This window comes from Symphalangus syndactylus, chromosome 4, assembly GCF_028878055.3.
Source record: "Symphalangus syndactylus isolate Jambi chromosome 4, NHGRI_mSymSyn1-v2.1_pri, whole genome shotgun sequence".
Lineage (NCBI taxonomy): Eukaryota > Metazoa > Chordata > Mammalia > Primates > Hylobatidae > Symphalangus > Symphalangus syndactylus.
Window position 1 is genome coordinate 98261006 of NC_072426.2, and position 71495 is coordinate 98332500.

The window sequence follows — 71495 nt, forward strand, 5'->3', positions numbered from 1 at the left end:
ATTCTACCACATCTTAGCTGTGTGCTCTTGGGCAACTTACTTAACGTCTCCGGGCCTTAGAGAAATTACTTTCCTCATCTGTGCCATTTAATCTGCTAACAATGCTGTCAGAAAGGTACTAATATCGTTTTCACAATGCTGTATAAAATGCTCGGAGCCCAGAATATGATATATATTGGTTATTATTGTGATTAGTCATTTTCTTTCTTTCTTTTTGAGACAGAGTCTCACTCTGTTGCCCAGGCTGGAATGCAGTGATACCATCGTGGCTCACTGTAGCCCCAGCCTCCTGGGCTCAAGCAATCCTTCCATCTCAACCTCCTGAGTAGCTGGGACGACAGGCGTGCACCACCATGGCCCAGCTAATTTTTTTTTTTTTTTTTTTGTAAAGATGGAGCCTCACTATGTTTCCTAAACTAATCTTGAACTCCTGGGCTCAAGCAATCCTCGAAGCTCTGCCTCCCAAAGTGTGAGCTACTGTGCCCGGCCCTATTGTGATCATTATGCTAGCTATACCTCTACTTGTCTTGACCCACTCATTATGCTTTCCAGTATAGTAGCCAGTGAACCAGCTATACAAGCCATGCTCCTGTGCTAAAAAAAAAAAAAGGGTTAGAGGAGTTCTTCCAACTTCTTTCTTTATACCACAGTGACCTAATTCACACACGGATTCTCCCATTTCTAAGTCTTACGGAAGGGCAGGAACCTCTTTCCAATTGAGGAACCCTGTTTTTTCTTGTGGGATAAACAAAAACAAGAGCTATATAAAATAAAAAAACAGGCCGGGCGCGGTGGCTCACGCTTGTAATCCCAGCACTTTGGGAGGCCGAGGCGGGCGGATCACAAGGTCAGGAGATCGAGACCACGGTGAAACCCCGTCTCTACTAAAAAATACAAAAAATTAGCCCGGCGTGGTGGCGGGCGCCTGTAGTCCCAGCTACTCGGAGAGGCTGAGGCAGGAGAATGGCGTGAACCCGGGACGCGGAGCTTGCAGTGAGCCGAGATTGCGCCACTGCACTCCAGCCTGGGCGAAAGAGCAAGACTCCGTCTCAAAAAAAAAAAAATAAATAAAATAAAATAAAATAAAATAAAAAAACAACTTGTTTTCTTCTTCACTAAATAGAAACTGTTCGACATGCCTACACCTTGAGAAATAGGAGTAAAAACCTTCCATTCAACAGCAGCCCCCAGGGGGAGGAGTTATTCTCTGGGCTATAGCCACAGTGACCCAGAGCAATGTTTCCCAAGAGGCTGGAGAGAATTAAGCCCAAACTTCTCTCATCTTGATCAAATCTGTCAGGGCCTCAACGGGAGAACCTGGGTGGGGCTGGGGCTGAAAGGCAATGCAGCTATGGACCACCAGGGTCGTGAGGGGATAGCAGCTGGCACATGGTAGACTCTGATCACTTGTGCTGACTGAATGAATGACGTTCCAACACCCTGAGCACCTCCCAGACCCTCCCACGTGGAGAGCTTCCTCTGAGCTAGGCAGATGAGCTACGTGATGTTTTCTTAAAATATTCACTGTAGGCTGGACGCGGTGGCTCAAGCCTGTAATCCCAGCACTTTGGGAGGCTGAGGCAGGTGGATCACGAGGTCAGGAGATCGAGACCATCCTGGCTAACATGGTGAAACCCTGTCTCTACTAAAAATACAAAAAATTAGCCAGGCGTGGTGGCAGGTGCCTGTAGTCCCAGCTACTTGGGAGGCTGAGGCAGGAGAATGGCGTGAACCCGGGAGGCAGAGCTTGCAGTAAGCCGAGATTGCGCCACTGCACTCCAGCCTGGGCAACAGAGCGAGACTCCATCTCAAAATAAATAAATAAATAAAATTTTAAAAAAGGTTCACTGTAGTATCTCCAGTGCCACCCCCTTTTCTAGAATCTTGACATCCCCACTGCTTGAAATTGGGCAGAACTTGCAAATGAAACGTAGCAGATGTCATGCTGCACAACTGGCAAAGCTAAATCCTAAGAGGTAATGTGGCTTTCACTTGTCACTCTCTCCTGGGAACCTGGCTGCCATACTGTGAGGAAGCTCAAGCTATCTGGAGAGGCCACATACAAGATATTTTAGCCCAGAGTCCCAGCTAAGGTCCCAGCTGACAGCCAGCCCCACCCACCAGACACATGAGTGAACAAGCCTTCTGATGATGCCAGCCCACAAAAGTTGAGTCACCTTCAACCTTCGAATCTTCCAGCTGAGGCCCATATGCTGTGGAGCAGAGACAAAGCTTCCCTGCTGTGCCCTATCTGAATTCCAGACCCATAGAACCTATAAACATAATAAATGGTTGTTTTACACCACTAAATTTGGGGTAATTTCTAACCCAGCAATACATAACCAGGATAGCCAAATGTACCTTTCAATGCCAGGTTCAGTTCTGGGGACAGCTATGTAAGAAGGTCATTGACCAACTGAAGAAATTCCCAAGCACTGTCATCAGGGGAGAGGGGCCTGAAACTCTGACCTAGATGTTGATGGCTAGATGGGAGTGGAGGGTGGGGAGGACTCAGTCATGACCCTCCTATTCCTGAGAGAGGAGTAGGCTTCTTCTGGGGCAGCAGGGAGGTATCGTGGGAAGAGAACAGGCTTCAGACAGGGATCCTAGTATCTCTCTTGCAGGACACTTATGCAGATTAAATAAGTGGCAAGCTTGATGCAAGGACTCTGAATAAATAATATCATGAAAGGTCTTTTGATTACCCATTCCAATCTGCAAATAAATAGGAGGTTTTTATTTTAAAAAAAGGTGCTGTAGGATGTCTCCTCTGATTTAAGGAGGGGAAGGAAGATTAAAACCTAACTCCGCTTGTCTCAAGGTTTTAACATGTAGAAAATAGGCATAAGGAGGAGGATGTGGATTGAAGCTTTGGCTTTACAAATAGCAGCAGATGGCTGGGCACTGTGGCTCACGCCTGTAATCCCAGCACTTTGGGGGGCCAAGGCGGGCAAATCATTTGAGGTCAGGAGTTTGAGACCAACCTGACCAACATGGTGGAACCCTGTCTCTACTAAAAATACAAAAAAAAATTAGCTGGGCGTGGTGACACATGCTTGTAGTCACAGCTGCTTGGGAGGCTGAGGCAGGCTTGAACCTGGGAGGCAGAGGTTGCAGTGAGTCGAGATCGTGCCCCTGCACTCCAGCCTGGGCAACAGAGTGAGACTCCATCTCAAAAAAAAAAAAAAAAGAAAAAAAAAAGGAAAAGAAAAGAAAAGAAAATGAATAGCAGCAGATGCCCAATAACAACAAAGGAAGGGCAGCCATTGGAGCCTGGCATTCTCTGTGTGGCGATCTTTCATTCAAGATGCAAGTTATTTTCTTTATTTTTTTTTTTAAGAGACAGGGTCTTGCTCTGTCTCCCAGATTGGAGTACAGTGGCATAATCATAGCTTACTGCTGCCTCAACCTCCTAGGCTCAAGTGATCCACCTCAGCCTGGGACTGGGACTACAGGCACGTGCCACCATGCACAGCCAAATTTTTTTTTTAATTTTGTAGAGATAGGGTCCTACTATACTGCGTGGGTTGGTCTTGAACTCCTGGCCTCAAGCAATCCTCCTGCCTCAGCCTCCCAAAGTGCTAGGATTATAGGCATGACCTACCAAGCCCAGCAGGATTCAAGTTCTTTCATTGTTACAGGATTATTCAGGCTTTCTATTCTTTTGTCAGTTTTGGTAATCTGTATTTTTCTACGACTTTGTCCATTTTGTCTAAATTTTCACGTTTATTGGCATAAGGTTGCCCAATTGCCTTTTTAATCAATCAGGAAGTTCCCTCTTTGATCAAACCTCCAAAATTGTGTTGTGGGGTAACCCCGTGTTCTCTTGTCTAGTGGCCATGGAGGTAGTGGTTTTGCCACCACCACTTGCAACCACCCACTGCATTTTCCTGGGCTTCCCAAGGCAGAGTAGAGAATGCATTCTGAGCATCAGCAAGTTAGAACTGCTGTTCACCCAGAAAGTTCAAGGAAAAGCCAAATCCCTTCTCAGCATAGACTCCTGAAGACAGCTCAAATGTGCCACTGGATGATTAGGGTTTGGGGCTGACCAAGCAATCTTCCCTACCCCACTTTCAGCAAGTAGCTCCTTTCCTCCTTGCTGATTTCCCAAGCTGAGCCAACGCTGAGCTCACTTTGGCAGGAGTGGTCATGCATGTTCCACTCTCGCATCTATTGCTTATTTATTCTCCACTGAGGACAAGCAGCATCTAGCAGGCTGGGATCTTGGGGTGAGAGGAGAGCTTATGGGGTAGCAAGGGGTTATCTGTTTATCCCAGAGTGATCTCCCATTTGCTCATGCTGAAGTGAGGATGGACAGGTGTCACCTTAGCAATGGTTCAGTGAGCTGCCTGTTTGGGAGGTACCCTGCTGTTTGCCTTTTCCAGGGGAGCCCCCCTCCCTTCTTGACAGTTTCAGAAAAACTGCAAAGGATGGGACTGGTGGGTGGTTCTACCGAGCCCTGGCTTTTTGGGGAGTCCCTGGCTTGCAGTCTTCAGACTCCACCTGCCTCCTCAGTTGGGTTTTCCCTGGCACCCCCCTGAGCTCTGCCTCCTTCCGAGGGTGGCTGCCCTGAGGGTCCTGGCCGCACTGCCCTCCATCTGGCTGCTCAGCTGAGGAGAGCACAGGACACAAGCAGCCGCTGTGCTGTCTGCCAGGGTCAAAGGTCTCCACAGGGTCGGCCAGGAATTGGCCGCTCAGCCAGCACTGGAAACTGATGCTCTGGGAGATAGGTGAGAGCCTGGGTGGGCACTGAAGGGGTTAAAAGAACGTGGTGGAAAATGGGAGAATGGAGGCACGCGGCACTGCTGGAATAAAGCTAGCCCTGTGCATGGATAATTAGAACTGAACATCAGTAAACAATGCCTTTTCCCCTCATTAAGGACAAATCTGTATGTATAATGTGCCTATTTTCTCTTTCATTAACTTATAAATGGCCACTACTTTAAAGCCATTTAACCAGCAGTTTTGACTTGCCCGTCAACTCAGGGTCTGACGTGTTTTCTCCCCTCCTACGAGGACAGAGGTGCCCCCCCTCGGCACACAGCTCCCATGGGGAGAGGTTGTGTGGGTGCTCCTCTAAAACACCACCTACAGACCTGCAGCAGTTTCCAGAAGGCAGTGCAGATAGGTACGGTTGGGGGAGGCGGAGGCCTGGCTCCCATGTGGTCCTTCTGCCCTAGGCCCAGGCAGCCCCTCCTGGTCCATCCCGTACTCTCAGCTGTCCTTGATGACTCACTCACTCTCACGCTCTGAATTGCTTTGTCTGTGCCCTTGAGTTATTTAAGGACCCTGGCTCTTCTTTAAATAGGGAGCCCATGAGAATGTGCCCAATCTGCAAGCATTCTTCAAGATGGCCAGCAACAAGCTGGGACCAGAGATCCCAAAAGTAAGATAATATGCCTGCATTCAGGCAGCTCAGTCCAGTGGAGACCAGCATGCATTCATACGTAGGGAAGTGGTGCCTGAATAGAGGTTCACGTCAAGTGGAAGTCTTCACCGAACCTTGGGAAGGCTTTCCAGATGACAGTGTGTTTCCTCCATCAGCCTGGAAACTTTCTGAGAATTGATATCAAATCAAGTCTCCCTCATCAGGCAAGGTGCTTCAGAGGATATTGACTAGGCCCTTCCCAACAGGCTAGGAGATCTGGGGAAGAAGACCAGGTCTCTAGACCCCAGGGTTAGGAACTATTGCTCCTATCAGATTGAAAATCCCATAAGGCAGAGATCTATCCGAGGGCAGGGCCTTGCCTCTCTGTCCTTTGCTGGGTAGCCTTCCCAGCACCCTGCATAAAGACAAAGCCTGACCCCTACAGCAGCCCCTTTGCATCTCTACCTCCTTTTGGGGGCTCCAAATGTGCCCCAAACTTGTGCCAGGGCTTGGGAAGATGAGAGTTAGTGGCAAATGGGAAGAAGGACAATCCCTGGTCTCTGGAGCACCCATAGGTATTTCAAGATTGGAGTGGCACTAATCCACACAGAGCAATGGCGAGAGAGGGAAGGGGACTAGAGTGATGAACACTTAGGGAGCGCTCACCTTGTGGCAACAAGGGGCATATACATGACCTGTTCTGTTATCCAACATATAAACTCATAATCCTGGGAGGTGGATAATATTTCCCTATTTGTAAAATGGGGAAGAACTGGAGGCCCAGAGAGGTAAAGCAATTCACTCAAAGTCACATAGCTGGTTGGTGGTGGAACTGGGAATCAAACAGTCTATCCCGTTCTAAAGTCCAGGCTCTTTCCACCATATCCAAATGCCACCTTGGATAAGTAAAAGAGGCTCATGAATAGTAGAGGAAAGGGAAGATGAGGAATAAAGAGTAAGAATGGAGGAGTCGACTCTCCTGGGAACCTCTGCTAAACCTCAACTGCAGGAAAGATTTGGAGAGGCCAAAGACCTTCTGAGGATCTTCTGATGGTGAAGCTGGGGAGATCCCCACTTCTGAACTCCATCTGTATCTTCCCTGGATATGAGAAGTGGAGAGTCCTCAGGCCTAGTGAGGGACCATGTGCATAAATTCAGTTGTGCCTCAAAACTGCCAACTCCTGGCTGGGCATGGTGACTCACACCAGTAATCCCAGCACTTTGGGAGGCCGAGATGGGCAGATCACTGAAGGTCAGGAGTTTGAGACCAGCCTGGCCAACATGGTGAAACCCCGTCTCTACTAAAAATACAAAAATTAGCCAGGTGTGGTGGTGCATGCCTGTAATCCCAGCTACTCAGGAGGCTGAGGCAAAAGAATCACTTGAACCTGGGAGGCAGAGGTTGCAGAAGCTAAGATCACGCCATTGCACTCCACCCTTGATGACAGGGTGAGACTCCATCTCAAAAAAGAAAAAAAAAAATGCCACCTCCTGATAATATTTTAACATTAGGCTGACTTCTGATGGATACTAGGTTGTTCCACTGTTGAGACAAGATCCCCATCATCATGATCATTAGCACTATTAATCATTCCAAAGAATTGGAAACAACCTGAATACCCATCCACAAGAGGATGTAGATGATTCATCTGTGGAATATGTAGAATGCTATACAGCATGCATTGCTCAAAGAAATGAAGTAGCTCCATGTGGCTGAGTGAAAAAAGACAACTTGCGTGTGATATTATTTATGTAAAAAGAAAAAGTGCCAGGCTGGACGTGGTGGCTCATGCCTGTAATCCTAGCACTTTGGGTAGCTGAGGTGGCACTCCTGGATCATTTGAGGCCAGGAGTTCAAGGCTAGCCTGGGCAACATAGTGAAACCCTGTCTCTAGGAAAAAAAAAAAAAAAAAAACATCCAGTCCTGGTGGTGTGTGCTTATAGTCCCAGCTACTTAGGAGGCTGAGGCAGGAGGATCACTTGAGCCCAGGAGCTCCAGATTACAGTGAGCTATGACCATACCACCACACTCCAGCCTGCAACAGAGTACCTGTCTCAAAAAAAAAACAAGGAAAACAGAAATGGCCAAAGCACTTTCAATGGCTACATATTGTACTTAAAGGGTCTGCAAAATACACATCAAGCTGATAACAGTGGTTACCTCTGATTGGGGGTGGTTGTAACCAGATGGGAGGATCGAAGGGTCCTTCAGGTTTCGCAGGGTGACCACCTGTCCAGGTTTGCCCAGGATGGCTTCTGTTTTCTCTGTTGCTGGTGAAACTAACAACAGCACTGCCTTTCACTCCCCAAAGCGTTCAGTTTCAGTGATAAATTATATAGACCCTACTTATCTGCAATGTTTAATTTTTTACACTAAGAATGTATTAATTTATCACTTATGTCATGTCTAATAATGCATAAGGTAGAAGGTAAAGTCCTCCTTCAGCCCCCCAGGCTCCCAGCCCCATTCCTCAGAGGTGAATATTGGTAACAGTTTTCTAGTGTCCTTCCTGAAACTGTAAATCCATATATAACCACATAAGCTTCAAACGGAGAAAGAGACATATGTGATTACGCAGTATGCACTGTTCTAAAACTTGCTCTTTTCACTTAATGTTGTCTGTATGAGGATCATCAGGCAAACCTAATTCACTAGATCCTCAGGGTCCACCAACTGAGGTGCAGATTCAGTGGGTTGGCAGCAGGGCCCACAGATGTATATTTCTGACAGGCTTTCTGGGTGACTCTGGTGACACTGGTCCATGGACTCCATGTTAACTTCTGTCCACAGAACAAACATTCATTTTTTTTGTTCAATAAACAATTTGGACCCTGGTTCTGGGTTTGGCCCTGGCTAAGCTTGGCACTCTGCAGAGAACAGAGTGGAGGCCCTGCCTCCAGGCACAGCCTCAGGTCTTCTTCCAGTGGGACCAGCCGTCACTGGCAGTAGTGATTGCCACTACAGTAGTCGGCTGCAATGGTTATGGGCATGGGCACTGGAGTCAGACAGACCTAATCCCGGCCTGTCCTCTTTCTATGTGACTTTGGGAAAAGTACTTAGCCACTCTCTGCCTCAGTTACCTCATCTGCACAATGGACACAATAATCCCCACATCACATGATGGACACTCAATAAGTTGCAGCTACTATTATAAATAATAAATTAATTATAAGTAATAAATAAGGTTAACATTAAAACTCATGTGGCATTCTTGCCGAAAATGTTTAAATTGAGTTCAATCATGAAGAAACAGACAAATCCAAACTCAAAGACATTCCCCAAAACTGGCCTATATGCTTCAAAAATGTCAATGTCATAAAAGATTTTTTGTAAATGTAGAACTGTTCTACATTAAAAAACACTGAAGAGACATCCGACTAAATGCAAAGTGTGTCCCAAGATTGGATTATTGATTTTAAAAATATATATATCCGTAAAGAACATTATTGGGATAACTGGGGAGATGTGTATAAACTTACGTTACATTGTAGCAAGGTTAAATTTCTTGAGTGTGGTAATTGCACTCTGCAAATGCCCTTGTTCTTAGGAGATGTGTGCTGAAATATTTAGAAATAAGGTGTCATAATGTCTACAAGTAACTCACAAATGATTCAAAAAATGTGTAGTGGTGGGAGAGAGAAAAGAGAAACAGGAAGGGAGAGAGAGTATACAGCAAAATGTTAACAACTGGTATATTAGGTGAATATATAGGTGTTCCTAGTCTAGACTTACAATTTAGTTTATAGATTTGAAATTTTAAAAATTAAAAAATTGGGAAAAGTGAAATCTAATGGTTTTAAAAAGTAATAGGGGAGGCCGGGCGCGGTGGCTGACGCCTGTAATCCCAGCACTTTGGGAGGCTGAGGCGGGCGGATCACGAGGTCAGGAGATCGAGACCATCCTGGCTAACACAGTGAAACCCTGTCTCTACTAAAAATACAAAAAAATTAGCCGGGCTTGGTGGCATGCGCCTGTAGTCCCAGCTGCTGGGGAGGCTGAGGCAGGAGAACGGTGTGAACTTGGGAGGCAGAGCTTGCAGTGAGCCAAGATTGTGCCACTGCACTCCAGCCTGGGCAACAGAGCAAGACTCTGTCTCAAAAAAAAAAAAAAAGTAATAGGGGCCAGCCGTGGTGGCTCACGCCTGTAATCCTAACACTTTGGGAGACCGAGGTGGGCAGATCACTTGAGGTGAGGAGTTCAAGACCAGCCTGGCCAACATGGTGAAAACTTGTCTCTCCAAAAATTTCAAAAATTAGGCCAGGCACGGTGGCCCATGTCTGTAATCCCAGCACTTTGGGAGGCCGAGGCAGGCGGATCACTTGAGGTCAGGCGTTCAAGACCAGCCTGGCCAATATGGTGAAACCCCATCTCTACTAAAATATAAAAATTAGCCAGGTGTGGTGGCACATGACTGTAATCCCAGCTACTGGGGAGGCTGAAGCAGGAGAATCGCTTGAACCTGGGAGGTAGAGGTTGCAGTGAGCCGAAATCGTGCCACCGCACTCCAGCCTGGACGACAGAGCAAGACTTTCTCAAAAAAAAAAAAAAAAAAAAAAAACAAACGAAGGGAAACAAAAATTAGCCAGGTGTGGTGGCGGGTGCCTGTAATCCCAGCTATTCAGAGGCTAAGAGGCTAAGGCAAGAGAATCACTTGAACCCAGGAGGTGGAGGTTGCAGTGAGCCGAGATCGTGCCACAGCACTCCACTGCACTCAAGATGGGACAGAGGAAGACTCCATCTCAAAAATAATAATAATAACAGGCAAGGTAGTGGTGAATTTGGGAAGAAGGGAGTAACTGGGCGGAGAGCTCGCTGGGGACTTCCAGGATGTCCTATTTCTTGACCTCATTATTTGGGAAGGTTTTTGAGGTGGCAACCTATTATTTCTCCTCTTTTATGTGTGTATGTTAGGTGTCAACAAAAAGCTTTTTTGGAATAATCATCATAATAAACCATCCTTCACAATATCCTATCCTCTGATCTCTGTCTGGAAATGTGAGACAGGCTCAGAGGGAGAGAAGGCTGGGGCTGGGCCCCCCATTTTGACTGCAGTGCCATCTCAGGGAAGGGCAATGAGGCCCGAGTTAAGGACAGCCTGCCCCCTAGGCTGGCCCCTTGGGGACGATGCAGGCTGCTTCCAGGAGGTGCCCTATCCCACCCCTCAGAGCCATGCCTGACTTCTGCTGCCAGCCCCTCCGGCAGGAGGTTGGCCTTGACTCCACACTTCTCGGGCTTCCACATTCTCCTCTCTTGTCAGCCCTGCGGGCCCAGATGGATGTGGGATTAATGAGGCATGTCTTCTTGTGTGAGAAATAAGTCGAGGGGTCACATTTTCCTCTCCTTCATTGTTTCCCTATGTACTTGATCTGATATGCTTCACCAGCTGGAGACATGAACGTAGTCACATCCCTGTATTTTGCAAATTAATTGCCGGAGTCCTCACTTGCCTCAGTTAACAGGCATGATAGCAATTGCTAACACTTACATGGAGCTTACTACATGCCATACCCTACTCTAAGTATTTTGTGTGTATGTAACTCACTTAATATTCACAACAACTCTCTGAGGCAGATAATATTTTAAAAATCCGTTTTAGAAATAGGAAAACAGAGGCATAAGAGAATAGTTTGCCCAGACATGACTGGCTATGTAATTTGCAGGGCTCAATGCAAAATGAAAATGGGGGGCCTGGCCAGGTGCGGCAGCTAATGCCTGTAATCCCAATCCCAACACTTTGGGAGGCTGAGGCAGGAGGATTGCTTGAGTCCAGGAGTTTGAGACCAGCCTGGGCAATATAGGGAGACCCTGTCTCTACAAAAAAAAAAAAAAAAATTCTTTTTAATTAGCCGAGTGTGGTGGTGCATGCCTGTAGGCTCAATTACTCAAAGCGGCTGAGGTTGCTGGGTGTGGTGGCTCACATCTGTAATCCCAGCACTTTGGGAGGCCGAGCCAGGCAGATCACTTGAGCTCAGGAGTTTGAGACCAGCCTGGGCAAAAGGTCAAAACCCCATTTCTACAAAAAAATACAAAAAATTAGCTGGGCCTGATGGCGCGTGCCTATAGTCTCAGCTACTTTGGAGGGGGCTGAGGCAGGAGGATTGCCTGAACGCAGGAAGTTGAGGCTGCAGTGAGCCAAGATTGCAGCACTGCACTCTGGCCTGGGTAACAGAGCAAAACCCTGAAAAAAAGAAAAGAAAAAAGATAGAGAAAGAGAGAAAGGAAAGAAAGAAAAGGAAAAGAAGAGAAAAGAAAGGAAAAAAAGAAAAGAAGAAAAAAAGAAAAGAAAAGAAAAGAGAAAATAGGGAGCCCTTGTTCAAAAATTACTAAGATTTCTGAGACACCAAACTTCAAGCCAAGCATAGGGATCTATTTAAGGACAGAGCCCTGTGAGACTGCACAGGTCTGCACATCTGTGAAGCCAGACCTGTACACAAGGTAAACCAGTAAGTAGCAGAGCAGGAACACAAACCGAAGCCATCTGGCTCCAGAGCCCATTCTCCTAACCACTGGGCTATATTACCTCTACCTCTCAGGATCTCCCTCCCCTCACCTCACTTCCTCCAAACTGTCCAAGAACAAGAGACGCTTACTCTTTTCATCAGGATCTGCCGTTTCTAAAAGCCAGATGCAGACAGAACTGAACAGTCTTATCAGTCGGCTGCCACAAGAGGTTACTGTTGAACACTGATCGCGCACAGTTTGACCCCCCTCCATATCCACCAGCAAGTGACGCTTTTGTGCTCCAGATGGCTGGATGCACACAGCATAGTGGAGCCCTACCGTGCGCTCCAGTCTACAATTCCTTTATTTCACACTCCTATGTGCAGCCATTGTTCCCACAGCACAGAACGCTTGGGTCCAGGATCATCTCTACCCTGCCACATGCTGGGCTGGCACCAGCCCCCATAACAAGCATCTAAGCCTGATATCAACTTGACTCACCTATTCCCACTCCCCATTTCCTGATGGTGAGCTCCCCTCTGGGGTCTTTTTTTTTTTTTTTTTTTTTTTTGAGACAGAGTCTCTCTCTGTCGCCCAGGCTGGAGTTCAGTGGCACAATCTTGGTTCACTGCAACCTTCGCCTCCCCGGTTCAAGCGATTCTCCTGCCTCAGCCTCCTGAGTAGCTGGGATTACAGGCACCCACCACCATGCCTGACTAATTTTTGTATTTTTAGTAGAGACGGGGTTTCACCATGTTGGCCAGTCTGGTCTTGAACTCCTGACCTCATGATCCACCTGCCTCGGCCTCCCAAAGTGCTGGGATTACAGATGTGAGCCACCGCAGGGTCCTTTCTACCCTTTCATGCCAAAGGGTCTTAGAGAGACTGACTCAGTTCATCAGAAAGGCTCTAGTAACCTTATACCCCAACAGGGAAGGATCAGCCAGGGTCTTGTTCTCAGTCCTGCCAGGAGACTGCCTGGCCCCTATGAAATATCCCAACCTCTGTGACCAGCTCTGCACACCCAAACCCGCTCAGCATCACAGCATTCCTTGTCACACCCCTTTCCCAGAGCAGTGCATTTCCTACTTACCTCAAAGTCACACAACTAAGAGAGGAAACATTGTTTATCTGCCAGAAAATCTAGTTTTGCCTTACCAGGAACTCCATTGCATAGAGTTTAACACCACTGATATATCAATGTCACACCAGATACTTTCTGAAACTTTCTTCATGACATGGGTAGCTTAAAGGGGTTGGATAATGAGACTTTAAAGGACAAAGAAGTGCAGAGGCTGCATGATTGGAGGCGCAGAGCTGGTGACACTGGGTTACTGTTACCACTATAGCCTCTCTCATGCCCCATGGACTGGCGAAGCTTGGGGATGTCTGAAGTACTCTATGGACCTTGGGCATCTCTGCAATGAGGCTGGCACCAACCAGAATTCCCTCTATATTAGAAATGTCTTTGGCTACAGGTAACAGAATACCCAGCCAACAGTGGCCTAAACAAATAGAGATGTATTCTTTTCATATAACGAAATCTAGAGGTAGAATGGTTACTGGCATTGGTTTATCAGCAACAATGTCAGGGCTGGTGTCACTACAGTTCTCTTGGTCTTTCCTTCATAGAGGCTGATGGCTGCAGGAACTCCAGCCTTCAAGTCTTCATTCAAGGCAGCAAGGAGAAAGGGCAAGAAGGGGTAGGACCAGCGGCATCCAATGTCTTCTGTGAGGAAAGGAAAAGACTTCCTAGAGCCAGGCTGAAGGTTTCAGCTTATGCCTTATTGGTCCGAGTTGTGCCATCTGGTCTTCCTTAGCTGCAAGGGAGTCTGGAATTTCTTGTCTGGGGCTAGGCACATTTTCACCATGAACGTAAGTAGAATGTTGAAGCAAGGAGGAAGAGGAGATGCCATACCTTTCCTCTGACATCTCAACTGCCACAGGGCCCCAGAGCCCCTTCCCAGCCACCCGAGGGACCCTCATAGAGGAGCCCCTGTGGCCTTCTCAGTGCTACAGACAAGAAGGGCCCACCCAAGGAGGCTGATTTCCCCTGAGCCCCAAGGCACTGCTGCTGGCTTTCTCCTTTGGTGATTAATGGTGCTCTGCCAAGCTGAGGAGGCAGCTAATTAGCTACAGACTGATTAAGGACAAGGCAGGCAAAGTCCCAGACATGATAAATGTGAACTTTCCATCTTCCTTTCCCTTCCACACCCAGTCCTGCCACCACCAGCTGAAGCCAAGCCTGTGGCCCCCTGCATGGGAGGCCCAGCAGATGTCACCCCCGGCACAATTCACAAGGCCTGGCACCCACAGGGGCATCATGTAACAGGGGTGGGCATGCTGGGTTTTCTTTCAGGGCTCAACTTCTCCTGCAGCCTTTTCCCAACCTCTGTGCTCTGGAGCAGGCCTGGGACCAAGCACGGGATTTCTCAAACAAACCAAGTCTCTGCCCTAAAGAATCTGCAGCTAGGGCCACAGAAATCCAGGGAGGGCTGAGCATAGCAGGACCTAGAGTCACTGGGCAGGGCTCCATGGAGGGGATTTGGGTGGATTTTGTGCATCAAGAGGGGCACTGCAGAAAGGGGAGGCCCCCTGAACAGGTGTGGAGGAGAAATGAAATGTACAGGCCACAGTCCTCGGGCAGTGGGGAGTAGAGACAGGCCCAGAGGGGGTAAGGGTGGCGCAGAGTAGATAAGAACAGATGAGAAACACGGGCTTAGGTGTGGGGTGGCCCAGCTGTTTCCACCCTCAGTTCCTCCACAACATGCCACAGCCATGTGCAAACCCCTCCCTGGGCAATCCCGGGTTAGGCACCCCCCCACCTCCAGCCGTGATGCCTTGCCTGTATGTACCAGCCCAGAAAGCACATCCAGGTGCGGGTGATTCCATCCCACAGCAGCCTGGGCTGAGTTCTGGTGGAAATGAGCTCACGGACACATGAATCTTGTACAAGATAAGGCTGTGATACAGACAAAGGATACATTTCAGCAACAGATAACAGGATACATTCAGTGAGCATGCCTTCTCATTTCTGTTTCCTCCCAGGAGACACACACAGGAGGTGGCAAAGCTGAACGCCTGTCCAGGGGAGGCTTGGGAAGCACCCCCTTCCCCCCATTTTGCCTGGTTCACTCTTAACCAGTCCTTGGGTCTCAGCTCAAGCGTCACTTCTTTGGAGAAGCCTCCTCGATCCCTCAGATTAGATCAGATTCTCTATTTCCCTTTGTCAAGTGTATCAAGTTCACATTAATGCATTTAAGTAACAGTTTGTCTTTAGTCTTATATATTCAATCAGCAAATATTAATGGAGCTGTGAACTGGGCTAAGGTCTGGGGATACCATGAGACATGAGCCTGCCCTTCTGGAGCTTATGGTCTAGGCAGAAGTCTCAGCAAGGGTTCACTCTAACACCAAAAGCAACACTTCCCCCGGTGCCAGCAGAACATTGGGACAACTCGTGTATCAAAGCTATCAAAGCCAGGAGCAAACCACACCCACAAGCCCCCTCCCCACCGCCCCCCCCGCCGCCCCACCACCCGGGAAGCACTGCTTTGAGAACTATCCCCAGTGTCAGCTTTACTTGTTACTAGTAATGAAATCCCCTATTAAATCCTCCTTGGCTGTGGTCACTGGGCTGTCACCTGCCAAGCCATGGAACCCATCGCTGTGTGGTTAACAATTTGAATAACAATCCCCACCCTTTGTCTCAATCCAAGACATTCTGGAAGGATGATCCCAGCTTCAGAGCTTTCCATGGAGTTGTTCAACTTCTCCTTCTGCATAGTCCTGCTTCTCTCGCTCCTATACAGGGTGGTAGTTCTGAAAGCGTTCCCCAATAAGACTCCTGCATGCAAATCTGTTTCCTGGGGAACCTGACCAAAAAAAAAATGGGAGCTGAAATCCACCCTGGTGTGTGACTGCATCTGTCTGGAGGAAGGGACTCCTTTTTCTAAACTGCATGACAATGTCCTCTGATGACTTGATAGTAGCCCGGCCCACCCCACCCCACCCAACCTGGAAGGTGGACCAGGGATACAAACCAGTGCCAGAAAGGCCTTGGCACAGGAGAGGGGAAGGAATAGATCCTTGCAGCCAAGTGATTTAGAAGACTCCAGAGGAGAGTATATCTGCAGTAAGAAGCCCACCAGCCCCTGGAGTTTGATTCTAGCTGATTAAGAGGCACCCAGGGCCTGTATTTCAGCAAGACAACCAAGAAATAAGCCAAGGGAAATTGTTAACCTGTGTGCCAGGGATTCCCAACAATGCAGTTCCAGACCAGCCCCAAACATCCTAATTCAGACCCAGTGTGTGGGAACTTGCCTGGGTGGGAGCGGGAGAAGGGAGTGGGGGAAGCAGGAAGAAATTAGGCTTGCACAAACTTAGTAATTGAAATCATTAATAGCAGTAAAATAAGTTGTCTATCCTACATGTAATTTGTAGTAATGTTTCGTTACTGAGATTAATTTCTAGTAATGAAATACTAATTAAACCATTTATTGAGTAATGTATTTGCTTGGTGGTGTTTTATGGGTGTTCGCTTATAAATATTTTAATTACTTTTGCTAAGTACTTAGAATTTACTAAATATTTCCAAACTATTTATTAATTTCTAGCAATTCTCAGCCAACCCACAAGTAATTGTTTTACTTTATATCAGTAATTAAAGTCTTTTTTAAAAAACTTTGAGTGAAGAGAAAGACATAAATGAAGACTTGTCTGTTCTATTCACACGAGGCTGGTGTGTTACAGCAAAAAAAAAGAGACAAGTCACTCATGATCCAACATTACTCAAACACTGTTAACATTTTTATTTATATTTTCACAGACTTTTCCTATGGGTGCATATACTATTTTTTCAAGGTTGAGATCATATCAACTACATGTATTCAGGATACCAAACTTTGCCAATTTTTATATTATAGTTTCTATCCTATTAAAATATCAAACTGTTCTAGAGGGGCAGCTTCTTTACAACTTTAAGGGAGTTTCTGAAAGTAATATTTTTTCTACCTCTAAGCACTACTATGTATCAGACACTATGCAAAGTAATGTACACAGTCTAACTGTAACCTTCACAACATGGCAATATAAACTAATCTAGAGCAGTAACCTGTGTAAAACTGGGTGTCCACATGGTGCAGTCTCAGCAAAAAGTCACCTTCAATGAAATAATGACTGAAATAGAGGAATTTATCTACTTTTATCTATAAAAATAGGATCAGAATGAATATATTGTCCTGGGATCTGCTCTTCTCATGTAAAATATTACAACCATCTTTCCTTATCAATAAATATGAGGTGGAGTGTGGCGGCTCACACCTGTAATCCCAGCACTTTGGGAGGCTGAGGTGGGTGGATCATGAGGTCAGGAGTCCGAGACCAGCCTGACCAACATGGTGAAACCACATCTCTACTAAAAATACAAAAAAAAATTAGCCCGGCATGGTGGCGCATGCCTGTAATCCCAGCTACTTGGGAGGCTGAAGCAGGAGAATCGCTTGAACCTGGGAAGTGGAGGTTGCAGTGAGCTGAAATCGTGCCATCGCACTCCAGCCTGGGCAAGAAGAGCGAAACTCTCTCTCAAAAAAAAAGAGACAGCAGCAGTGTCCTTTTCAATAGATGCATGGTATTCTATGAAGTTACCTTCATTTATTATCCAATCTCTAATTGCTGGATATTTTGGTTGCTTTCAGTTGTTCACAAATGTGAACAAAACTATCATGGATATCATTATATGCTGATCTTTGTGCACTTGTCCAACTATTTTCTTAGAACACATTCCTAGAAGTGGAATTGCTGGGATAAAGTGTATGAACATTTTTAAGACTTTGATACTGCCCAAATGCCTCAAGAAAGACCAGACAAATTTACACTCCCACCAGTAGAGTTGAAAGACTTGTTTCACTGTACTGTGTGTGACTATTATTATTATAGTCGTTATTTTGAGACAGGCTGGAGTGCAGTGGTGTGATCACGGCTCACTGCAGCCTCGACCCCCTGCCCCCTCCCCCACCGCACCTCCCCCCCCCACCGCCACCTCCCAGGCCCCCATTCAGGTGATCCTCCTACCTCAGTGTCCTGAGTAGCTGTGACTACAGGCGCACACCACCACACCAGCTAATTTTTGTATTTTTTGTAGAGACAGGGTTTTGCCATGTTGCCCAGGCTGGTCTCAAACTCCTGGGCTCAAGTGATCCACTTGTTTATCTCCCAAAGTGCTGGGATTACAGGCATGAGCCACTGCACCCAGTTGATTATTATTATTTTAAATCTATGTCACTTGTTTTCACTCCCTAGTCTAAGCAGAGAGGTGGCCCAGAAAAACATTCTGAACCAGAGAGTCTCACAACCCATTTCCCACGATGAACCAATGGTTGGTTGGCAGAAGACCTATAGGCTATGTCTTCATAACTTAAATAGCATCAAGATGTATAAAACCATTTTCTACCATAACATTCGCCTTTGCCCTACAATCTCCTTTCCTCCCAGGGACTCTGCCTCCTTAGGGCATCACCAAGGCACGGGTGGCTTGGCTCCTCGCTGGTGGACACCCGCCTGTGTGTTGGCAGAATAGGCACCTATCATTGGGCTCTCTCTTAGCTCTTGACAAAATATCTCCCCCACCAGCATGTTACAGCACCTTGAATGTCTACCACTGGTGGCATACACCAAGCAGTTTTCTAAATATTTAGAGGTTATCTCAGGTGACATTTTATGAGCTAATAAATGTTTTGGAGGCTCTCCCATCTTCTTTCCGAAGCTCCCCTCTCACCTACTGCCAAGTGACCCGGTGCCTTTGGCCATCTGAATGCCTGACTCTAGCCCCCTTTTTCCTCTTCTGACTGCCACCTGAAGTCCTTTTTTTTTATAAATGAGATAAACACCTTCCTTCTCCAAACAGAGCAAGAAGATTTTTTAGAGAGAGGAGATATTTCAACAACTCTTTCTTTTCTTTTCTTTTCTTTTTTTTTTGAGACGGAGTCTCACTCTGTCACCCAGGCTGGAGTGCAATGGCACGATCTCGGCTCACTGCAACCTCCACCTCCCAGGTTCAAGCGATTCTCCTGTCTCAGCCTCCCTAGTAGGTGGGATTACAGGCGTGTACCATCATGCCCGGCTAATTTTTTGTATTTTAGTAGAGATGGGGTTTCACCATGTTGCCCAGGCTGGTCTCGAGCTCCTAAGCTCAAGCAATCCACCTGCCTCGGCCTCCTCTAGGATTACAGGCGTGAGCCACTGCGCCACCGCGCCTGGCCTTCAACAGCTCTTTCAATAAAGAGAGGGAGGCAAAGAGAGAGAGTGACTTGGGAGGAGGCTTAGGGTAGAGACAGAATGGGAACTATTGCAGCTGCCTCACTCCCTGCAAGATTCTCGAAGCAGGGCACACCGCTGGTGCCCAATCTGTGTTTGTTGCTTCTCCAAAGAATGGATGATTCCCACAGGCATGTCCCTATGGCGACACCTTCCATTATTTCCTTTACTTTCTGTATCCATTTGCTCTCTCTCCAGAAAGTTCCAGATCTCAGGCACCTTCCCAGACTCTCAAAAGTCCCAGGAGAGGGGAGGAGAGGGATAAGGGCCCTGAGCACTGCTGCCACTCCCCAGAGAGGTCAGGGAAACAAGGCCCAGCTCCCCTTAGCAGAAATCCCTTCTCCCCTTGGACCAGAAAAGGGTTAATTTTATAATTGCTAACATCTATTAGATCCTTACAATGTCATGGGCCCTCTGTTAAGCACTTTACACACATGATGTCATTTAAATAATATATTTCCCCTTACTTATCTGATGAGAAAGTGAGACTTGTAGAATTTAAGTGAGAGACTTCAGGATCAGAATCCAGGTATCTCTTTTTCCAGAGCCAAAGCCTTAAGTACCATCTTCTGTTGTCTTCTACAGCAAGCATTCCATAAATGCAAGGTGAAAAAAGGAAAACAGAGAGAGTGAGGGAAAGAGGGCAGAAGGAAACTTTATGTCATTGTAATGCAGGGAATACAGCATCATTTGCCATAAGTAGAAGGTAACATTAACATAAAGACATTATGATTACAATTTAAAATGTTGGTCTACATGTCATCTAAAGTCACTGTTTCTATTCTTAAGAAACACTGGAACATTTGATCTCTGAGGTCCATTTCTAGCACACAATTCTATAATTTCCAAGGATTAAGTAGCTATTTTCTTAAGATAAACTTCCATGGACCTTGGATGCATAGGTAACAAAATTCTAAGGGCAGATGCTGGGTCTTATTTATCTCTATATTCTCCATAAGCATTTAGTACAACATCTGGCCCAGGGTGAATATGTAGAAGATTAATTATAAATTCCCTTCCCCTTTCTAGGTATTGGTGTTCCAATCCAGAGAATAAAAGGGCTAGATTAGGTGATCCTGAAGGGTGCTTTTGCTCTGCAAGCCACTGGTCCACTGAACCTAAGTGGTCCTTTCCTTACTAGTTCTCTGGCTTTCTGCTTCATCAGTTCTGTGGTTGGCAAAATTCTAAAGATGATTACCCAAGACTCCCATACCCTGGTTATTCAACAAAACACTAATCTAGGTACTGCTGTGGATAATTTTTTTTTTTTTTTTTTTTTTTTTTTTTTTTTTTTTTTTTGAGACGGAGTCTCGCTCTGTCACCCAGGCTGGAGTGCAGTGGCGCGATCTCGGCTCACTGCAAGCTCCGCCTCCTGGGTTCTCGCCATTCTCCTGCCTCAGCCTCTCCGAGTAGCTGGGACTACAGGCGCCCGCCACCACGCCCAGCTAATTTTTTTTATATTTTTAGTAGAGACGGGGTTTCACCATGGTCTCAATCTCCTGACCTCGTGATCCGCCCGCCTCGGCCTCCCAAAGTGCTGGGATTACAAGCGTGAGCCACCGCGCCCGGCTTAATTTTTGTATTTTTAGTAGAGACGGTGTTTCACCATGTTGGCCAGGCTGGTCTCGAACTCCTGAACTCGTGATCTGCCCACTTCGGCCTCCCAAAGTGCTGAGATTACAAGTGTGAGCCACCGCACCCCACTGAGAATTTTTTTTTATGACAGGGTTTCACTTTGTTGCCCATGCTGGAGGGCAGTAGTACAATCTCAGCTCACTGCAACCTTGGCCTCCTGGGCTCAAGCCATCCTCCTACCTTAAGCCAGCCTCCCGAGTAGCTGGGACTACAGGCGCGCACCACCACGCCCAACTAATTGTTGTATTTTTTGTATAAATGGGGTTTCGCCATGTTACCCAGGCTGGTCTCAAACTCCTGGGCTCAAGCAATTCACCCGCCTTGGCCCCCCAAAATGCTGGGATTGCAGGTGTGAGCCATCACACCCTGCCAGAATTTTTCAGATATAATTAAGACCCAAGTCAGTTGGCCTTAAGATACAGAGATTAGCTGGGTGGGCTTAACCCAGTAAGTCAAGCCTTTTAAAAGCAGAGAGTTTTCTCCAGCTGGTAGCAGAAAAATAAGGCAGGAGAATTCAATGCATGGGAATTCTCTGTTGCTGAGATTAAGGGGGCCACATGGAAGGATCTGAGAGTGGCCTCAATAGGCTGAGAGTGACCCCCTAGCCAGCAAGAAGATGGTGACCTCAGTCCCACAGTTACCAGGAACGGAATCTGCCAACAACCTGAATGAGTTTGGAAGTGGATTCTTCCCCAGAGCCTCCAAGAAGATCCCAGCCTGGCCAACATCTTGATTTTGGCCTTGTGAGATCCAAAACAGAGAAATCAGACAAGCCACCTGGACTTCTGACTCACAGAACTGAGACATAATAAACCGGTGTTTTCAGCTGCTGTGGTTGTGGTCATCTGTTATGCAGCAGAAAAAAGTGAGTGCAATTCCCTATCCTATTCCTACCAACCCATGCTCCTCCCCAGAGCTCCCTAACATTTAGCAACATGTGCCTTATTTCTAAGGCAAATAATAATAATAACGATGATTTGAAAATCAGTTTTGGGAATTTTCACCTTCGGCTTTTTTTTTTTTGACAATTCTGTGTAGGTCTAACAAGGAAGTATTAAATATTGAGTTCCTAATATGTTTCCAAGTCCTCCTCTGGAACATATAATTTGGACCTAAAATTGTGAATAGACAGGGTGAGTAGAAGCATGGGAAAAGCGGAAGAACAGTTTGCATTGGAGATGCTTAGTAGGCGTAATAGAAGAAGTGAAACTTTGAGATGGAGGAGACCGCAAATTAGCAGAGAGACGGGAAGGAGTAGATATTCTAGGCCAACGAGGTAGCCCAAAGAAACTGAAGTAGAAATGAGAATGATGTTGGCCAAAGTCAGTTCCTGAGGGCAGGCCAGGTTTCTCCAGCCTTATGATTGGAAACTAGCTACCATGCCATGCTGCCAGTTGATAATGTCAGGGAAATAGATGAAAAGTGTGTTTCTAGTGAGGAATGGGAGATGTCTTAGTCTTGGATAGAGAAAGGTTAAAAGTCTTCAGCAAAAGGTCTGGAAGGATGAGTAGAAGAAGAACAGAAAGCAAAAGAACACATGGGAAACATTGCTATGAAACAGATTCAAGTTATGGTGAACCGGAAATGAAGGCCAGGAGGGAGGGACAAAGACAGAGGTTCATGCCTGTGTCCCCACCCACACAACCATGGAAGGGAGGGAGAAGAGATAAATCATCAGCTTCTGAGCCTTGCATGAGCCACCAGGAGATCATATAGGTGCAAGTCTGGACCTTGAATAGATAGGCTTGCTACAAGGAAATGTCCATGTTGGGATAAAGGAGAATTATGGTTAGAAAGATAGGTTGGGGCTAGACTGTTAGTGATCTTGAAAGCCAGAGGTTTTCAATCTTGGCTGAACATTGAAATCACCTGGGGATCTCTTAGAACTACTGATATCTAGATCCTATCTCAAAAATTCTAATGTAATTGGCCTGGTTTGGCTGGGTTCTCAAGAGTTTTAAAAGCACCACAGATTACCCTGCTATTCTACCAGGGCTGAGAACAGCAGATGTAGAGTTTGGACTTTATCCAGTAGCCAGTGGAGGCCTATTAAGGATGTGTCACTGAAATTATACAATGGAAAACAATTGGAAAGAAAATTTAGTCAAATAAAAATAATGATAGAAAATGCCAATATAGCATTTTTTGCATCTCAGTGTTCTGGGCACTTTTCTAAGTTTACACACACACACACACACATTCTAAATTATAACAACAACCCTATAAGGTAGCTACTGTATTATCCACATTTTAGAGATACGAAAACTGATGCTCAGAAAAGTTAATATCTTGCTCATGATCACAATGCAAGTAAATGATGGAACTGAGATTTGAATCCTGGAAATTTGATTCTGAAGTCCATACTTTTAATTTTGCTTCTGGATATGGTGGATTGACTCATATCAGACCAGCCTCCTTGCCATAACCAACTAGGAAATCTGGTTTGAAAATGAAGAAAAGTTAACAGGGAGATGAAGACAAAGATCATGAAGAAAAATGAGATCATTCATGTGAAGCAGACATCTGACTGCATTTTTCTCCAGAAGTAATTTGCAGATTTGCACACAAACAGTTGAAGGATCCAGAAGCTGAGCAGAGATTTCAGCAGTCTCTTGGGACTCAGGGTTAGAAAAAACAAAAAAGACTTCTGGGCTGGCATAAGCATAGGAACCTAGAAAGCATCTCCAGCTTTCCACTGGGACTCCTAATGGGATATAGTTTTAAAATAAGGCCTAACCTTATTTCTAGAATATATAAATAAATCAGCCATTGCAAAAGCTGAAGCACAGATTTAAACCAGCCCGATCCAAGATGAGAGTAAGATGATTTGACCCTGACATGAGACAAAAGAAAATCCTCTCTGGAGGAAGAAAGTGTTATCTAGAGCCTCAAATCTGCACTATAATTTCTTATCCACAACGTCTAGCATTTAATAAGAAATTATAGCATACCAACATGGCACATGTATACATATGTAACAAACCTGCACATTGTGCATATGTACCCTAAAACTTAAAGTATAATAATAATAAAATTTAAAAAAAGAAATTATAAGACTTACCAGGAGACAAGATCAAGCGACCAAAAACCAGAGAAAGACTAAATAATAAAAATAGACTTATAGGTGACTAATATATGGGAGTTCTCAGATACAGTTTTTTAAAATGTCATTAATACATTAAAGAAAATTAATTCCAAGTGGAGAATTTCAACAGAGAACTTAAATATGTTGTTAAAAATAATCAAATGAAAAATTTAAACTGAAAAACACAATAACTGACATTAAGAAATGGATAGATAGGCTTAACAGCAAAGTAGATACAGCTGAGGAGAGAATTAGAAAGCTAAAAAATATCAGTAGGAAACATACAAGCTGAAACAAAAGGAGAAAAAAGAAAACAAAATTAAAGATTTGGAACAGAGTGAAAAGGCATAATATATGTGTAATTGAAGTCTCAGAAGGTGAGGAGAGAGAAAATAGAGCAAAAGTAATATTTAAAGAGATTATCGACTATGAATTTTCCAAAAACAAAAAACATCGAGCCACTTATTCAAAAAATGCTAAGACATCCAAGTAGAATAAATACAAGAAAACTACACCCACACTTTTGGCACATCAGAGTAAAACGCTCAAAGACAAAGAAAAACCTTTAAAAACAGTCAGGAACATAGACTGAAGGTGAAGGGCTAGAAAAAGATATTCCAAAAAAAACAGAAACCAGAAGCAAGCAGAAGTAGCTATACTTAGATAAAATAAACTTTAAGTCAAAGACAGTAAAAAGAGACAAAAGTATCATTATATAAGGATAAAGGGATCAATCCAATAATAGGGTATAACAATTGTTAATATACATGCACCCAACACTGGAGCACCTGCTATATCAAGCAAATATTATTAGATATAAAGGAAGATACAGTAGCAAGGCACCAAGGCTTGTGCCTATAATCTCAGCTACTTGGGAGTCTGAGGCAGGAGGATCACTTAAGTCCAGGTGTTCAAGACCAGCCTGGGCAATATAGCAATACTTCATCTCTACATTTGATCTTAGCCAAAAGGCCAAGAAGCAAATGAGACCCCATCTCTAAAAACAAATTTTTTTGAGCCATGCATGGCGGCACCCACCTGTAGTCCCAGCTACTTGGGAGACTGAGACAGGAGAATCACTTGAGCCCAGGAATTCAAGGCTGCAGTGAGCCATGATCATGGTACTGCATTCCCACCTGGTGACAAAGTGAGATTCTGTCTCTAAAAAAACTAAAATAAAATAAATTAAAGGGAGAGATAGACTCCAATACAAAATAGTTGGGGACTTCAACATCCCACTCTTAGCATTGGACAAATCATCTAGACAGAAAGCCAACAAAGAAACACTGGATTTTAACTGCACTTTAGGCCAAATGGACCTAACAGACATTTACAGAACATTTCATCCAACAGCTGCAGAATGCATATTCTTTTCGTCAGCACATGGAACATTCTCCAGGATAGACCACATGTTTGGCCACAAAGCAAGTCTCAACAAATGTAAAACAACTGAAATCATATCAAGTGTCTTTTCTGACTGCAATGAAATAAAACTAAAAATCAATAACAAGAGGAATATTTGAAACTGTACAAATATCTGAAAATTAAACAACATAGGTCAATGAAGAAATTAAGAAGAAAGTTTTAAGAACACAACATATCAAAACCTACAGGATACAGCAAAAGAAGTGCTGAGGGAATTTAATAGCAATACATCCCAACATCAAAAAAGTAGAAAAAGTTCAATTAAAAAACCTAACAATGCACCTCAAGGAACTAGAAAAGCAAGCATAAACCAACCCCAAAATTAGTAGAAGCAAAGAAATAATAAAGGTCAGAGCAGAAATAAATGAAATTAAGGCCAAAAAATACAATATATTAACAAAATGAAAATTTGTTTTTTAAAAACATAAATTGAATGGACAAACCGTTAGCTAAACAAACCAAGAAAAAAAAGGAAAAGATTCAAATAAATAAAATCAAAAATGAAAAAGGTATTACAACCGATACCACAGAAATACAAAGGATCATTAGAGACTATTACAAACAACTATATGCCAACAAATTAGAAAACCTAGTGCAAGTGGATAAATTCCTGGACACATACAACCTACCAAGACTGACTCAAGAAGAAATAAAAAGCCTGAACAGACCAATTACAAGTAACAAGATTCAATCTGTAATAAAAGCCTCCCATCAAAGAAAGGCCCAGGACCCAATGACTTAACAGCAGAATTCTACCAAACATGTAAAGAAAAAGTGATACTAATTCTTCTTAACCTCTTCCAGAAAATGGAAGAGAAAGGAATTCTTCCAAACTCATTCTATGAGGCCAAGATTACCCTGATACCAAAACCAGACAGACACAACAACCAAAGCTCTCAGCCAATCTCCCTGATGAAGACAGATGCAAAATACTCAGTAAAACATTAGCAAGCCAAATCCAGCAGCCCAGTAAAAAGATCATTTACCATGATCAAGTGACCACGCAACCCCTGGATGCAAGGATGATTTGATACAAGCAGGTCAATAAATGTGGTACATCACATCAACAGAATGAAGGACAAAAACCATATGATCATCTCAATAGATGCAGAGAAAGCATTTGATAAAACTCAACATTCATTCATAATTAAAGCTCTCAATAAGTTAGGTATAGAAGGAACATACCTTAATGAATAAAGACCATAAATCACAAACCCACAGCCAACATCATACCAAACAGAGAAAAGATCCTTTAAGATCTGGAACAAGACAAGGATGCCCACTTGCACCACTTCTATTCAGGATAGTACTGGAAGTCCAAAACAGGGCAATTAAGCAAGATAAAAAAAAATAAAGGATATCCAAATTGGAATGGAGGAAGTCAAACTGTCCCTGTTTGCAGACATGATCTTATATATAGAAAAGCTTGGCCAGGCATGGTGGCTCATGCCTGTAATCCCAGCACTTTGGGAGGCAGAGGCAGGAGGATTGCATGAGGCAAGGAGTTTGAGACCAGCCTGGGCAACAAAGAAAGACTCCATCTCTATTAAAAAAAAAAAAAAAATGGTTTAAATTGGCTGGGTGTGGTGGTGCATGCCTGTAGTTCCAGCTACTTGGGAAGCTGATGCAGGAGGATCACTTGAGTGCAGGAGGTCAAGGCTATTAGACAGCTAAGAGCACACCACTGCACTCCAGCCTGGGCAACAGAGCTAAACTCTATCTCTGTAACGAAAAAAAAAAAGAAAGAAAAATGCTGTTTTATGATAGTCTCAATGAAAAAGAGAAAAAAGAAAAGAAAACCCTGAATGTGCCACCAAAAAAAACTCTTAGAACAGATAAATGAATTCAGCAAAGCTGCAGGATACAAAATCAACACACAAAAATCAGTAGTGTTTCCATACACCAATAATACACTAGCCAAGAAAGAAATTAAGAAAGCAATCCCGGCCGGACGCGGTGGCTCACGCTTGTAATCCCAGCACTTTGGGAGGCCGAGGTGGGCGGATTACGAGGTCAGGAGATCGAGACCACGGTGAAACCCCGTCTCTACTAAAAATACAAAAAATTAGCCGGGCGTGTTGGCGGGCGCCTGTAGTCCCAGCTACTCGGAGAGGCTGAGGCAGGAGAATGGCCTGAATCTGGGAGGCGGAGCTTGCAGTGAGCCGGGATCGTGCCACTGCACTCCAGCCTGGGTGACAGAGCAAGACTTCGTCTCAAAAAAAAAAAAAAAAAAAAAAGAAAGCAATCCCATCCACAATAGCTACACAAAAAAAATCAAACACCTAGGAATAAATTTAACCAAGGAGGTAAAAGATCTCTATGATCTTTTACTATAAAACACTGATGAAAAAAATTTAAGAGGATATTAAAAAATGGAAAGACAGGCCGAGCACGGTGGCTCACGCCTATAATCCCAGCACTTTGGGAGGCTGAGGCAGGTGGATCACCTGAGGTCAGGAGTTCTAGATCAGCCTGGCCAACATGGTGAAACCCCATCTTTACTAAAAATACAAAAATTAGCTGAGTGTGGTGACATGTGCCTGTAATCCCAGGTACTCAGGAGGCTGAGGCAGGAGAATCTCTTGAACCCGGGAGGCGGAGGTTGCAGTGAGCCGAGATTGCACCACTGCACTCCAGCCTGGGGGACAAGAGCAAGACTTCATCTCAAAAAAAAAAAAAAAAATGAAAAGACATTTCATGTTCACGGATTGGGAGAATTAATATTGTGATAATGACCGTACTACCAAAAGCAATCTACAGATTTAATGCAATCCCTCTCAAAATATCAATAACATTCTCCACAGAAATAGAAAAAAAAATCCTAAAACTTGTATGGAACCACAGAAGACCCCAAATAGCCAAAACAATCCTGAACAAAAAGAACAAAGCTGGAGGCATCATAATACCAGAATTCAAAATATCCTACAAAGCTATAGCAACCAAAACAGCATGGTACTGGCATAACAACAGAAAACAAACATATAGGTCAATGGAACAGAATAAGAACCCAGAAATAAATCTATGTGTTTACAGCCAACTGATTTTCAACACAGGTGCCAAGAACACTCACTGGGGAAGGGAGAGTTTCTTCAATAAATGGTGTTAGGAAAACTAGATATCCACATGCAGAATAAATGAAACTAGACACTTATCTCTCACCATATAAAAAATTAAAATAAATTAAAGACTTACATGTAAGACCCAAAATGATGAAACTACTAGAAGAAAACATAAAGGAAATGCTTCCAGACATTGGTCTGGGCAAAGTTTTTATGGAGAAGATCTCAAAAGCATAAGCAACAAGCAAAAATAGACAAATGATATTACATCAAACTAAAAAGCCCCTGCACAGCAAAGGAAACAATTAACAGAGTGAAGAGACAACTTGAAGAATTGTAGAAAACATTTTCAAACTATTATCTGACAAGATATCTAGAATACACAAGGAACTCAAACAACTGAACAGCAAAATAATAATTATTATTATTTGATTTTTAAATGGGCAAATGAGCTGAATAGACATCTCTCAAAAGACAGAATACAAATGGTCAACAGGTATATTTTTTAAATGCTCAGCATCTGCTGGGGGCGGTGGCTCACGCCTGTAATCCCAGCACTTTGGGAGGCCGAGGCGGGTGGATCACCAGGTCAGGAGATCGAGACCATCCTGGCTAACACAGTGAAACCCTGTCTCTACTAAAAAAACAAAAAATTAGCCGGGTGTGGTGGCGGGCACCTGTAGTCCCAGCTACTCGGGAGGCTGAGGCAGGAGAATGGCGTGAACCCGGGAGGCGGAGCTTGCAGTGAGCCGAGATTGCGCCACTGCACTCCAGCCTGGGCGACAGAGCGAGACTCCGTCTCAAAATAAATAAATAAATAAATAAAAATAAATGCTCAGCATCACTAATTACCAGAGAAATGCAAATCAAAATCACAATAAGATATCTCACCCCAGTTAGAATGGCTATTATCAAAAAGGTTTTTTTAAAAATGCTGGTGAAGATGCGGAGAAAAGGAACTATTACACACGGTTAGTGGAAATGTAAACTAGGACAGCCATTATGGAAAACAGTATGTAGCTTCCTCAAAAAACTACAAATAGAACTACCATGTAATCCAGCAATTCCACTACTGGGTATATCCAAAGAAAAGGAAATCAGTATGTCAAAGAGATTACCTGCACTCCCATGTTTATTGCAGCACCATTCACAATGGCCAAGATATAGAATTTATTTAAGTGTCTACCAACATATGAATGGATAAAGAAAATATGTTACATCTACATAATGGAATACTACTGAGCCGTAAAAAGAACAAAAGCCTGTCTTTCGTGGCAACATGGATGTGCCTGGAGGACATTATGTTAAGTGAAATAAGCCAGACACAGAAATACAAATACTAAATGTTTTCACTCATTTGTAAAATCTAAAAGGGTTGATTTCACAGAGGTAGAGAGCAGAATAGTAGAATAGCAATTCCTAAGGGTAGGGAAGGGTAGGGGCCAGGGGCAGGGTGGGTGGGAATAGCCAAAGGTTGGTTAACAGATATCAAAGTAGAGCTAGACAGGAGGAATAAGTTCTAACGTTCTAAAGCATTACAGGGTAACTATAATTAACAACAATTTGTTGTCTATTTTCAAATAGCTAGAAAAGCAGATTTTGAATGTTCCTAACACAAAGAAATAATAAATGTTTGAAGTGATGGAATGCTAATTACCATGATTTGATCATCACACATCGTATACATGTATCAAAAATACCACACTGGGCTGAGTGTGGTGGCTTATGCCTGTAATCCCAGTACTTTGGGAGGCCGAGGTGGGAGGATCACTCAAGGTCAGGAGTTGGAGACCAGCCTGGCCAACATGGTGAAATCATGTCTCTACTAAAAAAATAAAAATAAATAAATAAAAATTAGCTGGGCGTGGTGGCACGAGCCTGTAATCCCAGCTACTCAGGAGGCTGGGGCACAAGAATCGCTTGAACCCAGGGGGCAGAGGTTGCAGTGAGCTGAGATGGCACACAGCGAGACTTTGTCTGAAAAAAAAATCACACTGTACCCCATAAATATGTACAATTAATTATGTGTCAAGAAAAAAATAATAAAACAATAAACATTTTAAAAGTCAGACAGAAAAAAAAAGGAAGATTGCCTTCAAAGTAGTAGCAATAACTTACTTCTCAACAAAAACAATGAAGGCCAGAACAATGAAAGATATCTGGAAAGTCCTAAGTTAAAAATAATTGCCAACTCATCATTATATATTTTGTAAAAATATCTTTCCAAAATAAATGGAAAATAAAGACATTTCCAGCCAAGCAAAAGTTGAAGCATTTATAACCAGCACACTTATATCAAGAAAAGAAAGAAAGAAAGAAAGATCTACAGGCAGAAGGAAAATAACCAGATTAAGATCATAGATATTCAGAAAAGAATGAAGAGCTAAAGGAATGGTAAAGATGTCTGTAAAACCAAAATGAATATGTTGTCTATATAGAAAATTCCAAAGAATCTACCCAAAAAACTCTTAGAACTAACAAGTGACTTTAGCAAGGTCATAAGATGCAGGGCAAATATACAAAAAAATCAGTTGTATTTCTATATAGTGGCAATGAACGTTGGAATTCCAATTTTTGTTAGGTTGATGCAAAAGTAGTTGATGTTTTTGCCATGACTTTCAATGGCAAAAACTACAGTCGCTTTTGCACCAATCTAACAAAAGCAATACTGCAGTCAGGCACGTGACTCATGCCTTCAATCCCAGCACTGAGGGAGGCCAAGGCGGGAGGATCACTTGAATCTAGGAGTTGGAGACTGTAGTGAGCTATGATCACACCACTGCACTCCAGCCCAGGTGACAGAGTGAGACCCTATCTCAAAAAAAAAAAAAAGAAAAAGAAAAAGAAAGAAAAGCAATACCATTTACAACAGCACCCCCAAAACATGTGCAGGATCTGTATGTTGAAAACTACAAAATACTGACAAAAGAAATCAAAGAAGAACTAAATAAATGGAAAGATATGCCATGTTTATGGATTAAAAGAATCAAATATTAAGATGACAATTCCCCCCAAATTGATCTGTAGATTCATTGCAACCCCAATCAAAATCTCCATATACTTTTTATTATCACTAACAACGAATTGATTCTAAAATGTATATGAGAAAGGCACAAGATCTAGAATAGCCAAAACAATTTGAAAATGTAGAAATAACGTTAAAGAACTCAAACCACCCAATTTCAAGACTTACTCTAAAGCTACAGTAATCAAGGCAGTGTGGAGCTGGGTGCTGTGCCTTGCACCTGCAATCCCAGCTACTTAAAAGGCTAAGGCAAGAGGATCACTTGAGCTTGAGAGTTCAAGGCTGCAATGAGTGAGCTGATTGTGCCACTACACTCCGGCATGGGCAACAAAGCAAGACCCTGTCTCAAAAAAAAAAAAGTGTGGTATTGGCAAAAAGATAGATATGTAGATCAATTAAACAGAACAGAGTCTAGAAATAGACCCAGACAAATAGAGTCAGCTGATTTTTGACAAATGTGCAGAGGCAATTCAATGGAGAAAAGATAGTCATTTCAACAAACGGTTCTAGAATAATGAACCTCAACCTATACCTCACGCCTTATACAAAAATTAACTCGACACTCCTAGATGTATACCCAAGATAATTAAAAGCATATGTGTACTCAAAAACATGTACATGAATATTCATAGAATTATTATTCATAATAGCCAAAAAGTGGAAACAACCCAAATGTCCATCAAATGATAAATGGATAAGTAAAATGGGTATATCCATAAAATGAAATATTTTTCAGCCATAAAAAGTCATGAAGTACTGATACATGCTACATAATGGATGAACCTTGAAAATATTATGCTAAGTGAAAGATCTACAGAGACAAAAAGTAGATTAACAGTTGCTTAGGGCTGAGGGGAGGAGAAACAAGGAATCCCAGCAAATAAGCATGGGAATAAAATGCCCTAGAATTAGATAGCGGTGATTGTTGCACAACTTTGTGAATATACTAAAGACCACTGAATTATGTAATTTAAAGGGGTGAATTTTATGGTATGTGAATTATATCTCAATAAAACAAATATATATACAGATATAATTAATTCTAGGTGGATCATAGGCTGGATGCAGTGGCTCACGCCTACAATCCCAAAAATTTAGGAGGTGGAGGTAGGAGAATCACTTGAGGCCAGGAGTTTGAGACCAGCCTGGGCAACAAAGCCAAACCCTGTCTCTAAAAAAATTAAAAATTAGCCAGATGTGGTGGTGTGTGTCTGTAGTCCAGCTACCTTGGGAGGCTGAGGTGGGAGGATCCTTTGAGCCCAGGAGCTTGAGGCTGAAGTAAGCAATGACCACACTTTTGCATTCCAGCCTGGTTGCCTGGGTGATAGAGCGAGACCCTGTCTCAAAAAAAAGAGGATCATACACCTAAATGTACGATGTAAAACCATAGTACTTCTAGAAGAAATACAGGAGAAAATAATCATGACCCTAAGCATGATCCAAAAAAGCATTATCCATAAAAGAAAAAATGACAATTTTAACTTTACTACAATTAAAAAATTTTGCTTTGCAAATAATATTGTTAAGAGAATACAAAAGCAAACCATAGATTGCAAGAAAATATTTGCAAATCATATTTCTGACAAAGACTTGCATATAAAATGTATAAAGAATCCTCAAAATTCAACAATAAGAAAACAAGCAACCCATTTTTTATTTTTTGAGATGGAGTTTCGCTCTTTTTTGCGCAGGCTAGAGTGCAATGGTGCAATCTTGGAGGCTGAGGCAGGTTTAAGCAATTCTCCTGCCTCAGCCTCCCAAGTAGCTGGGATTACAGGTGCACACCACCACGCCCAGCTAATTTTTTGTATTTTTATTAGAGACAGGGTTTCACCATGTTGGCCAGGCTGGTCTCGAACTCCTGACCTCAGGTGATCTGTCCGCCTTGGCCTCCCAAAGTGCTGGGATTACAGGCATGAGCCACCGTGCCTGGCCGCAACCCAATTTTTTAAATGGCAAAAGTTCTGAACACACACTTCACCAAAGAAAATATATGGAGGGCTAATAAGCACATGAAAAGGTGCTCAACACAATTAGTCATTAGGGACATGCAAATTAAAACCACCAAGAGATACTAAAACAAACAAACAAACAAACAAAACCTGACAATATCAAGTACTACCAAAGTGTGGAGCAATTGGAAACCTCAAATATTGCTGGCGGAAATGCAAAATGGTACAGCCACTTTGGAAAACAATTTGGCAGTTTCTTAAAAATTAAACATACACATACAATACAAACTAACAATTCCACTCCTATGTACTTGGCCAAGAGAAATGAAAACCTATGTTTATAAAAATAAATAATTTTAAAGAGCTTTATTTATAAATACCAAAATCTGGGAGTAACCCAGAGGTCTTTCAGCTGGCAAATAGATAAACATTGTATAGTGCAACCATACAATTCAACACTGCTCAGCAATAAAAGGAACAAACTATCGATTCATACAACATGTATGATGAATCTTAAATGCATTTTGCTATGTGAAAGAAGTCAAAGCCAGAAAGCTATGCAGGAAAACAGATACATTCAGGGGTTAGAATTGGAGAGAGGTTGATTGCAAGGGGAAAACACGGAACAAGGGAATTTTGGAGTAATGGATTGTTCTAAATCAAGACTGGTGATGGAGGTACAACTCTGTGAATTTCACAAACCTGTAGAAGAGTACACAACAAAGAATAAAATTTACTGTATGTAAATTTTTAAAAATCAACCAGGATGTGGGGAAAACTCAAAATGAAATACAAATTATAACAAAAAAAAATTACATATTGGTTGGTTGGTTGGTTAGTTGGTTTTGAGACAGGGTCTCACTCTGCTGCCCAGGTTAGAGTGCAGTGGCATGATCACAGCTCACTTCAGCTTCAAACGCCTGGGCTCAAGCAATCCTCCTGCCTCAGCCTCCAGAGTAGATGAGACTACAGGTATGCACCACCATGCTCAGCTAATTTTTTTATTTTTAATTTCTTTTTTGTAGAGATGGGGTCTCACCATGTTGCGCAGCCTGGTCTCCAACTCCTGGCCTCATGTGAGCCTACCACCTCAGCCTCCCAAAGTGCTGGTATTATAAGCATGAGTGACAGTGTCTGGCCAAAAAATAAACATTGTTTCCATAGAAAAATTGTATCATGTGTGGTTTAAAATATATGTAGAACTAATATACATGAAAACAATAAACGTGAAACTAATATACATGAAAGCATAAAAAATTGAGAGTGGGCTGGGCATGGTGGCTCACATCTGTAATCCCAGCACTTTGGGAGGCTGAGGTAGGCGGATCATGAGGTCAGGAGATAGAGACCATCCTGGCCAACATGGTGAAACCCTGTCTCTACTGAAATACAAAAAATTAGCTGGGCATGGTGGTGCACACCTGTAGACCCAGCTACTCAGGAGGATGAGGCAGGGGAATCACTTGAACCCAGGAGGCGGAGTTTGCAGTGAACCAAGATTGACCACTGCACTCCAGACTGGTGACAGAGCAAGACTCTGTCTCAAAAAAAAAAAAAAAAATTGGTGGTGGTAAATAAAGCTAAAGTATTCCAAAAGTATTCCAAGGTGCTTGCATAGAATGAGAAGTGGTAAAAGAAAGTACTATTTTGTATTGGGCTTTAATAAATCAAAGATGTATATTGAGTGGTCCATGGCAACTACTGAAATAATTCTAAGAGAATGTATATTAAGATACTAGAAGAACAATAAGAAAAATACTTGTTATTAGTTATACAAATTTTCGTAGCCTCCTTAAATTCCTCCCTGAAAATAGGCTTTTCTTTTCTGCCAGATGGCCAGGCTTCAAATTTTCCAAATTTTTACTCTCTGCTCCCCTTTTAAATATGCTTTAGTTTTAGGTCATTTCTTTGCTCATGCATATGAGCTTAGGTTGTTAGAAGCAGCAGGTCAAATCTTATATGCTATACTGCTTAGACATTTCTTCCACCAGCTACACTAAATCATCACTCCCAAGTTCAAAGTTCCAAAGATCTTTGGAGGCAGGGGCACAATGCCTCCAAGTTCTTTGCTAACCCATAACAAAAGCAACTTTTGTTCCACTTCCCAATAAGTTCCTTATTTCCATATGAGACCTCCTCAGCCTGGACTTCATTGTCTATAGCACTAACAACATTCTGCTCATAACCATTCAACAAGTCTCTAGGAAGTTCCAAATTTTCCCTAATGTTCCTTTCTCCTTCTGAGACTTCCAAACTGTTCCTGCCTCTGCCGTTAACCAGTTCCAAAGCTGTTTCCACATTTTCAGGTATCTTTATAGCAATATCCCCCTTCTGTTACCAATTTTCTGTATTAGTCCATTCTCACATTGCTACAAGAAAATACCTGAGACTGGGTGTTTTATGAAGAAAAGGTTTAACTGGTTCATGGTCCTGCAGGCTGTACAGAAAGCATAATTCTGGCATCTACTCAGCTTCTGGGGAGGCCTCAGGAAACTTACAATCAAAGCAGAAGGTGAAGGGGAAACAGGCTCCTTTTACATTGCCAGAGCAGGAGGAAGAAAGAGACAGGAGAGGTGCTACACACTTTGAAACAACCAGATCTCATGAACTCTATCACAAGAATGGCACTAGGGGGATGGTGCTAAACCATTCATGAGAAACTGCCCCCATCATCCAATTGCCTCCCACCAGGCCCCACCTCCTGCACTGGGGGTTACAATTTGACATGACATTTGGGATCCAAATCATGTCAGTACCCTTTATCTAACTTCCCCACATAGTAACATCTTGCAAAACTATACCATGAATGAGTGTGAAATTTTATCAAAAGCTTTTTCTTCATCAAATTCCTGTCACCAAGAATTATAAGATTATGATTTTCCTCTTTATCTTGTTAATATGGTAGATTACATTGATTAATTGACTTTCAAATATTAAAACAACTTTGCATCCCTGAGGAAAAAACCTATGTGATTGTGGTATATAATTATTTTTCTATATTGCTGTATTCTTTTTCTTATCTTTAATTTTTTTTAGAGATGGGGTCTTGCTATGTTGACCAGGCTGGTCTCAAACTCCTGGCCTCAATTGATCCTCCCATCTTGGCCTCCCAAAGTGCTAGGATTACAGGCATAAGCCACCACGCCCAGCCTATATATTGCTGTAATCTATTTGCTAATTTTTATTTTTATTTATTTATTTTTTGAGACAGTGTCTCACTCTGTTGCCCATGCTGGAGTGCAGTGGTGCGATCTCGGCTCACTGCAAACTTCGCCTCCTGGGTTCAAGTGATTCTCCTGTCTCAGCCACCTAAGTAGCTGGAATTACAGACACAATCCACCACGCCAGCTAATTTTTATATTTTTAATAGAGACAGGGTTTCACTGTGTTGGCCAGGCTGGTCTCAAACTCCTGACCTCAGGTGATCTGCTTACCTCAGCCTCCCAAAGTGCTGGGATTAGAGGCGTGAGCCACCGTGCCCAGCCGCTATTTGTTAATTTTTAAAAGTTTATTTTCATTGATATTTATGAGGAATATTGGTCTATAGTTTTCTTTCTTTGTACTGTCTTTATCTAGTTTTAGTAACAGGATAATACCAGCCTCATGAAATGAGTTGAAAAATTTTCCCTCCTCCTCTATTTTTCTGGAAGAGATTGTTTAGAATTAATGTTAAAGTTTTGTGGAATTCTCCAGTGAAACCATCTGAACCTGGAAATTTCTTATTTGGGATTTTAAAAAATTATAAATTCAACCATATCAATAGTTACAAGACTTCAAATTAATTCCTTCATAATTGGGTGAGTTATGGTCATTGTTTTCCTCGAAACTGGTTCATTTCATCTAAGTTACACCTGCTCTCTTGTGATTAATGTATGCATGATACATCATTTTCTAGCCTTTTACTGTAAACCTGACTATATCATTATACTTGAAAGGAGTTTTTGTATATAGCACATAGTTGCCTAATATTTTAAAATCTGTTTAGCCAGTCTCTGTCTTTTAATTATATCTAGACCATTTATATATAATGTAATTATTGATATGTTTAGGACTTAAGTCTGCCACTTTATTTTTCATTTGTTCTTTCTATTTTTTATCTCTTTTCTCTGTCTTGCCTTCCTGCAGTTACTTGACTTTTTAAAAAGAAGTTCCTTTTTAAATTAACTGTAGGGTGTTTGAGAGTAACTCTTTGTATAGCTTTTTAGTGGCTGCTCTAGGTATTACCTTATATATACATAACTTGCTACAGTCTGCTTATGTTGTCATTGTACCAGTTCAAGTGAAGTATAGAGACTTACCTCCCTTTATGTTCCTTTTCTCTCCCCTGTTTACAACAAAATTGTTTTAAATAATTCCTTTATATACATCAGAACCACTAAGATGGTGTTATAATTTTTACTTTAATCATCAAACATTATTTTGAAAATTTGGCCTGGCACAGTGGCTCATGCCCGTAATCCCAGCACTTTGGGAGGGATTGCTTGATTCTTGGAGTTTGAGACCAGCCTGGGAAACATGGCAAAACCCTGTCTCTACAAAAAATAAAAAAATAAAAATTAGTCAGGCATGGCACTGCACACCTGTAGTCCTAGCTACTCAGGAAGGTGAGGTGGGAGGATTGATTGACCTCAGGAGGTTGAGGCTGCAGTAAGCCGTGATTGCATCACTGCACTCCAACCTGGGCAACAGAGCAAGATCCTGTCTTGAAAAAGAAATAAGAAAGAGAGCGAGAGAGAGAGGGAAAGAAGGAAAGAAGAAAGGGAGGAAGGAAGGAAGGGAAGATTTTAAAAAGAGGAGGAAATCCTATTATATTTTTACAGATTTTTGCTTACTGTGTTATTTCTTCCTTCCCAATGTTCCAATTTTCTTTAGTTTATTATTTCCTTTCTGTTTAAAGAACTTCCTTTAGCTATTTTTTTAGAATAGTTCTGCTAGTGACAAATTATCTTACTTTTTTTTTTTTTTGAGACAGGATCTTGCTGTGTCACTCAGGCTGGAGTGCAGTGGCACAATAACAACTCACTGCAGCCTCCAACTCCTAGGCTCAATCGACCCCCCTGCCTCAGCCTCCTGAGTAGCTGGGACTACAGGCATGCACCACCATACCCAGCTAATTTTTCTATTTTTTGTAGAGACAGGGTCTCACTATGTTGCCCAGGCTGGCATCAAACTCTTGGGCTCATGTGATCCCTGCCTCAGCTGCCCAAAGTGCTGGGATTACAGGTGTGAGCCACCATGCCTGGCCTCTTACTTTTCCATCATCAGCAATTGTCTTGTCTTTTTCCTTCATTCCAGAATATTTTTGCTGAGAACAGCATTCTGAGTTGGCAGTTTTTTACTTGCAGCTCTTAGAAATATTATGCTACTCCTTTTTGGCCACTGTGGTTTTCTTTTCTTCTTTCTTAGCTTTATGGGGTATAACTGACAAATAAAAATTATTTAAGGCATACAACATGATGTTTTGATACATGTACACATTGTGAAATTATTACCACAATCTCACTAAGTAATATATCTATCACCTCACATAGTTAACTTTCTATGTGTGTAGTAGGAATACTTACAATCCACTTGCTCAACAAATTTCAAGTATAAAAGATTTATGTATGTATGTATGTATGTATTTGTTGAGACAGAGTCTCACTCTGTTGCCCAGGCTGGAGTGTAGTGGCGCAATCTCGGCTCACTGCAACCTCCACTTCTTGGGTTCAAGCGATTCTCCTGCCTCGGCCTCCCGAGTAGCTGGGATTACAGGTGCCTGCCATCATGCCCAGCTAATTTTTGTATTTTTAGTAGAGATGGGGTTTCACCATGTTGGTCAGGCTGGTCTCAAACTCCTGACCTCAAGTGATCTGCTCACCTCGACCTCCCAAAGTGCTGGGATTACAGGTATGAGCCACCACACCTGGCCACAAGACATTATTTAATAACCATGATATGCGTTAGGTCTCCAGAACTTATTTGCTATGATCTGAACCTCTGTCATCTCCAAAACTTATGTTGAAATTTAATTTCTATTGTAACCATATTAAGAAGTAGGGGCTGGGCATGGTGGCTCATGCCTGTTATCCCAGCACTTTGGGAGGCTGAGACAGGTGGATCACGAGGTCAAGAGATCGAGACCACCCTGGCTAACACGGTGAAACCCCGTCTCTTCTAAAAATACAAAAAAAAATTAGCCAGGTGTGGTGGTGAGCACCTGTAGTCCCAGCTACTCGGGAGGCTGAGGCAGGAGAATGGCATGAACCCGAGAGGTGGAGCTTGCAGTGAGCTGAGATAGTGCCACTGCACTCCAGCCTGGGCGAAAGAGCGAGACTGTGTCTCAAAAAAAAAAAAAAAAAAAAAAAAAGACGTGGGATGTGTGGGATGTTGGGCCAGGTGTGGTGGCTCACACCTAGAATCCCAGCACTTTGGGAGGCCAAGGTGGATGGATCATTTGAGCTCATGAGTTCGAGACCAGCCTGGCCAGCATGGCAAAACCCTGTCTCTACAAAAAATACAAAAATTAGCCAGGAGTGGTGGTGTGCACCTGTAGTCCCAGCTACTAGGGAGGCCGAGGTGGGAGGATGGCTTGATCCCTGGAGTTTGAGGCTGCAGTGAGCTATGACTGTGCTGCAGTACTCCTGCCTGGGTGACAGAGCAAGACCCTGTCTCAAAAAAATAAAAATACAATGTTTTAAAACTTCCCTCTAAGAACTGCTTTTGCTTCATCTCATAAGTTTTGGCATGTTGTGTTTCCATTTTCATTTGTCTCAAGATATTTTAAATTTCCCTTTGATTTCTTCTTTGACCCATTGGTTGTTGAAGAATGTGTTGTTTAATTTCTACATCTTTGTGAATTTTTCAATTTTCTTCCTGTTATTACTATTTTCATATCACTGTGGTCATAAAAAATGCTTTATATGATTCCTATCTTCTTAAATTTGTTAAGATTTGTTTTGTGAGACCAGGTATCGTAGCACATGCCTGTAATCCTAGCACTTTGGGAGGCTGAGGCAGGAGGACTGTTTGAGCCCATGTGTTCAAAACCAGTCTGAGTAACATAGAGAGACCTTGTCTCTACAAAAAAATTAAAATAATGTTGGCCAGGCACAGTGGCATGTGCCTGTAGTCTTAGCCACTCAAAAGGCTGAGGTGGGGAGATTACTTGAGCCCAGAAGGTTGAGGCTGCAGTGAACTATGATTGTGCCACTGCACTCCAGCCTGGGTGACAGAGTGAGACTGTCTCAAAAGAGAAAAAGAAAAAAAAAAGGAAAAGAAAAGAAAAGGCTTGTTTGTGGCCTAACATATCATCTATCCTGGAGAATGCTCCATGTGCACTTGAGAAGAATGTGTATGCTGCTACTGTTGGATGGAAGGTTCTGAATATGTCTATGAGGTTGATCTGGTCTAAAGCGTGGTTCAAGTCCAATGTTTCCGTATTGATTTTCTGTCTGGATATTCTATCCATTGTTGAAAGTGCGGTATTGAAGTCCACTATTAATATTGTGTTGCTGTCTGTTTCCCCCTTTAGATCTGTTAATATTTGCTTATATATTTAGGTACTCCACTGTTGGCTGCATATATATTTATAACCATTATATCTTCATCATAAATTGACCCATTTATCATTATATAATGACCTTTGCCTCTTGATACAGCTTTTGATATAAAGTCTATTTATGTCTACCCCACTCTCTTTTGGTTTCTATTTACATGGAATATGTTTTTCATCCCTTCACTTTCAATCTGTGTGTGTCCTCAAAGGTGAAGTGAATTTCTTGTAGGCTGCCTAGAGTTGAGTTATCTTTGTTTATTCGTTCGGTTCCTCTATGTCTTTTGATTGGAGAATTTAATTCACTTGCATTTAAAATAATTATTGATAGATAAGTGACTATAGCTATGTTATTAATTGTTTTCTGGCTATTTTGTAGATTCTTTGTTCTTTTCTTGCTCTTTTGTTGTCTTCCTTGGTGACTTGATAATTTTCTGTAGTGTTATGCTTTGATTCCTTTCTTCATTGTTTGTGTATCTACTATAGGTTTCTGCTTTTTGGCTGCTATAAGACTTACATAAAATCTTATAGCTATTACAGTTTATGTTAACATGATAACACCACCATTTCAATCACATATAGAAACTCCACACTTTACTTCCAACCCCCATATTTTAAGTTCCTCATGTCACAATTTACATCTTTTTATATTCTGTATTTATTAACAAAATATTAAAGCTATAGCTTGTTTTCGTTTTTGTTTTGAGACAGGGTCTCACTCTATCACTCAGGCTGCAATTCAGTGGCATGCTCACAGCTCACTGCAGCCTTGACCTCTGGGCTCAAGCAACCCTCCCACTTCAGCCTCCTGAGTAGCTGGGACTATAGGTACACACCACCATGCCTGGCTAATTTTTAAATTTTTTGCAGAGACAGGGTCTTGCTATGTTGCCCAGGCTGGTCTCAAATTCTTGGCCTCAAGCAATCCTCCTGCCTTGACTTCTCAAAGTGCTGGGATTATAAGCATGAGCTACCATGCCCAGCTATAGTTATTTTTAATATTTTTGTCTTTTGACCTTTATACTAGAGTTATAAGTAATTTATACACCATCATTACAATATTAGAGTAATCTGAATTAACTATATACTTAATTATACCAGTGAGTTTTATACTTTCATGTTTTCATGTTATTAATATGCATCTTTTCATTTAGCTTGAAGAACTCCCTTTAGCACCTGTAAGGCAGGTCCAGTAGTAATAAACTTCCTCAGCTTTTGCTTGAAAAAGTCTTTATGTCTCCTTCATTTCTGAAATATAGTTTTACCAGATAAAGTATTCTTGGTTGGCAATTTTTAATATATTATTCCACTCTCTCCTGGCCTGCCAGGTTTCTCTTGAGAAATCTGCTGATAGATGCTCATAGATAACTACATTGATGTACGTATCTCTCCCCAGATTTGCGAAGTTTTCAGCCTTATTTTATTACCTAATCTTTCTTTTTTTTTTTTTTTTTTTTGAGACGGAGACTTTCTCTGTCCCCCAAGCTGGAGTGCAGTGGCGTGATCTCGGCTCACTGCAAGCTCCACCTTCCAGGTTCATGCCATTCTCCTGCCTCAGCCTCCCGAGTAGCTGGGACTACAGGCGCCCGCCAACACACCCGGCTAATTTTTTGTATTTTTAGTAGAGATGGGGTTTCACCGTGTTAGCCAGGATGGTCTCGATCTCCTGACCTTGTGATCCACCTGCCTCGGCCTCCCAAAGTGCTGGGATTACAGGCTTGAGCCACCGCATCCAGCCTATTACCTAATCTTTCTATATCTTTCTCTCTGTGTTCACCTTATAAGACTCCCATAATGTGAATGTTAGTTCTTTTGATGGTGTCCCATAATTTCTATGGATTTCTTCATTCTTTCTCATTGTATTTTCTTTTTTCTCCTCTGACTGGATATTTTCAAATGACCTATCTTCAAGTTCACAGATTTATTTATGCTGCTTGATCAAGTCTGCTGTTGATGCTCTCTATTGCATTTTTTATTTATTGTATTCTTCAGCCTCAGAATTTCTGTTTGGTTTATTTTATGATTTCTACTTCTTTATTGAACTTCTAATTTTGTTCTTATATTGTTTTTCTGATTTCATTGAGTTGTCTGTGTTCTCTTGCATCTCACTGAGCTTTCTTAAAACAATTATTTTAAATTATTTGTCTAGCAATTCACAGATCTCCATTTCTCTGAGGTTGGTTACTGGAATATTATTGTGTTCTTTGGCAGTGTTACGTTTCCTTGATTTTTCATGTTCCCTGAAGTCTTGCATTGTTGTGGCATCTTCACATTTGAAGAAGCCTCCACTCTTTACCGGCTGGCTTTGGGAAAGAAATGACTTCACTCATGTGTTTCCTCCACATCTCTTGTTCCCTCTTAGGAGTGGCAAGATTCTTAAGATTGCATGCTTTCTCTATATTTTGCAAAGCTAGCCAAGACTCTGAGGGTCTCTCCTTTGTTTTCCTTAGGTCAGTGCCCTGAAATGCTCAAGTTCATGTCCCTTCTCCCAATCCCACAGATTTGAGCTGGCTGTTTACATGAGATATTTGCACCTGCTATCTGCAGGGGCATGCCCAGGAATCCAGGTTGGGGGAAGAGTTGCAGAGCATTTGGGGTGCCCACAAGCCCAGTGGGGACCACAGGCAAGGCATCCCAAGTGGGTTCATGTGGAAGCTTCTTGACAAGGTCCACAGTGTTTAGTAGAGTCCCCAGACTCTCTTTCCTACTCCTAGCCTCTGCCACCCACTTAGCTTTGCTGATCACCTCTGTATCCTGGTTGTGCAAAAAAGAAGTGAGCATCATCCTACATGGCTGTGGGAACCAAATGCTCACTCACTACACTCTCACTTTTCCTTACTGACAAAATCACAGGCCTATGGGGGTCTCTCTTTGGACTGAGCTGTGACACCTTGTGGGAGGAGTGACATGAGTCTAATACAACTGTTCTTCTTACCCTTCTGAATGAGTCTATTCTTGGATTTGTTGCTCAGTGGTGTGCTGGAACTTGTCCATTGGATTTCTGAATTCCCACAAAGGTATTCTCATTGTGGATAGGAGACAAATGCAAAAAGCCCCTATTCTGCTATCTTGCCGACATCGCTCTACCTCCATGGTTTCTAATGAGAAACCAAGTGTATTAGTCTGTTCTCATGCTGTGAATAAAGACATACCCAAGGCTGGGTAATTTATAAAGGAAAGAAGTTTAATGGATTCACAGTTCCAAATAGCTGGGGAGGCCTCACAATCATGGCAGAGGGCAAAGGAGGAGTAAAGTCACATCTTACATGGTGTCAGGCAAGAGCATATGTGCAGGGGAACTCCCATTTATAAAACCATCAGATTTCGTGAGACTTATTCACTATCACAAGAACAGTATGGGGAAACTCATTTAATTATCTCCACCTGGCCACACCCTTGACACATGGGTATTACTACAATTCAAGGTGAGATTTGAGTTGGGACACAGAGCCAAACCATATCACCAGCTACTATTCTCATTGTTTTCTCATATAGTTAAGGTGATGGGTTTTTTTTTTTAATCTGTCTGCTTTCAAGATTTTTTACATTATCTTTAGTCTTCAGTAGTTTAATTATCATGTATCTTAACATGGATTTCTTTGGATTTACCCTATTTGGATTTCACCCAGCTTCTTGAATTGTAGGTTTATGTCTTTTGACAAATAGTGATGGAAAGGTTTCCACCATTATTTCTTTTCAAACTTTTTTAGCCGCACTCTCTTTCTCCTTTCCTTCCTGGATTCTGGTATCCTGAATGTTAGGTATTTTGTTATATACCTACATGTCCCTGAAACTGTGCTCATTTTTGATTTTTTAGTCTATTTTATTTCTGTTGTTCAGATTGGGTAATATCCATATTTCCATATTCTAGTTTGCTGATTCTTTTCTCTCTCTTCCATTCCACTTTCCTCCGATCCCATCCACTTGAGGTTTTATTTTAGTTATTGTATTTTTAGTTATAATATTTTCATTTGTTTTTTCCTTTTATATCCTATTTCTTGACTGAGGCTTTCTAGTTTGTCATTTGTTTCAGGAATGTTTGTTTTGTTTTGTTTGAGACAGGCTCTCACTCTGTCACCCAGGCTAGAGTACAGTGGCGCGATCTCAGCTCACTGCAGCCTCCACCTTCTGGGTAGCTGGGAGACAGAGATGCTAAAATTATCTGACAGATTTGAAAGCAGCCATGATAAACATGCTTCCATAAGCAATTACAAATATTCCTGAAACAGGCTGGGTGTGGTGTAATCCCAGCTGTTTGGGAGGCTCAGGCAGGGAGACCACTTGAGGCCAGAAGTTTGAGAACAGCCTAGCCAATATGGCAAAACCCCATTTCTACTAAAAATACAAAAAAAAAAAAAATTAGCTGGGCGTGGTGGTGCACACCTGTAGTCCCAGCTACTTGGGAGGCTGAAGCCTCTATCTCCATGGTTTCTGATGAGAAACCAACTGTATTAATCTGTTCTCACACTGCTAATAAAGACAAACCTGAGACTGGGTAATTTATAAAGGAAAGAGGTTTATAAAGGAGGCCTCAGCCTCCCAAGTAGCTGGGAGGCATGCACCACCACGTCCAGCTATTTTTTTTTTTTTTTTTTTTTTTTGTATTTTTAGTAGAGATGGGGTTTTGGCATATGGGCCAGGCTGTTCTCAAACTCCTGGCCTCAAGTGGTCCACCTGCCTCAGCCTCTCAAACAGCTGGGATTATACAGCACCCAGCCTGTTTCAGGAATGTTTGTAATTGCTTATGGAAGCATGTTTATCATGACTGCTTTCAAACCTGTCAGATAATTTTAGTATCTCTGCCTCTTGGTGTGGATATTTATTGATTGTTGCAATGGTTAATATTGAGTGTCAATTTGATTGGATTGAAGGATGCAAAGTATTGTTCCCGGGTGTGTCTGTGAGGGTATTGCCAAAGGAGATTAACATTTGAGTCAGTGGACTGGGAAAGGCAGACCCACCCCCAATCTGGGTGGGCACAATCTAATCAGCTGCCAGCATGGCCAGAATAAAAGCAGGCAGAAGAACGTGGAAAGACTAGACTGGTTTAGTCTTCTGGCCTACATCTTTCTCCCATGCTGGATGCTTCCTGCCCTCGAACATCAGACTCCAAGTTCTCCAGCTTTGGGACTTGGAGTGGCTTCCTTGCTCCTTGGCTTGCAGATGGCCTGTTGTGGGATCTTACCTTCTGATTGTGTGAGTCAATACTCCTTAATAAACTCTCCTTTATATATACATCTATCCTATTAGTTCTGTCCCTCTAGAGAACTCTGACTAGAACAATTGTCTTTTTAAATTCAGTTTGACATCTTCCTAGTTTTTGAGAAGACTTTTTGGTTTTTTATTAAAACCTGAACATTTCATATTATGTTATGAGACCATGGGACTTTTCTAAACCTTCTGTTTTAACAGACTTTTTCTGACACTGCTCTGGTTGGGGGAGGGAGGAACACCACATCATTATTGCTAGGTGCAGGTAGTAGTCTAGTTTCTCCACTCAGACTCCATTGATACCTGAAGATGAGAGCTCCTCATTATTTACAGGCAGGGGTGGGACTTCCAGCTTCTCACATGGTCTCCACTAGACTGCAGGAAGATACTGCATTACCAGCTGATGAAAACGAAAGTCCTTGCTCCTTACTTAGCATTTTCTGATATCATTCTGGTAGGGTTTTGGAGTACTTTATTACAGACTTCCAAGGATTAAATATAAGCTCCTCACTTAGCCTGTGCTACTGGGAGTGGAGCCCTATGTTTTCTGTGGTGTTTAGCTAGAGTAGAATGATTATTGTCTGAAAGTTTCCTATCTTGCTAGGCTACCCTTTTCCTGATCCTTTGACTGGAAAGAGCAGGCTTTTGTTGAGGTTTTATTTTGTTTTGTTTTTAGTCTATGCTCTTTGGCATTTCTGAGTTGCCAGTTTCTTTAGCTCCCAGCCTGGGATATATGAGACAAACGTAGAGAGCTCACCAGGTCATTTCTCAGGTCCCAAACATCCCTTGAGTCCATTGAGTGTCTTTCTTCTTTTATCCACCCTTCAGAGTTTTCTAATATTTGTTTACATATAATGACCATGGTTTTTAACTATACTTAGAGAAAAGTAAGCCTACTTCATATTCCTCTAAGTGGAAGTTCTAGAATATAGATCTAAAGTACAAAATGCTCTTGATCTAATAGACATATTTTAGAGCACTGTATTCATAAATTTCAGAATTCATTTCCTTTTCAAGATGGACTATAAGACAACTCCCAAGAAATTTTAAAGTATAAAAATCATATGGAATGTGTCCTTTGACCATGATGGAATCAAGCTAAAAATCAGTAACAAAAAGATAACCAGTACCTTACCTAACACTATATACAAAAGTTAACTCAAAATGAATTAAAGACCTAGACAAAAGTTAAAACTATAAAACTCTTAGAGGAAAAGATAGAACAAAAGCTTCATGACATTATATTTGGCAATTAGTTATTAGATATGACACCAAAGACATAGGCAACAAAATAAGAAATATAGTCATCTCTCAGAGATAATGTGAGTTCAGTGCCAGACCACCATGATAAAGCAAATATCACAATAAAGCAAGTCACATGAATTTTCTGTTTCCCGGACATATAAAAGTTATGTTCAAATTATACTGTAGTCTATTAAGTGTGCAATAGCATTATGTCTTAAAAACAGTGTACATACCTTAACTTAAAAACACTTTATTGCTAAAAAATGTTAATGATCTTCTGAGCCTTCAATGAATCATCATGTTTTTGTTGGTGGAGGGTCTTGCCTCGATGTTGATGGCTGGTGACTGATCAAGGTAGTGGTTGTTGAAGGATGCAGTGGCTGTGGCAATTTCTTAAAATAAGATAATAATGAAGTTTGCTGCATCGATTGACTCTTCCATTCATGAAAGATTTATCTGTAGCATGTAAAGCTGTTTGATAGCATTTCACCCACAGTAAAACTTCTTACAGAGCTAGAGTCGATTCTCTCTAAACCTGCTCCTGCTTTATCAACTAAGTTTACGAAATATTCTGAATGCTTTGTTGTCATTTCAACAATGTTCACAGCATCTTCACTGAGAGTAGTTTCCATCTCAAGAAACCACTTTCTTTGCTCATCCATAAGAAGCAACTACTCAGCCAGGCACGGTGGCTCATGCCTGTAATCCCAAGACTGAGAGGCTGAGGCAGACGGATCATTTGAACTCAGGAGTTCGAGACCAGCCTGGGCAACATGGTGAAACAGCATCTCTACCAAAAATGCAAAAAATTAGCCAGGTGTGGTGGCACGCACCTGTGGTCCCAGCTACTCAAGAGGCTGAGGTGGGAGGATCACTTGAGCCCAGGAGGCAGAGGTTGCAGTAAGCCAAGATCACACCACTGCACTCTGGCCTGGGTGACAGAGTGAGACCCCCATCTCACAAAAAAAAGAAAGAAAGAAAGAAGCAACTACTCATCCTATCTGTTCAAGTTTTATGATGAGATTGCAGCAATTCAGTCACACATTCGGGCTCAACTTCTAATTCTAGTTCTCTTGCTATTTCTACCACATCTGCAGTTACTTCCTCCACTGATGTCTTGACACCCTCAAAGTCATTTATGAGATCAGATGAGGGTTGAAATCAACTTCTTCCAAACTCCTATTAATGCTGATATTTTTACCTCCTCCTATGAATCACAAATGCTCTTAATGGCATCTAGAATGATGAATCCTTGACAGAAGATTTTCACTTACTTTGCCCAGATCCATCAGAGAAATCACTATCTCTGGCAGCTATAGCGTCTCAAAATGTATTTCTTGACTATTAAGACTTGCAAGTTGAAATTGCCCCTTAATTCATTGGCTAAAGAATGGTTGTTGTGTTAGCAGGCATGGAAACATTAGTCTCTTTGTACATCTCCATCAGAGTTCTTGAGTAACTAGATGCATTGTTAATGGACAGGGATATTTTAAAAGAAATCTTTTTTTCTGAGCAGTAGGTCTCAATAGTGGGCTTAAATTATTCAGTAAACTATGCTGTAAACAGATGTATTGTCTTGCAACTTTTCCATGTAATGAAAATAAAGGCAAAAAAAAAAAAAAAAGATGTGTTGTCACCCAGGATTTGTTTTTCCATTTAAAGAGCACAGACAGAGTAGATTTAACATAAATCATTTTTTTCCTTGCCTCTCTTCAGCATAGCATAATTCCTTTGTTTAAAGACAGGGTCTTGCTATGTTGCACACACTGGAGTGAAGTGGCATTATCATAGTTCACTGCAGCGCCTTAACTCCTAGGCTCAAGTGATCCTCCTGCTTCAGCCTCCCAAGTAGCTGGGACTACAGGCATGTGCCACCATATCTCGCTAATTTTTTTTATTTTTTGTAGAGATGTGGTCTTGCTATGTTGCCCAGGCTGGTCTTGAACTCCTGACCTCAAGTGATCCTCCCGCCTCAGCCTCCCAAAGTGCTGGGATTATAGGCATGATCCCACCATGCCTGGCCTGGCATAATTCTTAAGGGCTCTAGGATTTTCAGAAAGGTAAATGAACATTGGCTTCAACTTAAAGTCACCAGCTGCATTAGTCCCTAATGAGAGAGTCAGCCTGCCTTTCCTTTGAAGCTTTGAAGCCAGACGTTGACTTCTCTATCTATGAAAGTCCTAAATGGCATCTTTTTCCATTAGAAGGCTGTTTCATCTATGTTGAAAATCTGTTGTTTAGTGTAGCCACTTTCACCAATTGTCTTAGCTTGATCTTCTGAATAACTTGCTGCAATTTCTTGATCAGGACTTGCTGCTTCACCTTGCACTTCTATGTTTTGGAGATGATGGCTTCTTTCCTTAAACCTCATGAGCCAGACTCTCCTGGCTTCCAACTTTTCTTCTGCAGCTTCCTTACCTCTCTCAACCTCCATAGAATGAAGGGAGTTAGAGCCTTTCTCTGGATTAGGCTTTGGCTTCAGGGAATGTCATGGCTTCTTTGATCTTCTACCCAGACTAGTAAACTTTCTTCATATCAGCAATAAGGCTGTTTCACTTTCTTATAATTCATATGTTCACTGGAGTAGCACTTTTAATTTCCTTCGAGAACTTTTCTTTTGTATTTACAATGTGGCTAACTATCTGGTGCAAGAGGCCTAGCTTTCAGCCTATCTTGGCTTTTGATGTGGCTTCCTCACTAAGCTAAATCATTTCTAGCTTTTGATTTAAAGAGAGAAGTGTGCGGCTCTTTCTTTCACTTGGACACTTTGAAGCCAGTGAAATTTCAGGCCTAATATTGAAATTGGTCTAATTTGAATTGGCCTAATATTGAAATTGGCCTAATTTTCAATATTTTGTGTCACAGGGAATAGGGAAATCCAAGGACAGGGAAAGAGACAGGAGAATGGCCAGTTGGTGGGGCAGTCAGAATGCACACAACATTCATCGATTAAGTTCACCATCTTACAAGGGCGTGGTTCACAGTGCCTAAAACAATTACAATAATAACACCTAAGATCATTGATCACAGATCACCATAACAGATACAATAAGAATGAAGAAGTTTGAAATACTGTAAGAATTACCAAATTGTGACACAGAGACACGAAGCGAGCACATGAACACATGCCGTTGGAAACGTGGTTCTGATAGGCTTGCTTGATGCAGGGTTGCCAAAAATTTTCAATTTGTAAAAAACACAACACATTCAAAACACAATAAAGCAAAGCACAATAAAATGAGGTATGCCTATACACAAATTCAACATCATGAAAATTAAAAACTTTTATGCATCAGACGGCATCATCAACAAAGTAAAAAGGTAGCCTATGGAATGGGAGAAAATATTTACAAGTCATGTATCATATTAGAGATTTATATCCAGAATATGTAGAGAACTACTAAACTCAACAACAAAAATATCAGACAAACCAATTCAAAAATGAACAGAGGACTTGAATAGACATTTTTCCAAAAAAGAAGATATATAAATAGTCAATAAGTATATGAAATGACACTCAACACCACTAATCATTAGGGAAACGCAGATCAAAACCACAATGAGATACTACCCTCACACCCATTAGGGTGGTTGCTATTTTTTAAAACCCAGAAAATTAAAAATTGTTGGCAAGGATGTGGAGAAATTGAAACCCTTGTGCACTGTTGGTGAAAAGTAAAATGGTAGGGCCACTATGGAAAACATTAAGGCAGTTTCTCAAAAAATTAAAAATAGAATTACCACATGACCTAGCAATTCTTCTGCATATATGCACCAAAGAATTAGAAGGAGGATCTTGAAGAGATATCTGTACTCCCATATTAATAGCAACATTATTCACAACAGCTAAAACATGGAAGCAATCCAACTGTCCACTTATCCATTTATGATGAATAAATGAATAAACAACATGTGGTATATCCATACAGTGGAATATTATTCAGCCTTAAAAAGGAAGACAATTCTGACACATGCTACAACATGGATGAACTTTGAATATGTTATGCTAACAGAAATAAACCATGAATAGACACAAAAAGTCACAAAATGATAAATAATGTATGATTCCACCTCTATGAAGTACCTAGAGTAGTCAGATTCATAGAGACAGAGAGGAGAAAGGTGGTTGTCAACAGCTGGGGAGACTGGAAAATTACTGTTTAAAGCTTATAGTTTCAGATTTGTAAGCTTAAAAGAAATTTGAAGATGGATGGAAGTAATGGCTGCATAACAATATGAATACTTAACACTACTTAACTGTATAGTACTTAAAATGATTAAGATGGTAAATTTAATGTTATTTATATTTTACCAAAATAAAAAAACCTGTATTAACAAAAGATAGTTAATCCTCAAATATCTAGAAATTAATTATATACTTTAAAATAAAAGTAGAAAACACAATGTGATCACGTGATCTCTACCAGTATGTTACACTTCTTATTTGACAACATGTATAAAGACATTTTTTAGTGAAATGGTGCTTTATACAGTAAAGGCCTTCTTATTCCATACAACTTGGATTTGAATTTGGTTGATTTATCAAAAAAGTCTGTTAATTTGTTACAGAATAGGGAAGGAGCCTTTTTGGTTTTACATGAACAGTCTCTGAAAAAATAAATAGGAAACTGACATCATTCGCTACCTTTAGGGAAAGGAATGAGGAAGATGCTTACTCAGAATGATAAAATTTATAACAATATTTTGATAGTGATAGCAACCGGATAATATTTATGATAATATTTTTAAATATTTAAAGTAAGTTAAAGCAGCGTAATCTTACACATTTTCAGTTAAAGTATACAATTATGCATTTATCTAGCCATCTTTTCATCTAGACCTAAGACCTTTTCTCCCCTCATAGTTCCACTGTTTGGATTTCTACATAGCTTTTCCTACAGAAAAACTAAACCTTTAATGAGTCATCTGTGAGTTCTGGTTTTGTATTCTTTAAGGCATAGTAAGAATTTAAAAATAATCTTCATGCAGAATCCTTTACATATGGAAATCCCTTCTGGATATTTATGATTTTTTTCTCCAATCTTTTCTAGTTTTCATAGCACTCTAAATTCAAAATAGTATTTTTGCTACTTGTCTTTATTGAGACTTTCTAAAACATTGTATCTAGTTAACATAGAAAATATTTATTTCTGGATATAGTTAAATTTTATTATTTACATGATCTTTAAACAAATTATTAAAATGATAAGTACAACTGACATAAGCAGGTTTAGGAACATACACAACTGATTTGTAGTAGCATCCAGCCCAACTGGTGGACATATTGAGAGTAGTAAACCAGTCACAAGTGTTTATTGTACTAAAGGCATCACTCCATATGTTTTACAGAGAGAAGGAAGAAATATTTAAAAGGAGGTCAATTAACAAAGCTTCTACTGTACATTTGGAGATCATGATATTTTCACTAATAACCAAGTTTACTAAATGAGAGTCTCACTGGGCCTGCTTTAATGAATAATGATACACATTAGTAACTAGCAAGATGAATTTGAAGAAAATGTTAGAGGCTTTAGACAAAGTAAGGTATTTTAAATAGTTTAAATATATTCTCTGCAATCTTGTTTATGCTGCTCACCTGATAAACAAAGACCAAAAAAAAAACAAACCAGGGACCAAAAAGAACAACCAAACCTGTCTGTAAAGATTTAGTCAGGTTGCTTTGGCCAAAAGGCGTGGTGGCTCATGCCTGTAATCCCAGCACTTCGGGAGGCCAAGGCAGGCAGATCACTTGAGACCAGGAGTTCGAGACCAGCCTGGCCAACATGGTGAAACCCCATCTCTACTAAAAATACAAAAATTAGCCAGGTGTGGTGGCACGCGCCTGTAATCCCAGCTACTCAGGAGGCTGAGGCAGGAGAATTGGTTGAACCCAAGAGACAGAGGCTGCAGTGAACTGAGATTGTACCACTGCACTCCAGCCTGGGTGACAGAGCAAGACCCTGTCTCAAAACAAAAAAAAAAGATTTAGCCACTGCCATCCAGCATAGTGAAAGGATCCTTGGCCTTCAGTAGGCTATAACCTCGGCAGGGTAAGGGCCAGTTGTGCCTTGCTTACCATAACATTCTCACCCTCTAGCACACCATCTGACACAAGTGGGTGATCAAATACTGCTTAAATGCATTCATGGATAAATGAGTGAATGAATGCTTGAAGAAAAGTGTAGAACCTAGATTCAACACTAGAGTGTCTACTCACTCCAGACAGAGACAGGCGTGAATCAAGAAAGAATCAGGAGCAGGGCCAGGACAGGGCAAGAGTGAGGCAAGAGCAGTTCAGCCTGGACAGGCCCACTCTGCTCGCCCTATCCTGGCTTTACATGGTACAATGTGGATCCAACAGCCTTGCTGTCCACTATCCCAATCCTCCCTGAAGCAGACTCTCACTCAATCCTTATTTACATCACTAAGGTTGCCCAGAACCACTTTCCAACTATATGTGGGATCAGTTAGACTGGGGCAGAAACCACAATAAACAAATTGTGACATACACCTGGCCCTGGACTCATGCAGTTGTTTCTCTCACCTGAAGTTCTCCCCTAGCCTTCCCACCTCTTTCAAGGCAGAGCCAAGCAGCCACCTATGAAATGGCTTGGAGGAGGGGCATTGCCCAAGTCTGTTTCAACCAGATTCTTTCTATTGGAAATTTGAACTGAAAATATGGAGGACAAAGGTGTTTAGTAAGTAACAGAACTAGAGGCTCTGAAAATACACCAAGGGCCTTCTGACTTCTCACATAATGGAGTTTGGAGGTCTACAAAACTTCTTCCCAGAAAGCAAGGACGAAGCTGAACAAAATTGTCAAAAACCACTTCAGCACTCTAGTATTCTACCAAAGGGATACAAAAACTGATAAATATTTTTAATGAAGACTACTAAACTTTAGGTAAGAACAATATGAGTCAATAGCTGCCCACACCCCATGTCCCTAACCCCAGCTCCTTCCAGCACCATGACAACCAGCAGCTTTGCCACTGATAATGGAAAGGACACACTTGGTTTAGAGCACTGTCAGATAAGTGATCTCAATGGCATGCAAACAGGAAGGACCAGTGGCTCCATCAATCTGAGGTTGCAGTTCCGTTTCAGCTAAGAAAAGGACTGATGGACTAGAGGGGATTTATCAGAAAGTTTTAAAAGGTAAAACTTAAGCCACAGGGGATTCCTCACATATCCTGGGTTAGCCAGAGGCTGTGTGTATGTATATTAGACACCAAAGAAGACCAAAGGTACCTACACATCCCTGGCCAACAGAGCCTGTGCATATGTGCAAAGGAGATGTAAAGAAATATTAAGGGTACCCACATATCTGTAATTAGCATTCTAGAAGAAGAGTAGAGAGAATGGGACAGAAAAAGTATTTGAAGATAAAATGGCCAAAATCTTCCCAAATATAACTTTACACATCTAAGAAGCTCAATAAACCCCAAGTAGGATATATAAAAAGAGATCCACACCTAGATCCACAGAGTAAAACTTTTGAAAGCCTAAGACAAAGAAAAACTCTTGAAAGCAGAAATAGAAAAACAAATCACCACGTACGGAAGAACAACAATACAATGGACAGCTAACTTCTCATCAGAAACAATGGAGGCCAGAGACAATGGAATGACATATTTAAAGTGCTACATGAAAAGAAAAATGTTCAACTAAAAATTCCATATACAGCTAAAATAATCCTTCAACATGGAAGGGAAATAAAGATAAACAAAGATAAACAAAGACTAAGATTATATGTTGCTAGCATGTCTGCCTTACAAGAAATACTAAGTAAAGTCCTTTAGGCTAAACAGAAATGACCCCACACGATAACTCTACAAAAAGAAACAAAGAGCGCCAGAAATGATATATATGTTAGTAAATATAAAAGACTCTTTCTGTATATTTTTTCTCACTTCTTCTCTTAGCTTCTTTTTAAAATGCAAGATTGCAATAAAAAATAATTATAACACTGTATTATTAGGTTTATAACATATTTAGATGTAATATAAATGACAACAGTATAGAGGAGAAGGGAAGAAAAGGAGATGTATTGGAGCAAAGTTTCTATATTTCACCAGAATTAAAGTAGCATTTTTCTGAAATAGATCGTGATAAATTAAATGCAATTGTAATCATTGGAGCAACCACTGAGAAAATAAAATGAAGATAGTTGAAATTGTTACTTTTTAACTAAAAATATGATTATTCAACATAAAATAAGGCAGTAAAAGAGAAACAAAAAAGACATTAAGCAAATACAAAACAAATAGAAATGGCCGGGCATGGTGGCTCACACCTGTAACCCCAGCACTTTGGGAGGCCAAGGTGGGTGGATTGCCTGAGCTCAGGAGTCTGAGACCAACCTGGGTAACATGGTGAAACACCATCTCTACTAAAATACAAAAAATTAGCTGGGCGTGGTGGCACATGCCTGTAGTCCCAACTACTCAGGAGGCTGAGGCATGAGAATTGCTTCAACCCAGGAGGCAGAGGTTGCAGTGAGCCAAGATCACACCACTGCACTCCATCCTGGGCAACAGAGCAAGGCTCTGTCTCAAAAAAAGAAAAGAAAAGAAAAATGGCAGGTGTTAACCCAGCCACATCATTAATCACATAAAAAGAGAATAGACTAAAATATCCATTCAAAAGGCAGAGATTGTCAGACTGGATGAAAAAGCAAGATCCAACCAAACGCTGTCAATGAGACACAAAAATAGGAAGAGATATCCTAAGCAAACAGTAACCATAAGAGAGCTAGAGTGGCTATATTACTATCAGACAAAATAGATTTTAATATAAGAAATGTTATTAGAGAAGCCAGGTGTGGTGGCTCCCACCTTTAATCCCAGCACTTTGGGAGGCCCAGGGGGGTGGATCATGAGGTCAGGAGTTCCAGATCAGCCTGGCCAACATAGTGAAGCCCCATCTCTACTAAAAATACAAAAATTAGCAGAGTGTAGTGGCATGCATCTGTAGTCCCAGCTACTTGGGAGGCTGAGGCAGGAGAATCACTTGAACCCGGGAGGTGGAGGTTGCAGTGAACTGAGACCGCACCATTGCACTCCAGCCTGGGTGACAGAGTGAGACTCTGTCTCAAAAAAAAAAAAATGAAAGAAAGAAAAGTTATTAGATGTTGCAGGAAGTCAGGGACCCTGAACAGAGGGACCAGCTGAAGCCATGGCAGAAGAATGTGGATTGTGAAGATTTCATGGACATTTATTAGTTCCCCAAATTAATACTTTTATAATTTCTTATGCCTGTCTTTACTGCAATCTCTAAATGTAAATTGTGAAGATTTCATGGACACTTACCACTTCCCCAATCAATACCCTCGTGATTTCCTGTGCCTGTCTTTACTTTAATCTCTTAATCCCGTCATTTTCGTAAACTGAGTTGGATGTATGTTGCCTCAGGACCCTGTGATGATTGCGTTAACTGCACAAATTGTACAGCATGTGTGTTTGAACAATATGAAATCTGGGCACCTTGAAAAAAGAACAGGATAGCCAGCCTTCCTTCCTTCCTTCCTTTCGAGACGGTCTCCCTCTGTTGCCCAGGCTGGAGTGCAGCGGCACGATCTCGGCTCACTGCAACCTCCCTGCCTCGGGCTCCCCTGATTCTCCTGCCTGGGCCTGCTGAATACCTGGGAGTGCAGGCGCACACCACCATGCCTGGCTGGTTTTTGTATTTTTGGTGGAGATGGGGTTTCGACATGTTGGCCAGGCTGGTCTCCAACCCCTGACCTCAAGTGATCTGCCCGCCTCGGCCTCCCGAAGTGCTGGGATTACAGATCGAGTCTCACGCGCTCAACGCTCAGTATTGCCCAGGCTGGAGTGCAGTGGCATGATCTCGGCTCGCTACAACCTCCACCTCCCAGCCTCCTGCCTTGGCCTCCCAAAGTGCTAAGATTACAGCCTCTGCCCGGCCGCCACCCCATCTATGAAGTGAGGAGCGTCTCTGCCCAGCCGCCCATCGTCTGGGATGTGAGGAGCGCCTCTGCTATTGGCCCTGGCAAACCAAGGTTATTCTGGATGGAAATAGCCTTGAAATGGTGACATATATATGAACGTATCTGATTTTTTTTCCCCGTATAATTCTTACTTTGTGCATTTGATATTCTGTTGTGTTTGTAATCACGGAAAAATAAAAGCATATATTTTCTTTAAAAAAATAAAATAAAATAAAATAAAGAACAGGATAACAGCAAGTTTCAGGGAACAAGAGAGATAACCTTAAACTCTGACTGCCGGTGAGCCAGGAGGAACAGAGCCATATTTCTCATCTTTCAAAAGCAAATGGGAGAAATATCGCTGAATTCTTTTTCTCAGCAAGGAACATCCCTGAGAAAGAGAATGCACCCCTGAGGGTGGGCATCTAAAATGGCCCCTTGGGTGTAGCCATCTTCTATGCTAGAGACTGTAGGGATGAAATAAGCCCCAGTCTCCCATAGCACTCCCAGGCTTACTAGGATGAGGAAATTCCTGCCTAATAAATTTTGGTCAGACCGGTTGCTCTCAAACCCTGTCTCCTGATAAGATGTTATCAATGACAATGGTGCCCGAAACTTCATTAGCAATTTTAATTTCACCCCGGTCCTGTGGTCCTGTGGTCCTGTGATCTTGCCCTGCCTCCATTTGCCTTGTGATATTCTATTACCTTGTGAAGCACTTGATCTCTGTGACCCACACCCTATTCATACACTCCCTCCCCTTTTGAAAATCACTAATAAAAACTTGCTGGTTTCACTGCTCGGGGGGCATCACGGAACCTACCAACATGTGATGTCTCCCCCGGATGCCCAGCTTTAAAATTTCTCTCTTTTATACTCTGTCCCTTTATTTCTCAAACCGGCCGGCGCTTAGGAAGATAGAAAAGAAAGCACGTGAAATATCGGGGGTGAATTCTGCCCAATATCTGGCTGAATTTCCCCCGATAATTAGAGACAAAGGATGTTTCATAATGATAAAATTGTAAATATATTAGGAAATATCAATTATAAATATATATGCACTGAACAACAGAACCCCTAAATACATAAAGCAAAAACTCATGAAATTGAAAGGAGAAATAGATAATTTGACAGTAGTACTCAGAGATTTCAATAGCTCACTCAGTAAATGCAGAAAAAACACCTGACAAAATCCTGTGCAAATTCATGATTTAAAAAAAGTTATGGGGGACAACTGGATATCCATATGCAAAAAATAAACTTAAACTCCTACCTCATACCATACACAGAAATTAACTTCAAATAGATCACATTCAAAAAGTTAAACAACGCTGAGCATGGTGACTCACAACTGTAATTTCAGCACTTTGGGAGGCTGAGGCAGGTGGATCAACTGAGATCAGGAGTTCGAGACCAGCCTGACCAACATGGTGAAACCTCATGTCTACTAAAAACACAAAATTAGTTGGGCATGGTGGCACATACCTGTAATCCCAGCTACTTGGGAGCCTGAGACAGGAGAATCACTTGAACCTGGGAGGTGGAGGTTGCAGTGAGCCAGCAATCCCACTCCTACATATATACCCAAAAGAACTGAAAACATGGCCACATAAAAACTTGTACATAAAACATCACATGGTAAATAGTTGGGGAGAAGCTGGGATGAGAATTTATCTTAAAAATGAAATAAAGGAGGATAGGAGGTACTGGGGTAATGAATGTTATATTTCTTGACCTCTTTATGGGCTGTAGTTTGTGAAAATTCATTGAGCTGTACTTTTGTGATATATGCACTTTTGTGTATGTATTTCATATCACAATAAAAAGTTTCTTAAATGACATGGGCCTAGGAAGGGCCATGAATGAGCCAATTAACGAGTTACAGAAGCTGAGAGGCTCAGCTGTGCAGCTGCTGTTGGGTCTCTGTGAGATTTTCTGCCTTCCTTATTGCCACCATTTTACAGTAATAACCATTTCTAGAGCTAGCCTGAGCAAGTTTCTGTTTCTTACTATAAAAGAGCCTCATTAATACGTCCACAAATACAGCTACTGAAATGAATGAAATCCACAAATACACCTCCAGAAGGGCAGGGGATTTTGTACATTGCTAAATCCCCAGTGTCTAGAACAATATCTGTCACATAGTAAGTTCTTAATTTACATTTCTTGAATGAGTAAACGAATGAGCAGAGGAATAGCTGTAGAGGAAGGAAGGTGTAGAGCAAGAGACTTGCAAACACAGACATTTTTCAATGCAGCCTGACCAGAGTCAGGGGTGGGGGTCAGAGGATGAATAATGCCTCCTGGGAATGTCAGGAAAATGTCACAGAGGAGGAGATCTGAGAGCTGGGTCTTGAAGGATGAGTAGGAGTTTGCCAGGGAAAGAATACAGGAGAGTAGGATAGACAGAAATAGACACAGATAAAATCACACTGTTCTGAAAGAGGCTGGCATTCTTGGGGACCCTAAGAAGGCTCATGTGGCAGAAGGGCAAGGTCACAGTTGAGGATAAGTGAGAGATAAGGCTGGAGAGAGAAGCTGGGGATAGATGGAGAGGGTCACCTATTCCCAGCCAAGACATTGCAACTGACTCCCGTAGGAATCACAGCCAGGAGAGAATTTTCAGCAGGGGTCAAATTGGCTTTTTAGGAAGCTCACTTTGGCTGAGGCAAGGAGAGTTCCTCCTCTGAGTTCATGGGCCATCTCCTCTGTTGGTATCTACACGTCCTCTCCTCTATGTCTCTCTCTTTCTCCGCATTCTCTTCTCTCTCTCCCTCCCCCTGCCCCATGTTTTCATATCTAGATATCTCTTTTCTGCCTGTGGATTTCTTTCCATTTTTCTCTCAAGACATCACTCCTTGAAAATGTCCCTCAACCCCTTCCAGCTTACTTGTGCCCAAACAGCTTCGATTCCATCTTCAGGACTCGTTCATCTCCACCAGGCTGGAGTCCTTCATAAAGAAGTAACACAAGATTTCCTCTTGAACAACAAGCTCTTCCGGGCTTCACCAGTTACAGATGAGAAGCCTGGAGGAAGGGGAGTGTCTGAGCCACCCTCTACTTGGCCCAGAAAGAGTGAGCCACCACCCTCCAAGACCTGCATGGATCCAATGAAGCAGAAACAGCATGCTCTCCTCTCAGGCATCCTGATGCCACTCACAACGTGAAAGGGGCCAATGGCTCAGAAGCCACTGCCCTTCCGGTCTCCTCCAGCAAATCCTAATGCCCAGTTCTCATGCCGATGACCTTCAGCTCTGAAATGCTTCCTGGCATCTACCCATCCTCCCAGGGGCTGGACAACCAGGTCAGGGAGAAAACAGCCCCTCTACCATGCTGAGACAGGGACCCCGCTCCAGGACAATTCTCTTCCCTAAGACAAGAGGGTCAAACAGCGCTCCTAGACATGACCTCAGAGATGTGCAGCCAGGGCCCTGGCCCAATTTATCACCACAGGGCTATAATTAGGTTTGTTAACATACAGTCGAGTGTAGTCTTGTTGACTAGGAACTTAATCACATTACTATTGAGTTCCTGTACGCATTGCTCGGGGTGACTGTTTTACTTGCAGAGTTATAGCCAAGCCCAACGGGAGGAAATTAGCTTTGGACACAAGTTTGGAGGGGGGATCTTTTTCCTCCTGAGTTTGTCTCTCTCTCTCTCCCCCCTTCCATGTGAAAATATTTAGCAAACAGTGACAATGATGAAAAACAGTAGGAAACAAAATGTTCTACATTAGTATAAAACATGAAAAATGCAGAAGGACCCTTAGCGGTACAACATGTGTTATGCTGGCTGGCAGTCCATTAGCTCTGATAGACATTTCACTTACCTAAGTCAAATATAACAGTCGAGTATTCATTAATATAAGAAGGGGCTGTGGAATCAGAGCTACCATCTGGCTGGGCCGACAGAATAATCTACAACTCATGATTAGGTCTAAGGAGTGGGGTTTCACTTTAATCTTTCTCATTGCTCGAAATTTCCATCTGCGCAGTTCGGCACATCATTTTTCTTCAAGACAAATGTGCTGTTTTTCATGTTCCAAAATTAGATCAGAAGAAAACGATTAATCATGTCACGGCCTGGGAAAGGAAACAAAGCTCCGATACTCTCCTGCTCTCGCTCCCAGCTCCCGCCCCTCCCTGGCCCTGGACGGTTGCAAGTTTCGCTTTTCTCCCCCTCAACCTCTGGGTCTGCAGCACAACTTTGGGAGAGGCCGCTGCCCGCCAGGAGGAGGAGGGCGGGACTGCAGGGAGAGGCGTGGGGGCGCCCTGGGGCCCACGACGGGGCGCGCCCCTGCCTCCTCCCGCCACCTCTCCCTGGGGTCGCCCAGGCGGGCCCGCCCCGAGCCGTGCCGCCTGCCCCCCGAGTCGGAGTCGCGGGCCCGGCGTGACAGGAAGGGCCCGGAGCCCGCCTCCCGCGCGTCCCCTCCCGGCCGCCGCGGCCCTGTCTGTCAGGCAGCTCGCAAGTCATAACAAATCCCTGGCGCGGGCTGAAGCTGAGCATTTGCCGGAGCGTCATGGGGATGATGAATGACCCGTAGGCCTTTGAAGTGCTCTGCCAGTTCAGCTGGGTCCGCGGTGCTGACAGAGAAATATACACAACAGCGTAACCAATAATGAGAACATTAAACATTCCTGCGCCGTGACAGGCTGACAGAAAAACCCGGGCCCGCATCAATCATCGCGCAGATAGAACCCTGACAGGCGGCCCCTCGCTGACACCCCCTCCGCGCGCCCTCCCGGGCCTCCCCTTCTTCCTCTCCCGGGTCTCCCCTCTTTCTTTCTCTCCGGGCTCCCCGCCGCCCCTCCTCTCCTTCCCCACCCCTCCTCTCTCTTCCTTCCCCGCTTGGCTCAGTGTCCTCTGCCCTGTCCCCTGCCCCTGCCCTTGGGCGACTGCCTTCAGGGCCTCTCAGAGGTCAAGTGAGGTCTGGGCCACGTCCGTTCTGTGAGGCTGCCCGTGCCTGAACAGTGAAGAGATGCCACCCCAGAGTGAGAAGACTGCAGTCTTTGAGATTCAGCGTTAATAATTTGTGACTTTTCACCTATGCAAAAAAATAATAATAATACAATCACTTATATGAAACCTCATGTGGAACAAGAATCGAAGGTCGAACACCAGGCCCTTAGGGAAAGGGAGCTCCAGGGGAACCCTGTCCGCCCTCTTCTTTGGGCGAGGGTCTTTCGGAGTGTCTTTCTGTGTGACTTTGGCAAGGGATCCTTTTCTTTGTGCCAGCCCCAGCCTCGGCCCCTTTCATTTCAGCTAGATTTATCTGACTGAGATCTGATGTCTGGTCTGTCTGAAAGGGAAAAAACAGAGGAGAAACACAAAGATCTCTTCCTTTTCCTCCACCAGGAAATGAGATCTGCCCAGATAAGGCATGTGGGATGGACTCTCACCCCTTTCCCAAAGGAGATGCTGGTAACCTCTTAGCTCCTCCTCGGAGCCTCCAAATCCTCTCTGGACTTGGTTTCGGGTGCGTTTTTAGGATTGAGCCTCTACTGAGTCCTTGTGATGGTGGGGCATTCTCCCATTCCTGTCACATACAGACCACCCCTGCCAGGCCCACTGCCCACTGTCCCTGAGGGCTCAGGGAAGAGCCCTGGGCTGGCAGTAAAAGCCAGGGTTCTAGTCCCAGCCATGAGAATTTGGGCAAGTCCAGAACTTTCCTGGACCACAGCATGACAACGGAAGTCTCCACCTTAGGGTTCTTACAGATCTCTTTACATTCTCCAAATGCAAAGGGTTATTTTTCCCTCCTTTTATTCTTGGAGATTTTTTTTTTTTCCATTCTTGGCTTTTGAGGAGAGAAGAAACTCCTTGACTTTCCAAAACATCATGAAAAACTCCCCGTAACCTACACACACACACATGCACACACACACACACACACACACACACACACACAGATGGTGAGTGGACCGGGGGGCACTCTTTGATAATCCAAGGACAGAGGGTGTTGTGGGAAGTTAGACAGAAGCCTCAGGAAGACCAGTGCTTATGCTCTGAGGAAAAGCTAATGGACAGGACACTTCAAACCATTTGCATATTTGTTCAGCAGGGCTAGCTCAGGTGTGAAGAAAAGAGCATCTGCTGAGGCAACGTCTCCTCCACATGGCACAGGGTCATGTCCCTTCCTTCCTGCCTACCTGGAAAGGCCAGCTGCACTCCCACTGGCTCCAGTCAACTTGTTCCACCTGTCCTGGCCCACAATGACCTTGCCCTCCTCTGATGTCTTATGACCCCTGGCCCAGATGAGCCTCTCACCTGCTTAGCTAGACTTGAAGCTACTTGAGGGCAGGATGGTGCCATGCTTTGCTGTTCTCTGGGTCACCTGGGACCAGCAAGATATCTTGTTCTGAAATGCCTGCCCCACACACAGCCCCCTTCTCCAACGAACTGCCCCTACAGGCCAGCTGAAGGGGAAGAAGACCTCGGAAGCCGTGTTTATAATACAAATCCCTAACCCTTGCCACAACTGATGGGTCCAGTATTTAACACCTATCCCTGCAACCCATCGGATTCTCTCTTCCTTGAACATCTGAACTCAGCCACAGGTGGTGTGGAGCTCTTGAAAGTCACATAAGGGCTCGGGGCTGGGGCAGCCATTTTGAGCCATGTACATACATGCTGAGGAAGAAAAAAATACCAAAGCCAATGTTCACAGGGAAACAGAAGAACGAGGAGATAGGCAAAAAGAAGCAGACACGAGATCCCAGGGAGACCACAAGAAGACAGCTTAGCTTCTGTTTCTCCTCCCAAACTGCTGGACTTGCCTGTCCCCTGAGGTCCGGGTATCCTGTTTCTTGCTCTTAGGTGCCCGCGGAATCACTGGCCACTGGGAAAAACATATGACCCAGGCCTGGCCAATCATTCTATCCCATCTTCCTGCTAATAATGATTGGCCCAGGAATAGGCATGCGAACCATGTCGGACCAATCAGCGTCCTTCTCTGGGATTTTTGTATATTGATTCCAAAAGAGATATGCTCTTCAATCCTTTTGGATTGAGTATAGTAAGGCTAAGACCCCAGAGCTTCTAGCAGCATGGCTGCTGCTATCTGGAAGAAGCCAATGTATCGCAGCAGCAAATGACGACAAATCCCAATGCCTTTTTCCAGTCCATATATCTAGTCAAACCTGAAGCCCACTCCATGCTCGGCCTTCCCAACAAGTGAGTCAATGCATTCTCTTTCTTGCTTACTCTAAGTTTAGTTTGTTTTCTGTCTCTTGCAGTGAAAGAGAGCCCTCAGACTTGTGTTCAGGGAACACGTCAATTTAGGAGGATTCACCTAAAATAAACACATGATTCTACCCTCTTTTTATGTATATGTACATGAATAAGAACCCACTGAGGCAGAGAACAAGGAGGGCTGTGATGGCCTTTTCTGATCCTCTCCTCCCCCATGGTCCCCTCTGTGACCTCACCCCTCATGCCAGGGAGTCAGTCTGAATAGTCTGCATGGATCTAGCTATTTCCAGGCCAGGGCCAAACCACTTGAGCTTCTGAGTCTGTCAGTAATGGTACTTCCCTATCCGTGTGGTTTGTGCCTATCCCCAAGCAAGACACGAACAGGTACTGGGTACTGCAAGTGTCTGGTGGTCCTCACAGCCTCTGAATGAAGCTGTTTGTCTTGCCCCCACTGCCATCAAGCAGAAAGCCAGAGCTGCAGCTGACTCCTCCTCTACCTTGGACATAACCACAGGTCCCAATCTTCAGACACATTTTAATCTCAGAAGTCCTCCGGGCCAAAACTTGACCTCTGGATGTTCATCCTTATCCTACTCCTGGTATGATGACAAGATTCCTGGACCAATGGGAGAGACCAGGGCAGCAGCAGTTACAGTGAAATATGATTGGAGGGTTTCAGCTGACTACAAGTTTAAGATGAGCTAGCCTTGTGTGATAAGGTTTTTTGGGGATTTTTTTGAGACAGAGTCTCACTCTGTTGCCCAGGCTGGAATGTGGTGGTGCAGTCACAGCTCACTGCAGCCTTGAACCCCTGGGCTCAAGCAATCTTCCCCCTCAGTCTCCCAAGTAGCTGGGACTACAGGCATAAATCACCATGCCTGGCTAATTTTTCTATTTTTAGTAGAGATGGGGTTTCACCATGTTGGCCAGGCTGGTCTCGAACTCCTGGCCTCAAGAGATGCTCCTGCCTCAGCCTCCCAAACTGCTGGAATTACAGGCTTGAGCCACCACACCCAGCCATGATGTGGCTTCTTTAAAAAATAAAATTACAGGACATAGGCGTGGGCAAGGACTTCATGTCTAAAACACCAAAAGCAATGGCATCAAAAGCCAAAATCGACAAATGGGATCTCATTAAACTAAAGAGCTTCTGCACAGCAAAAGAAACTATCATCAGAGTGAACAGGCAACCTACACAATGGGAGAAAATTTTTGCAACCTACTCATCTGACAAAGGGCTAATATCCAGAATCTACAATGAACTCAAACAAATTTACAAGAAAAAAACAAACAACCCCATCAAAAAGTGGGCAGAGGACATGAACAGACACTTCTCAAAAGAAGACATTTATGCAGCCAAAAAACACATGAAGAAATGCTCCTCATCACTGGCCATCAGAGAAATGCAAATCAAAACCACAGTGAGATACCATCTCACACCAGTTAGAATGGCCATCATTAAAAAATCAGGAAACAACAGGTGCTGGAGAGGATGTGGAGAAATAGGAACACTTTTACACTGTTGGTGGGACTGTAAACTAGTTCAACCATTGTGGAAGTCAGTGTGGCGATTCCTCAGGGATCTCGATCTAGAAATACCATTTGACCCAGCCATCCCATTACTGGGTATATACCCAAAGGACTATAAATCATGCTGCTATAAAGACACATGCACACGTATGTTTATTGCAGCACTATTCACAATAGCAAAGAGTTGGAACCAACCCAAATGTCCAACAACGATAGACTGGATTAAGAAAATGTGGCACATATACACCATGGAATACTATGCAGCCATAAAAAATGATGAGTTCGTGTCCTTTGTAGGGACATGGATGAAACTGGAAAACATCATTCTCAGTAAACTATCGCAAGGACAAAAAACCAAACACCGCATGTTCTCACTCATAGGTGGGAATTGAACAATGAGAACTCATGGACACAGGAAGGGGAACATCACGCTCCGGGGACTGTTGTGGGGTGGGGGGAAGGGGGAGGGACAGCATTAGGAGATACACCTAATGCTAAATGACGAATTAATGGGTGCAGGAAATCAACATGGCACATGGATACATATGTAACAAACCTGCACATTGTGCACATGTACCCTAAAACCCTAAAGTATAATAAAAAAAAAAATAAATAAATAAAAAAATAAATAAATAAAATTAAAAAGATAAGCTAGGTTAGACTAGAGTATCATGTCCAAATGATGTTTTAGGAATTCTGAGAAACTGTAACACAGGCAAAGGTGATGAGCAGTCAGGAAATTCAGTCTTTGAGGAAAAGAAGAAAGACTTCAGGATGGCAAAGTGACATCTCCATCAACACCGAGAGGCCTGACACATGCTTGTTCTCCACGAAATGGCTGTGAAACCCCCAGGCACAGGCTGGCACATGGTTAGCACTAAAGAGCGGACGTTTCCTTCTAGCTTATCTGGTCCTGATTCATCAGAGGCAAAATCAGAGACCATGAAAGGGGCTTATAGGGAAGCAGTTTTTATCACAATCTAAGAACTTTTTGACAATCTCAACCATGCAATAATTGAAATGATCCCTTTGTAAGGTAATGCTCTCCCCATCACTACAGATATTCAAGCAGAGGCTGGATGATTAGCTCCCAGAAATGCTATAGAAGGAATCTCTAAATTGAATAGATGTTGGGCTTTCAGGGCTCTTTTTCAGTTCAATGACTTTGGCAGCCTCAGTTTCTCACTTTGTGAAGTGCATTTGAGACAACCCCTCTCATCTTCCTAAGTTTATGGATGTGGTAGATGGATTTTCCAAAGATGTAGTTGGTTATGTTTTCAAAAATGGCTGCAGCAGTATCTCCCATTCCACGTGCTCTTCTTACAACATAAACTTGCCTCTCTCCATGAAAAGAAGGAGGCTAATTCCCATCCTGTTCCATCTGAGCCTACTTGGGACTGCTTCCACCAATAAAATGTGGCAGAAGTGACACTAAGTGATTTCCAAGATCATAGAGAGGCCATGCAGCTTCTGGTAGCTCTCCAGCAATGCTGGTTCCTAGAATCCAGCTGCCATGGTGTGAGGAAGCCCAACTAGCTTGTACAGAGAGTTCACACAGAGAGGCCAACAGAGGTATCTGACCCACAGCCCAGCCAAGGTGCCAGCTGACAGCCAACATCATTCACCAAAAGAGAAAGAAGACTTATTCATAACAGCATTATTCTTGATAGCTAAAATATGGAGTAACCAACTTGTCCATTGATAGATGAATGGATAAACAAAATGGGGTATATGCACACAATGGCATATTATTCAGCCTTTGAAAGGAAGGGAATTCTGCAACATGATACATCACTAGTGAGCCTTGAGAATACTATGCTAAATGAAATAAGCCAGTCACAAAACCACAAATTCTGCATGGTTCCATTTCCAGGTGGTACCTAAAGTAGTCAAATTCATAGAGACAAAAAGTAGAATGGTGGTTGTCAGGGGCGGAGGAAAGAGAGAATGGGGAATTATTGTTTAGTGGGTACAGAGTTTCTGTTTTACAAGGTGAAGTGGTCTCAAAATAGATGGTGTGATGGCTGCACAGCACTATGAATGTGTTTAATAACACTGAACTGTACATTTAAAAATGGTCACAGGCCAGGTGCGGTGGCTCACGCCTGTATTCCCAGCACTTTGGGAGGTCAAGGCAGGCGGATCACCTGAGGTTGGGAGTTCGAGCATAGCCCAGCCAACATGGCGAAACCCCATCTCTACTAAAAATCCAAAAGTTAGCTGCAGTGCCAGCTACTTGGGAGCCTGAGGCAGGAGAATTACTTGAACTCGGGAGGCGGAAGTTGCCGTGAGCTGAGATCACACCACTGCACTCCAGCCTGGGTGACAGAGCAAAACTCCATCTAAAAAAATAATAATAATAATTGTTACCATGGTAAATGTTATGTGTACTTTACCACAATAAAAACAATTGAAAACGTGAATGAAGATGTTTCCAAAAGATTCCAGCCCCTAGTCTTTGAGTTGGCCCTGATGAAGTCTCAGAGACAAACCATTCTCAGTGTGCCCTATCCAAATTCCTGACCACAGAAACTGACATAATAAAATGATTTTGAGTGGTTTACTATGCAGCAGTAGTAACCGAACAATAGGGGCAAGATGGTCAGGACATGCTCAGAGACCTGTGGGCAGGAGGCAAGTCTAGGGCTGGGACTCAGTTATCACCCTCTATTGTGCCCTGGCCCTTCCTCTCCCCCAGCGTGGCCCTCTGTCCCACCAGATTTTATTACGATTTAAAACCAAGCCTTGCCCCTAACATAAACAGTCTTTGCTCCCACTCCTTCTCACCTCGGAAATCTTCTCTGGTCCCCCAAGTAGCAAGAAGTATTACAAGTGCAGGAGTTGTACTCATGGGAAAATTTACCCTCCAGCGCCACCCTCTTTCCATAGCTCTGGGGCAGTCTGTCTATGCCTCCAGCCTTCCCCATGGTAACTCACAAGAGAGCTGGGCCAGTTCAGAGAGGTCCATGGAAGTGGACCACTGCTGACAAAGCCAGATCAGCACCCCTCAACCAAGCGCCTGGTCCCTACTGTACCTGGTGCAGGCAGGTCACAGAAAAAACATGGATGCCTGGATGGAGGGGAAATTACACATGCAGCAAAGTTTAGGGAAAAATACTTTTTGTTCTATGACTCCCATTGAGACCCCCACCCATGAATTCAAAGTGTCAGTGAATTTCCCTCTTTATCCTGAGCCCAGTTTCCCATGGGCAAGTGTCCTGCATCATCACAGGTTCTGAGTCGCCCCCTTACCCTGAGTTGTTCCACAGCCCGCCTGCTGGGATTTGTGGAGCAAGCTGGGGCTCTGTAGGCCAAGTGGGTCCAGCTGGTGGCATATCTGAGTATCCACTGTATCTGTGACTGGTGAGTGGCAGGGAGCCCCAACACAAAAGGCAAGGTTCAGCTCCCAGCTGACCCTACTGGAGCCTTTGGGAAGCAGTCTGATTTGTTACTAGATGACTTGTTGCTGCTACTGTTTGGGAATTGATGGCTCAAGAGTTCTCCATGGTGATGGAGGACAGCGTGGTAAAGGCCTTGAACATGTAGCCCAACTGCACAGACTTCACCTGCCGCCCAGGTCCCAACATCATCTCACAGCTCCGAGGCCCCAGGCCCAGGCACACTTCCTCTACTCTTGTCTCATCTGCCTAGACCTAGGCAGTGCACCTCGGTCAAACCTCGGCTGGGGCCACCCCATCAGAACTTTACCCAAATTTCTGCAATTAACACTTCTGGTTCATTAAATAAATAAAAAGATTATGATCTTGCTGCCAATGTAACTGTGGCTCTTGAGACAAATCCCGACAGGGCAGGATCATCTGTGTTTGAACTCAGTGCCCCATGTGGCTTGGCTCACAGCTATGGCTAGTGCTGGAATGTCAGAGCCGTCCATCTCCACCTGCAGGGCAGTGATGTTTTCCTCGCTCAGCCTTGCATCTCCTTTCCTCTGGACAACACCGTATCTAACCATGCACAAGAGTGGGCAGGGGGCCCCAGCAGACTGACCCCGGTACCCTATCCTGGACAGTGAATGGTCCAGGGTTAAGCACATGTCCCCAACTTGGACAATTGGAGTCCTTCCTCAGGAATTTGCAACTAGACTCAGGGATAGATATCCTTCATCCTCCAGGGGCATGGATATGAGGTCATAGCTTTGGCAGCCATGACCTGATGTGAGGAAAAGCTGGGCGGAGGGAATGAAATCAACACAGAGCAGCAGAATGAGGAGGGAGACCTGGACCCTGATCTTGTCGGAGGCCCTGGTCCACTCACTCCTGCCCTGCTCAAGGCTCACTCTGTTCAACCTACTCTCAGGAAGCCTTAAGTCACAGGTCCAGAAAGTATCACCAAGGCCAGACCCTGGGAAGTAGGTATGGGAGGGTAGGTAACAGGAATGGGAGACTGAGGAATGAAATGGAAAGAAATCCCAGGAGAGAGTAGAGGGTGGCCTCAGGGCAGGCTGGAGAGAAAGCCAGAAGGAGGGTCAGGAAAGGATGGGGAGCAGGCATGCATCCAGGCTGGTAGATGGCTATGTCCCCTAGGACCAGGGGACAGCAGCAACTGGAAGATGGGAGAGAAGAACATAGTGTGCTTGTGTTCAGATATTGTAGGGGAGAAGCCTGTAGTGGGGAGAGACATGATAGAAGAGCATTACAATCTCCCTGAGCTGGGGCCAGGGAGCTGCAGCATGGGAGGTGGCAGACTGGTGGCAGCCGCCCAACAGATGGTCACCACCATAAGCACAAGGAGAGGACCAGGACCCCCTCCTGCTAGGATCAGAAGCTGACCATGCAGAGGGCACTTCTGACCCCACGGGGGCAGAGACAGACTGGCTCAAAGCAAGTAGAGGCTGCAGAGTTCCGCATACTTGTCTGGCATTCTTCCCAGCTGACCCACCTGCAGATTCCAGGGTCATGCCCCTTCAGCTGGAACCTCCACATCAGGGTACATGAGACACCAGGATCACACCTCACTCCCAGTGGTGGGAGCTTAAGGAACACAAAAAGGTTTGCAATAGCTGCTAGGAGTGTCACAAGTAAATTAGAAAGACACAGTTCACACACAACTGTGAGGATGTGCGGCTTCAGTGGAGGAGGCCAGCTCCTTCTGGAGAGGCGATGCAGCCCCTCTGTCTCAGCCCTGGCCCCCTGTAAGCCCTGGAAGCCAGGAGGTTGGTGTGGGACACCTTTCCCCCAAGAGAAGAGACAATACAAGGAAGAAACGGCAGCAACACTGACCATATATTGGGGGCTTCTCATGCACCAAGTCTCTTCCCAGCATCTGATGTGCATCTCAGTCAGGCTTCACAGCACCCCTATGAGCAGGTACAATCCATTATCCTCATCTCACAGAAGAGAAAACGAAGACACAGAAAAGCTAAGCAACTTGTCTAAGGTCACAGAGAAGAGAAGAGGCAGTTTTCTGGCTCCGTTCTATCTTGCTCCAAGGGTGGAGAAGAAAGCAGGAGGAAGCCACGGGAACATGACCCATGCCAGTGGGGCTCATAGAGCAACATGGGCTCCACACACAG

The 71495-nt window shown here is 43.1% G+C and overlaps 1 long non-coding RNA gene across 2 annotated transcripts; it reads right to left on the reverse strand.

The window, feature by feature from the left end:
* Window positions 1-14655: 14655 nt before the first annotated feature.
* On the reverse strand, window positions 14656-60402 carry LOC129480308 (uncharacterized). Of its 2 annotated transcripts, XR_010120380.1 has the most exons (4): window positions 60135-60287; window positions 19592-19703; window positions 15512-15685; window positions 14656-14772 (listed from the first exon to the last, which is right to left on the reverse strand). It is a non-coding gene; the product is annotated as an uncharacterized lncRNA (long non-coding RNA). The 2 variants fall into 2 exon arrangements; XR_010120379.1 differs by having other exon boundaries at window positions 14760-15685; window positions 60135-60402.
* Between the last annotated feature and the right edge of the window lie 11093 nt (window positions 60403-71495).